The sequence below is a fragment of the Macrobrachium rosenbergii genome, chromosome 43, assembly GCF_040412425.1.
Source record: "Macrobrachium rosenbergii isolate ZJJX-2024 chromosome 43, ASM4041242v1, whole genome shotgun sequence".
Lineage (NCBI taxonomy): Eukaryota > Metazoa > Arthropoda > Malacostraca > Decapoda > Palaemonidae > Macrobrachium > Macrobrachium rosenbergii.
Genome location: NC_089783.1, coordinates 50,077,162 through 50,138,109, shown reverse-complemented (window position 1 = coordinate 50,138,109; position 60,948 = coordinate 50,077,162). Strand labels below are relative to the sequence as shown.

Sequence of the window (60,948 nt, the reverse complement as noted above, 5' to 3'; positions counted from 1 at the left end):
TATAGTTAGTTGTAGGTCTTGCCTTTTTCTAAAGTTTTTCTGTCAGCTGCAACCAAATTATGAAATAATCTTCCCAGTCCTGTCGTTGAATCATTGGCACTCAAAAGTTCAAAATAGGTGAAAACGCTTTTTGATCAGGATCTCGCGAGTCTCATTTCAAAGATCATTTGATTTAGCTTACTTTTTTTATTTGTTCTAATTTTATTTGTTACGTCTGTGTTCTATTCCCGTACTGGGCTGTTTTCCTTTTTTTTTTTAGTACTTGGATTTGTAGCATTCTTCTTTTCTAACCGAAGTTGTAGCTGGAATAATCGGTAGAACTAAGCAATACTTCCGCGGCGGCGATTCAGTAAAAAAAAAATCAGTGGCATTTGTGGGTAGACTTCAAAACTAAGATCTTCCATTGTTTAAGCAAGCTCTCTATTTATATTCCTCTACTCTCCTTTTGCAATCTATGAGGCGATGATGTAACGCACGTTGCGAACTTGCAATATTGCGCTCTTCAGCATCCAACTACACAGAAACATAACATGCATTCAAATCAAATTTCAGGTCGTGAGTCCAATCAAATTAGTGAATATAACATTGATTTGTCGATGAAATTTATGGAATTAACAATTAATAGCAGTAAAATGACTTCAAACGAATGGAAATCAGAATGACAACTGTGTCGTCTGCAGTTCAAGACAAATGTGGTAGGTGCGAAGTAGCCATATGTTGTTATTGTCTCGTCTTAGTCTATGCAGTGGTCATCAACCCCAGAAGGATTACGGGAAACTTTTCGTCTTATTTCAAGTACCGTTGTCGTCCACGTGTCAAAAATTTTTACTTCTTATACACACCGGTAAGAGCTTGTTTTGACAAAGATGTGTGGCCCTTTTGTATGAGTAAGACCTATGGTTATCGGATATGTGTTCCTAACCATGGTAGGTTCAGACTAATTTCTATGTAGCCTGTAACCTTTTATTGTAACGAATGGCACTTTTAAACGTAGTTTTGTATTGAGACATGCTATTTCATATTTAAATTTTACGTGGTTTATGCAATTTGAGGTGAGTGCAGACGAAACAAACCTACCCTTTCCTAGAATTCCAAGTCCTTCCTTAACCAGATTTTACCTTCCTGACCTCACTTAGGGCGCCGTGCCCTGACCTAACCCCCCCCCCAGTAACACTAAACATCATAGACAATGGACTAAACTTCCGTTCGGACGTAGCCCTGTCGTTCTGCAAACTACCCTGCAATTTTTGGTAAAATTTAATAAGTTGACAATAAGACTCCAGCCAGCCATTTTTGCATGAAAAACCATTTTGGGGTTTTCATGCAGAAATGGCTAGGAAATGATAGGGCAGTAAAAGAACCTAAAAATACCAACCTAGCATAACCTAGGAATGTTTACTGGTTGCAATTTTGCCATATCACTATGGAGGGGTGTGCGGTATTGTCTTACCTTATAAGTCATAATTTGATTAATTTTTTATTTATCATTTGCGCATAGTTTTTATGGGGTTCAAAATAACGAGAATGAAGAGCTCTTTTAAAAAATGTAGGTTATAACTTCACGTTGTGCATTGGCAAGTTATAAAATAATACCTAAATTTTTACCTTTAGTTTACTAGCCTATTGGACCACACCATGCTTTTTTTTTGTTTCCCCTATCTCCATGTAAAGGCTATAATAATTATCTGGGAACACCAGTGAGATACTGCAGTTTTTGTATTGGGAAGGTCTTCTTAATATGTGTCAGGATTTTAACCTCCGACGCACTAGTTCTGAGTCACGAGATGGTGTTGGACTTAGGATAGTCTGGCCTGAAGCAAAAAGACTAACAAAGAAAAAGAAGGCCTAGCAAGATTTGGTTGAGTTTCTTTCTCGTTTTATTACAAAATTAATAAAACCTCAAATCAAAAGGAAATAACTCTGCTCACCAAAGGTTTTACTACAATTACTGAACTAACGGACCATGAGGTCCAAAACAAAGTGCACAAATTCAACAGAAGAAAATGCCACATAGCCTGAGAAAACTCAACATTGACCTGAAAGAGTTAAATTTCACACTAATCTTACATATGAATAATCAAACAATACTTTAGATGAATTTTGACCACGTCAAACCACAGATGGTGAAAATACAGAGGGATTACATAAGAACATATATGGACTCTCTATAGACAATGTCGGCTTTTGGCTGAGGAAAGTGAGATGTGTACTTGACTTTTACCTGTTTGCTTCTCGTGGTCCCCCCGGAAAAAAGATCCGGAGCGCATCCTTACATGGTCTCTCGTTACCTCGTATTGCTACTCAAATTCTTTACATTGGTTACTTTGTTCAAAATCAATATTTATTTATCAAAAGGAGTTTCATTAGTATTCGTGATACTGTCTATGAAAGCAATCTTGATGTCAAGAATTTTTCTTCAATATTTTCACAGAAAGGGGAACCACAGTCTCGGCTGCCTGCTTGCTACTTCCCCGTGCTAATCCTGAATGTTGTGAAGGATTGTCGTGAAAAAAAAAAAATGGATCCAATTTTTTTCTATGACAATATGCTTGAAACAATAAGCATTAGAATCTGTCACAAATTTACTGTTACTGAGATTTTACCTGCAAGAGGGCCATGGTAAAAAATGCGTAATCCACAAGACAGGCCTAAGCAACTGGAAAAATAAAGGCCTCATCCCTGTATCCCTACTCTGCATGATACCCACATTATTTAACTGCATTATTAAGGACAAAAGTATCACTAGGTCAATTACTGTACAGTTGTGCAGCCCAACCTTACCTTTACCTTACCTTTCCATATCTAGCCTGCCCAGAGCTGGTTGTGGGCCCTTATTTGACCCCGGGGGAAGGAGGTAAAGCATCTCTTTGCCCCTTCCCCTATCTTAGGCTAATCTGAGCTAGATTGCTATAAATTGTGAAAGCAAAACACAGTAATTCATCTCATCCTAACCTTGCTCGCTTGGTTCAGACTGGCAAAGAGGCACCATTTGTCTCCTCCCCTTACCATTGCACACAACATATGCCATCTCCTCCCCTTACCATTGCACACAACATATGCCCAACCTTAAGTTTGTACTTCTTGTCTCAGTCCTAGTCACAGGCAAGAGAGGAAAACACGGCTTTTGGGAGGAAGGGCAGCAGCACGTCCTACCAGCAAGGTGGTAAAGAAGAAACTGAACACGTCACAGGGGTTAGAAGAGGTCGGCAGTTGCCTCCTCGTTCATCCTGATGACTAATCCCCAATGACACCAATTCCTTGCATCATAATTTTAATTGTTTTTTACCAGTTTCCAGCTAGCTCTAGAGGGTTTATTCAGTACGTTAAGATGCAGGTTTGTTAGCTGTGGAAAATACAAATGAATTAAAAATTTTTCATTTTAATTCAATTAGGGTGGGTGTTTATCAGTGGAGGACAGGTATTTATCAGTTATTTGTCTATTGATTTTGTATATCAAGTTTGAAAAGTTATGGTTTGTATTCCCTCAGGAACAAATCCCAAATTTTCAAAGGAATGTGTATTTTTCTTAACTGTACTGTACAAACCAGAGCCTTTTATCATAATCCCACCCCAACCACCCCATGTAGTCCCTGATACCAAAGAAAAAATGCTTGGTGATGGCAGGTGAGTAGGTGGCTTCCCCCACTCACCTGCCCACCTCCACCTAACCACTTGTTACCACATTTCAGTGACTGATAACTGTGCACACTGGAGAATCAACTACATAAAAGGCTTTGGTTTGCACATCTAGGAAAAATGCTGATTACTTTGAAAATTTCTTATTTTTTAAAGATTTTGACATTTAATGTAATAGCTACAACACTGTTATCATGAGTGGGGTAACACTGGAAGGTAAATTAGAAAGACTTCCCTCAGAAATAGTATGTTTATACCATTTGAGAACCTCCTTGCAATTGTCAGTTGAAAGTATTCATTATGTTGGTCTGGCAGGTATATACAATATGTCATATTGTTTAGTGTAAGGAGATTTATTCTCAGACATAAATGTTGATAACATCTTTTTCCTAAACTACTGATAGTACTCTATTTGTCAGTAACCTGTGATGTTATTGTTATACATATATAATGTACATGTTTCTTTGAGTATTCAATGATATTTAATGTAGACCTTTACCAACAGATGAAAATTTTCTTCCCCTAACCCCATTACTAATATAGCTTACATTCAGTTTGGAATGTTCCCAGGCAATGCAAACTTTAGTCCAACAAACAGACATAGTAGTTTTGTTCCTGTCTTGTCTGTTGGAATACCCCTAGAGTATTAAGTACAGGCTGTACTTTTGCGATGCTGCTTCCTTCCTTGATGAGATTTTCTTTTATAACTAATGAGAGTAAGACTCTTGGAGGAAGTAAGTTAAAGAAATGCAAGTGCATAGCTTCCTTCTCCTTGTTGAGTTCTTCCTCCTCTTCCTCCTCCACTGCCTCTTCTTTCTTCTGTGGGAAGAAATATAGGAAGAGGTCTGTGAAGTCCTCTCATAAGAAATTCCGTTGGGTGCAGATCACCACAGGATTCAGGATGACCTGGGCAACTAGTTGGCCACAGGCTGAATGGTATCTAGATATGCTGGCTCTTCTCATTGAAGTACTGAGAGAGATTCCTCTCTCTCACTCTGTCAGCACCGTAGCTAAGTTTCAACCAGTCCATAGAGATGTTTTCTCATCATGGCTGGAGATTATCCAGTATCTTCAAGAGGAAGGTTTTTCTTTCAGGGCTGTGCAGGAGATGTTTGGGACAATCAGGAAACCCTCAGCTAATGGGTAGTAAAGGAAAGTGAGTCATCTTCTACAATTGGGATCATAGACCATAGAAAAATACCCATTTTATATATATTTCCCATTCACTCACATTTTCTTTGAACATGCATTGAATATGATACAGGTACTGTAATTTACTATAAATTCACAAATGTTTGTTAACTGTTGTTTCCTATTACCATAACTTCTTAACTGAAAATGCAGTACAGTATTATTTTTATATGGAATTGTTTGTTAAAGTTTGGCCTCTTTCATCATTTTTTCCTTCTCTCAATCCATCATCCCTTAATTATGTAATTTGTAATTAAAAGGGAATTTAGATTATATAGTGTCCAGTGTTTTAAAGGTAGATCAAACCTTAGTCTTGATGAAAAAACCCTTTCAGAAATTTGCTTGTCAGTTTCATGCTGAAAATTCCTGTCAAGTTTTCATTCCTGATCTAACCCCTGAGGCATGGTATAAATGGTTGTCTGAACATTATTTTTGAAGGATAGCAAGAGTAATCAGAATTCAGCTGGTATAGCAAACTTGTAAACTAAAAAATCACAAGGCCCAAGCTGCTTTGCTGTCTAGCATAGAGACCCTTGTTTAGGAAGAGAGATGTGATGAGTAAATTTTAGCCAGAGTCATCACTGAAATGTACAGTGTTGTGGCAGACACCATCAGTTTAGCATAGCAAGTTATATCTGATCCCTACATCTGAGGATTTACAGGGCTGCAATGCCTGCCTCTTATGGACAAGTTTACAAGCTACAACTGCATTTGTTGGTTTACTGCTCAGCCCATCCCAAAAGTTATCCTGGAGAATGGATACTCATATGCTTTCCTGGGGCAATCTGTATGCCTTTCCATCCTTCAGTTTCATCAAGCAGGTGTTGGGCAAACTGCAAGAGTTCAAGAATTTTTCCAGGATTCGTTGCCTTAATTTGGGTAGTGTCCCCTGTATGTTGGTAGACTGAGAACCGAAACATGTTGCACCTTCATGTCAGGAGATTATTCAGCAAGATCCTTGTGGCAGAGAATTTTCAAAGTTGCAGGTGCAGGAATCTCCAGGTCTTGCAAAACTTGTGTCCAATCTTCTAAGCAAGGTGGGGCAGTTCCGTGACTGGTGTAGTCAGTGGAGTGTCAATCTACTCAACACCTTTATTCCTCCAGTCACTAACTTCCTTCTTTTTCTCAGGGGGTATAGGAAGTTATTGGTTTTAACAGTCAATGGCTATAGGACAGCCCTGATTCAAGTCTTTGAAGTTAATTACTGTATACAGTACCTTAATATTTAATATGCATTGAAAAAAGAATACATTTTATTGGTAGTTTGCTGTGTTTACTTCAATATTAATGTTTGAAAATTAGTAAATCATTTTTTATCATAAAAAATGTATTTAGTCATGAAAATAACATGAAAATACCGTGAAGAAAAACTCTGCGAATTACTGAATTTTTCGCAAATAATTCAGTGATAAGTTCCACAGAAAAATCCACAAATAGGTGAAGCCACGAATCCAGAACCGCAAATAGGCAGGGGTGGACTGTAAAAATGTATATGCATATGGTGAAATGTACACATATAAGCACATGCATCTACACATACATGTGTACGTGCGTCGATGGCCATAGTAAATGTAATCACTTATACCACAGAGAATAAAAGTAAAATTTGTGGGCATGTAGCCGATGGCACACACAGACCAATCATAGGGCTGTCTCAGCCTCACGCACTACTGTCGAACTGCTTTCAGTGAATCATATTGAAAATATATTTATAAAAGGGATAACAAATTATATTACAGTAATACCTCAAACTTACATGGGTTAGGTTCCAGAACCCCTCATGTAAGGCTAGGATTCGCCTAAGTTTGGTACGGTCACTAAAAATTCTAATATATACAGTAAATGCGTATTTCTAGAGCTTAAACCTTAAATATGACAAAATAATGCTCCCAAAGCGCTTTAATTTCATTTAAAAGCTTAATACCGTACTGTAATTCATATTTCATTACAGTACAGAGAGAGAGAGAGAGAGAGAGAGAGAGAGAGAGAGAGAGAGAGAGAGAGAGAGAGAGAGAGAGAGAGAGATGGGGGTTGCCCTTACATTAAATATCTCTTGAAATTATTCATGAATTATTACGGAGAGAAAGGTTGTTCTTATGTTGATATCAAAAGATGGAAATCCTTGATTTATGGAGGAGAGAGAGAGATAGATAGATATTTTTTAGGCTCCTTTGTAGTGGTACAGCACATATTTTATTTGATCATGAATGGGCAGCATATTTGACCATTGAATGGGCAACATTTTCTACCCTTCATGGTCAATATGTCAAGAATTGACAGTTAGGTTATAGCCCCCCTCGCTGCGAAGCTTCGGAGAAGACTGGGAATCAGTATGTGTTCTTTTAAAACTTCACATAATTTACTTTAGAAATGCATAAATGTAATTATAGCATGGAAAATATGAAAAAATTAATAGCAAAGTAACATCACATTTATCTATAAAATTACAGTACAGTATACAAAACAAACAAACATATATGTTACATATGCATAAGAAATCTCTCTCTTATCTCAGTAGAGAGAGAGAGAGAGAGAAACTAAAATATAACTTATACATCAGATTCACGCAACTCAGAGCGTGTAAGATCAAGGTATTACTGTACTGTGATGAATAAATATAAGGCTGCTGTAGCATTTCTAGTAGAAAGGCATCATAAGATACATAACGAAGTAAAAAAAAAATAAATGATAGCTGAAAAGTTTATGCATGAGATGATCCAAACCAGTCTGCGAGTAGCCCATGAATCATTTGATTTTGGGGGCATTCTTGTAGATTACCCAGTTTGACAAAAGAATACATAAGAGTCAGTAAATTCTCTCTCTCTCTCTCTCTCTCTCTCTGTTGTTGGGAGAATATTTTAACGTATACTATATTCATAAAGAACCCGATTACTTTGAATTAGAATAAATGACTAAATTTCAATTAAAAATAGTTGGCAGATAATTCTTTACATTAGTAATTTATGAACAGGTCTATGTTTATTCTGGAATGTTAGGTCACCATGTGAAAAATTTTTGAAGACATTATAAGCACCATAACAGCAACAATAAAAACAAGAATAACCACAATAACACGGCTGAATATAAGGTAGGCCTATAATCCAAACGTCATAAGCTGCATAAACCAACAGAAAGACATTGGACATTATAGGTCTACGTAATTTTTTTATGATTCTGTTATTTCGAAAGGAGATAATGTCCTTAAGAAAATTCTCAGTAAATTATATCCTGTATGACTCATATAGCCTATCATATTGTAACTTTAAGTTGAACATAGGCCTAGTCTGGGTTTGAAGACTGCAGTCACTGCTTGTCATTCCACTGAATGTGTAAATGATTGCAATGAAATTGATTTTATTAATATATAGTCAGATTTCCTGAAAACAATATGAAATACGTCTGTATAGCTCTACAACAGTCTTTGTTTAAATTGTGAATGGTGAACATGCTTGACAATATCAGATGGTAATCACCATTGCCCTGCAACTTAAGTGCACTGATTCGAACGCAGGCATTCCCTGTGTCACCTCCATTTTTTACCATTTTTAGGTAGATGTGTATTATGATTTTATTTCAGGGGATTATATAACATTTCCTTTGGGTAATCACAAGAACTTATTTTAGTTCAGTAAGGTAACTATTGCTAAATTAATGAAGATGAAAAGAACCATAGATTAACCAACTTTTCAAAACGATTGCCAGCCAATCAGCTTCAAGAAATGGTCATGACGCAAGCAGTGGGCGGGGTTTAGCTACAGAGAGCGTTGGATTTTGCTATAGATCCTTATCCTTTCTCAGTTATCACTACAAGGCAATTAACAACTCAGTTCTCGCACCTACATTGAAATTCAAGCTATTTAAGTGACGTGGTTGGATGAAACAAACAAAATTTTTAGGTACATAAATAGTTGTTTTTTTTTTTACAATCCCACCTGTCAGATACTGAACCCCTCAGTCCTGTTTCTCATCCAGATCCCACGAAAAAAATTTATGCTAATGACTGGTGGATCCTGGAGGTTCTAGACAGTATTTACAAAGTATTGATACTTCCCGTAATGATTGGACAAAAGTTTGCAGTATCTGGGGACATTGGAAGACTGATATTGCTAGATATATTAGTGTTGGGTGTGTATGGAAAAATTAATTTATTAAAAAAATTTTTTTTTTGCAGACTTCATCATGACTGTGTTATCAAGATTGGCTGTTACAACATTCAGGCACTCGAATGGTAGTTTATTTAGGGGACTTGGAAGAGGAGGCCCACCACCTGGTCACATATGTAGAGGGTTACGTCAGCCTCGGAGAGCTAACAGAAAAGGTGGTATGAATTTGGCCCCAGAATTAGGCCTAGAAACACCAAACGAACACAACATGGGACCAGGCTTATTAAAGAGTATTTTATTTGCAGCAGGATTTTGTGGTACAACATTCGTTGGGGTTAGTATATGGCAGTATGAATCTTTAAGGGAAAAAGCAGAGAAAAACTCTTGGTCAAGATGGGCCAACCAGCAGTGGAATTCACTGGAAGGCTGGCAACACAAAGAGGGTGGTTTTCGCCAAGAAATCAACAGGTTATGGAACAGTCTTAATGAAGGGCAAAAAGTGTTTTGGCCTATATGCTTTCTCAATGCTGTTGTGTATGGTTGCTGGAACAATCTCTCTCTACGATCAACAATGTTTAGGTACTTTTGTTCTAACCCAGCAGCTCGTGCTGTATGCTGGCCCATGTTTTTGTCAACATTCAGTCATTATGCATTTTTCCATTTTGCTATAAACATGTACGTACTCCATAGCTTTAGTAGTGGTGTTACTTCGTCATTAGGTAAAGAACAATTTTTAGGTATGTATCTTTGTGGTGGAGTTATATCTTCACTAGCAAGTCATGCCTTTAAAGTTGCTTCCCGATGTCCAGGGCCATCACTAGGTGCTTCAGGCGCTATTATGGCACTTCTTGGTTACTTTTGTACTACTCATCCAAACGCACAGCTTGGTATAGTATTTCTACCAGGCTTTACGTTTTCCGCAGACACTGCAATAAAAAGCGTCATGTGCTTAGATGCTGTAGGTATGGCTCTCGGTTGGCGTATGTTTGATCATGCGGCTCATCTTGGTGGGGCACTGTTTGGGGTGTTATATGCGTACTTTGGTCCACGATACATATGGCCCAAAAGTGAACCTCTGATGAGGCAGTGGCATGAAGTTAGAACTGAGTTATCAGAGAAAATAGAAGGAAAACCAACTAAGGATTAGACTTTTCAGTTAATCGAAGTGTATGGAGGCTGTGTAAATGATTGACAGTAGTATAATAATACAGTGTTTTTTTATCAGTTTGTTACTGTGCTTCTCCCAGGGAAATGAGAAGTTGGCAGATATAAATAATGACAGAATTTCGTATGGTGCTGCATATAGTGTAAATAGTGTTATGTGAGATTATGTAAATACAGTAAGTTGACAGTAATGAAGGTGCTTTACAGCAGCACTGAAAATTTTTAAATTTGATCAGCAAAGTTAAAGGTACAATTGTCTTTACAGTAAGTGGAGTGTTTAATGATCGTTGTGTAAATAGTGTCATCGTGTAGAAGCATGGTGATTGTCATACTTAAGGTTAATGGGGTAATTTCAAGTACATTTGTCACTGGTTTATATGAACGCATGAAATGTATTTATATTTTGTTAGATTATACAGATTCACTTGCTTTCTATTATGAATAAAACTTTTCTCTTCTACTTAGTGTTTTATTGGGTCTGATGTACCATATAGGTGGTACAGGTTACTGTGTTACAGTGAAAAAGTCATTGCAGAATTTAGGATATTTTAGTAAGAAAAGTGTCTTGCAGTTTTGGAACGGTTCGGGCCTAACTTAACGGATGATGCATCAGCTACTTTTGTTACTTAAAGCATCTGCATATGACCTCATTCACACTGTTGTTTATTGTTGAGTGCACTTGTTATAGTCTCTCACTTTCTTTTCAGTGCATTATTACCTGCATGATATTGGCTTTATTTGGTCTTGTGCCTTAGATTTTTAATTGTTCTTTTGGTCCAGAAAGAAACAGTGTTAGTAATTATAGCTCCTACATCATGAAGACCTAACTGCCATGGAATGAAATGAAATTTCCTATAGAATCCCTAGAAGGTAAAAGTGTATATGTGTATCGATGCAAAGATCTTCATGCTCTATGCATGCTATGAGTATGGCAGGAAGTGAAGTACTGTACAGAACTGCCTTGACATCAAGAATACCTGACAGAAAATCCTGGCACATAGCCAAGATTTAGAAGTTGCTGGGGTTGCATAAAGTGTTCCCAAACCAAGAGCAATCAAGCTTGGCAAAATGTAAGGCAGTGTGTGCAAGTGGTACAAGAAGTACTTGTCATCAAGGGTAAACTTGCATAGTCCGTACCTACGCGATAATATTTTGAGGTTTTCACAACATGTAGAACTATAAACTGTCTTATCACAACTATTGATCATAATAGATGCCCACATTTGTGTTCACGAATGTTCCCGGGGTCACCAGTCTTTTGTCTTTCCTACACACATCCCCTCTGGACTCTTTGGTATGATTAACCAACAACATAACTTTCTGGGGTCCTGCAGTGCTGTCAACAGCTCTGCGATTGTTCTCCAGGTATTTACATGAGATTGCTCTTCCAGCTCTTATTGCAAATATGTTTATCAATGTTTCTCATTTAAGATAATGTATTTCACTCCTTTTCACCTTAGATACTATAATTACCAACATCATCTGTGGTAGTTAGCACTAACAAATAATGAGCAATTTCATTTTTTTTTAACCTTTTGAGAATGTAGTTCTTTTTGGAGTGCTGCATCATTCTAGCATATTCCAGTACTTTGTGCAGATTTCATGCTTTTTTCTAAATCATTCAGTAAAACTGTGTTTTCCATTTTAGTGTGAATGATAATTAGCTAACAAGTTATTAACAAACTGGCACTCAAGAGTATTTCTAATTCACTTTAATCACTTGTTTGGTTGTTGTTTACTGTACCAGTACAGCGAAGAGCAAGGATTGTAGGCAGTCCCTGGATAACAGCGGGGTTCTGTTCCCAGCCAAACGCCGCTAACTGAAAATTGCCGATAATACCCCCAGTAAACTGCTTAATGGTGCTGATAAACTGCTTACTGGTGCTGAAAATTTGGTTAAAGCGGTACTGCATGAAAATCTGGTTAACAACGTTGCTAGCCAAGCGCCATAACACTGAAACGGCGTTAACCGATGCCACAGGTAAGTGGCGACTGCCTGTACTATGCTTTGCTTGTTTTTTTTTTTTTTTTTTTTTGTAAATATCACAATTTTTAAAAGTAAATTGTATTTTTCCTAACTATGCAAACCCAAGGTCTTTCACATTAGGAATTACTTTCAGCGAAGCTAGAAATGGCCATTAAACTCTTGAACAAGGTGGTTAGGCTATAACTACCATCCGCTAGGTGGGAAGACCTGCCTGCCTGGATGTAAACATTCCAGTTTGCCTTTCGGCCCAGGTTTCAGATTGAGGGGTGGCATGAGGCGGGCATAAATGTAATGTAAAGGGCCTCAGGTTGTAAAGTTAGGAAAAATACAATTTACTTTTAAAAACTGTCACTTGTTCCTACACGATATACAAACCATCGGTCCTTTACATTAGGAAGACTCACTGGTCAGAGGGAGGAATCTGAGTGAGTCTCTTTGAACTGACTGTAGTTTGCCACATCTGGGCTGCTCCTCCTGGTTGAAAGAGCAAGGAGTATCCTCCTCTGACATATTGATCAGAGTATAGGAACTGTGAAATCAAATGCCAAACCTCTGGACCTTTTTGAATGAGGAAGAATCGTTACTCGTACAAAAGAAAAGGGCTGGGAAGAATCTTATGAGTCAGAGGCAGTAAGGCAAAGGCCCAAAAAAAAGGGTTTGTCTTATTGCTAGAGTCTCCCCTTCCCCTTGCTAGAGGAAGGAGCAGGATTGTTTCTATAATTCTAAAGAGAAAAATAGAAAGACACCAGTTCCAGCAAGTGTTGGTTCGAGTCCTATTCTCAGCCTGAATGAAGAGACGTAGGAGGATGCAGTAGGAGGAGGAGAGGCCAGTCACTCTCGTAATCCCTCTCACTTCCAGAACCACACACCTTAGGCGAGATGCTACCTATCCTCTTAAAGGAGCCAGGTAAGAAAACACAACTTGTTGAGCAGCCACCACAGAACCAAGGAAAAAAGGTTTCAAGGGCTTGTGGGCAAAGACCCGAAGGTAGAAAGACATAACGTGATGCGATGAGACCACATCTTTGCTTCCAGGCCTACAGATTCTTCTAAAATGGGAGGGATGGACCAAGCTATTGACTTCGTGAGCTCTCGGGCAGAGTGTACAGGTGTTGAAGTCACCAGCTGCAGAGTACATCCCTCTGATCGCCTCACGAAGCCAGAAGAAAGACGTGTCCATAGACACTTCTTCCTTGGGAAAGTTAGTGCTCGTGAAAAGTCAGCGATATCCAGGTTAGGGATGTCGAGCCTTTTTGGAAAGTACTGCAGCACCGTAACAGGACAAAGTAGCGATTGATCTGGATCATCCAAGGAGGAGGGGATCACGAAGGACTTGAACCTGGCAATAGATGCCAATGGATTCAGAGTTTGCTACGACGTCCAAGATGGAGTCAAGGCATTGATCTCATCCCTTTGCAGGCTCACATCAAAGAAGGTCCATGAAGATCGTCTATCCTCTGATCTGAGTGGGCACAGCTGAATTGAGCGAGCCAAGCCGATCACATAAACACAATCTGGGACTGGGCAGTGAGCAGGGCAAGCTGAGCCGAGCCGATCACGCAAACGCAATCAGGCTGGGTGGGGCAAGCACGCCAAGCCAAGATGAGCGAGCCAAGCTGAGCCAAGCCAATCGCGCAAATGTGATCGGGGGCTGGGCAGGGCAGTACTCGCCTGCCAAGAACTATCGCTGCCCTCCCAATATGCTCTGATCTCCTTCGAGGCCAAAGCTCCTTGAGAAGAGGGCTCAAAGGGGGGACTCTGTGTCTGCTATCCTGAGTGCTCGGACCCTAAGGCCTAAGACATGAGGATGGGACCTGACCGAGCATTCAAAGCAGGGCTGGCAGGCAGTGTCAAAACACCTGACTGGCTCAGCACCTTCTCTCATCATGTGCCTAAACCAGACCAAAGAGCGAACCCCCTAGTACTGGTATGGGAAGCGCCCGAGATTCCACAGAATCCCAGGCACTCGACGACTCGCCAGCCAAGCGCTCGCGATTCCAAGGAATCCGAGAACCTGGTGAGACTCCTGAATCTCATAAGAACATTCATCGGGAGTGGTCTCCTCTCTGCTTCCTAAGAAACCAAGAAGGGACAGGCACAGAACCAGTCTTAAACGTAGACTTCTAAGAACTGGAATTGAGAGCGCAGCCTCGAGAGGTCGTGCACTCGAGGCCCCCAAAGCACAAGACCCCAGAGGAGGATGTGAATTGGCTCCTGTCCCAAGGGCAGGAAGAGCCAACGAGAGAACCACTGCCTCCCTGGAGAGAGGCAGTCCCTTAGAAGCCCTGCAGGACTTCTAAAGGAAACTTCCTCCTGACTTCTCCAGATGCTTGAACCCTTGGGATCGAGACACCAGGTTGGGAACCTGACCGAGCACTGGTGAGTGCTTGAGGTAGCACTGGCAAGAAGAGACAAGACACCTAAATGTCGGCTCTTTCTCTCGCCTAGCTCCTGGCACCAGTTCCGGATGCTCAAGATTCCTTAGAATCTTGAGCACTCGGAGCGACTCACAAATGAGCACCCGACACAGCACCAGTCTTAGAGGCTTAACCCCTAGAACTGGCAACAGGAGTGCAAACCGAAGTCTGCACACCTGTGGCTCCCAAAACACAAAACCCAGGGGCATGCAAATCAGTTTCTAAGCCTAAAGGTCTGAAAGAGCCGAGAGATCCCGCTGCCTCCTCGGAAGGGGGCAGACCCTTGACGCCCCGCAGCAGTACTTCTTTGGGGGGAAGCAGCAGCCTTCCTCTTCTTTGGCCAAAGGGGGCCTATCCGGTTTCCTGGGACCTCCTCGAGCCTCAGAAGAAAAAAGGAAGAGGCAGCAGATAACAAAGTCAAATATAAAGCTGAAGGAGACGACGCCTACCTCCCACAGGGCTTCTTTCTTAATCTCCTCTCTGACATCTTCTACAGGATGGTGGTCAGATCAACCACCTTGCTACCAAGTTTCAACTGGTTTCCAGATACTGCTAGATAATAGGCTGTAGTTTGCAAACCTACGAAGAATTATATTTGATGGCTTGGGAAACTGGAATCCAGGTTGAATTTGACAAGGAACTAGATTACAGGTGGGCAGATTAGTGAATGTCTGCCTGCACATGAAAAAAACTGGCTAGTAAAACAGAAAGGTAAGCTGAAAAGAACATGACTTCCTAAACAATACTACTTGAAAAATAGACTTTATTACATTTTCATTTACAAAATTAAAATGAAAATTAACACATCTGCAATGTAGTCAATTATACAACACAAATCAAACTTAGAACAGCCCGAGGTATAAACAATGAACAAAACATTCATAACCTTTATACATAAAAGTTAAATTAGACTACATATTTGAAGATGTGTTTTAAACTATCCTTTTGTACAGGTTCTCATATATATGAAACAAAATTGGCCAAAAAGAAATTAACATTCATATGGCTGTAAATAAAAACACTAAGAAAATATAAGACACTACCAGGGTGGTATAAAATGAATGTCAGCTACAGAAGAAATATCAGTACAGTAGCGCACCGAGATATATCGGTGCGAAATGGAAATATCAATTTGAGGGTTTTTGCCTTCGGATCGAGTCCCGAACTGTTTTTTCAAATCAGGCACCAAAAGGAATGCTGGGAGTCTGAGTGAGGGAGAAAGCGCATCACCCACACATGAATACATGTTTATGCTTACAGTACACTATAATTTCACTTTACAATACTGTACTATATACTGTCCTGCAGTTTATATTAACCTGTTAAGTGTCCTTTGTGAGAGACATCGCCGCTCCCTTATCGTCACATTTTCTAGCTTGCAGAGTGGTCATTTGGTCTGTTAATTTTTATGCTTTTTTATGTGTTCTTTTTTACAATGATACTGATTTTTGTATAAAGACATTAGGATACTAAATAATGTAGAATAAGAAAAGATAAAAGAATTTATTTTTCTATTTTTATATCCTAAAGATTATAAGCATGAAACATAAAGGGAAAAAATTATTCTTTTGAATGCCTTTCCCTGAAACATAGAGCCAGTAGATTAATGAAGTGCTTCATTTCATTTTCGTTTGTGTCATACTATTTTAGGGCACTTGATATTGTGGGCAAACTCTATATGTTCATCTAGAAACTGGATGGAAAATCTGTTCGTTACAGCTACAACGTTCTCCATGACTTTGTCAACAAAAAAAAAAACTTCTAAAAAAAAACTCCGCAGGGTTTCCCTTATCCTGAACACTAAGTTTCACACCTTTGGGTGAACGAAAAGTAAAGGGAACACCACTGGGTTTCCCTTATCCTGAACAAAAAGTTCATGGAATTTGTAGCAGAGAGAGGGAGAGAGAGAGAGTCATTTTTGTGCTGATTATGGAAAAGGTGCCATTATTTCCTTTCATCGTGGTCATCATCATTCTCTGCAACGAGTAGTGATATCCCTTCAGGCAACAGATTTTTATTTCGCTTTAGATCGCTCATAATGGGGGGAAAAATGGGATTAAACAAAAAGAAAAATGTTGTTTACCAATGAATGCCAGAAGCATAGCAGGAGGTGAAGGTCATTGTCCTCTTGTCAGACTCTTTCCCCTACAAAAAAAGTTGCCATTTACTGCTAATTTAGCTCATAGTGTTACCAACTGACATTCCTACAATTTATATAAGAGGGAAGAGCATTTCACCTCTGAATTCAGTGGTGCAATATCCTTGAAAGAGGTAGGATGTGTTACTCCGTTGAAGGCATTGTGATATGGGATGCAGCCAACTGAGATATGCCATCGGTGACGCTTAACAGGTTAATAATAAGGCTTTTATTTTACTTTACCGGTACTGTTTGTTTATATAAATATACTTTCTAGCAAAAAAGAAAATGGAACGACTTCAATACTATGAGAAAAAAATGCCTCAATCAATTAGTTGTCACACTTCTGTAAGACATTTATTTAATTTGTATTAAAGATTTATTTAATTTGAGTTAAACACTTACAGATATTTTGCTGTGTTTACACTAATATTAATATTTTAAAATTAGTAAATCATTGTTATAAGCACTTTAGGGGTGTATATACTTAAGGGTAACAGTTTTAGGAGGGTAATCTATGAAGACTTTGGGTGTTTTGGGATGATGTTTTGGGTTGTATTTTCTTTGAACTGATATTATTAAGGTATATTTTTGTTTAAACAACTAAATTAGGCTGTGTACTCTTAAAATAAGCAGTTATAAGCATTTTACAGTAGTTTAAGGGGTACAGGGTATAAATATACCTGTACTTTATGGCAAAAACATGCATTCATGTATATATACAATGACATATCAGTTTCTTTTATAGCAGGGTAGGCTCGGATGCTTTAATCCATTATCTCAGTGAGCTACTGTACTGTGAAAATCAGAGGCAATGTCTTACAAACTTTCAATACAAAAACTTCACATTAATATTTTGCAATATGTTAATATGTTAATTATAACAGGTGATCTGACAGTTAATAAAAAAATTCCAAATGCATTTATATTGGCCAAAATTATTTCATTAGGTTTCTGGTAGCACCTTATAAGGGTTGAGGATCCCTTTAGGATCCATAAGCATTTTCATTTGTTTCATTAGCTTTACTGCATTTGAAGACTTTGAGAAATGTATGAAGTTTCTTTTCTTGAAACCTAGTCCATGTTCAGCACTAATGCTTCCATTGACTTCAGCTGTCCACTCATACACTTTAGGTTCAATGAGGTCCAGAATATCCTGTAAAATAAAACTTGAAAGCTCAGTTCTCTCACCTACAGATATAAATAACAAAGATATAAAACATTTATCATACAAAACCATCAGTCATATTGAGCCCAAACTATGGTTTTCATGTTCCCAGAATCTTTCAGAAAAAACTAAGAGAGCTGAGTGACTGCATACATGTGTACCTGTGAATCATTAGTTGAACGGAGCTATCTAGCTCATTCTATTATATAAATTAGATGTGTTATAGCCTAAACAAACGGGAAGCAGGTACTAGAATATATGATTAATGGGTTTGTATGTAAGATGTTTCATGTCAAAACTTGATGTGTTCTTAGAAGAGTCCCATCTACTGCAAAGGCCTCCTGGATTCAGTGGAGAACTGGGAAGAGAGTAGGTCAGAAGTACTGTGATAGTCATACACCCAGAAAGTAAGACAGGTGGTTGTAATCATTTATTTGATAATAAAGGTCCAGAGACTACTTATGCTTTTAATTAAGACATAGTTGTCCAGATCCCAGAAGAGTACATCTCTAGAGAAAGGAAGATGTAATATCTCAAAGAACAAAGTGCTGTAACCTCCATGCTTTTCAAAGTATGGGCGTGAGGATGACCCTGATTGCAGGTGTCATCCTTTACCTAGGGAGCCTTGTCCCTTGAAACATCAGTTAGAAGGATACCATGATCTAGAAGCTCGACTCTTTGGGCAAGGCGTCAACAACAAAAGTTCCAAACCCTTGCATGGTCTCCCGAGGCAGTGACATATGATTCTCACAGGTAGAGGAAGGAGTCAGGATCATGACTGAACGGCAAGACTAGAAATGTCCATGGGGCAGTTATATGATCTTCAACATAGTCAGCTGTACAGTGGTAATAATATCAGAAATGGAGGCTCTGGGGCACATCTGTAGTTGATTTCTTTCTGGAAAACCATGATTCTCATTGCACTATTCATCAGTGCAACCATGATTCTCAGTGCTCCAGGCTTATCACTCCTGGCCAAGAATGACTCATTCAGGAGGAAATCTCCTACTCTTCTGCAGAAACTTGGTATTAAACATACAGTAAAGCTTTATGTCCAGTCCAGTCATTCTTATCAATAATTCCGATATTGGGAATTATATCCTTCCATGTTATTTTAATGTTATGGTTGTTCTTGGCATGATTATAGATGGCACCTTCCTGAACATGGCAGGAGATCCTCTTAGAGAATTTCATTGTGGTCGTACCGATGTAAGAGCCAAAGCATTCTCGGACTGGGAATTTGTACTGGTAGACCAAGTTGGCACTCTTCAGGGGATCCTGTGTTGAGTGGGCTGGGTTGCTCTTGTGGTAAATAACTAATTTCACATTTTTTCCCAGGTCCGTAGGGCAGACGTTTCCTTCTATGATGTTGCAAAGGGCGTGCTCGTCCTCTTTGTACTTCTTGTGAAACACTCCCTTGTAAAAGAGAGTGATGTCTTAAAGGGTGTTGGGGTCACGTTCTAATTTGGTGTGTGTCCTTCCAAGATGAGCAGTGAGAGAGCTCTTCTGATGAAGGCGCTGATTGCAGTGCATTTGTTTCTCTCTGGACACTCACTCTTCCCATTCAGGCACATACCCAGGTTCGTGGGTTTTGTATATACTTGCGTTACAAAGCGCTCCTCCTGTTGCCCAACAAGGACGTCAAGGAAGGGGAGGTGATGGTTACAGCAATATTCTGTGGTTAGCAATATTCTGTGGTGAAGTTGAGGCGACTGTGGTCGTGGAAAGCTTGTCGTAGACGTTCTACTTCTTCCTCCGTGGTGAAGATAACGAAGATGTCGTCAATGTATCGGATATACATCAACGGTTTATGGATGGCAGTGGATACCCAATGCTCCACAGTATCCATGTAGAAATTCGCGAAAAGTACTCCAAGGGGAGAACCCATCTTTACACCATCTTTTTGTATGTACATATGGCCTCTGTGGGTGAAGAAAGGGGCCTTTTTGGTACAGATTTTGAGGAGTGTCCCGAGAGCATGCTCGGGGATGTTCAATGGGGGGTGGAATCATCTCTACACATGGTCCAGTATTTATTGTGGATTGTTTCAGCCATGGGGACTTTCTTGAAGAGGGAATCCACATCTATTGAGGCAATAACTCTCTCTCTCTTTGTCTCTCTCTCTCGCTCTCTCTCTCTAAGTGACAGTTTTTCCAAGGAAATTTTATTAAAATTGGAGATTTTATGACATACGGAACAAACTTTTCATTAATTCTGAATTTTAATGTACCGTAAATAAATTCTGGTAACTGCCTTCCCTGGAACAAGGCCATGGCACTAAGTTTTTGATCTTACTGTCTTCCTAGTTCCCCCTATTTTGTTAATTAGTCAAAATTCCTACATTCATTATGTATAGTTTTCATTTTCATACCATACACTCATTACTTTTGTCTCAAAAATAGGTATTTAATTATAACATAATAAAAAATTTATGTAGACTGATATTTTCTATCCAATTCTACTTGTATAAACAAATATGTTGACATGCATCACAGAATACTGTAGGTAAATGTGCACTTACCTTTTGAAATTCCTTACTAACAATGTTCAGGTGAAGATTTCCATCACCAATATGACCATAGCCACAACAACGTATAACACTGTCTCCAAGTCTATCTTTCATGTCTTCCACAATCCTGTAGAAATCTTTGTATGGCAGTGATATATCATACCTGCAATAAAATATTAATGAATGCAGAAGCATAACAGAAAGTATTGTATATAAAGACACATCCAGACATAACTGGGTTAGGTTCCTGACCATCAGGTGTAAGCTACACTTTATGCATTACGTACCAATCACATTTCTAAGAGCGCATTTATCAATACAGTTATTTTAAGCAAATATTTTTCATCACATTTTCATTACTTATATACATAAAGCTAACATTATGGCCTTTGAATGTCCCCAAATCTAGTCTTTTGTCTTATAAACAGAGGGAGATCAGTGGTAGTAAGATGCTTTAGCCACCCAGATATTCAAGCTGCCATTTACTTCATTGCAGGATTTGATGAAGCAACCACTGAAACAGTTTTGCTCCAGCTTTTCCACGGCTCCCTCACCCTCTGTAGGCCATGCCTCAAGAAATTCCATTCCTGGGAAGCCATCTCCTCAAGATGGCCTGACTCCAATTACAGTCCAAGCAGATCCATAGCCTGCCACTGTGTGGAATTCTAAGAGATTGACATGCCTTGATTGTGGCTACTTCTGAGATGGGATCTTCTAGCAAGAAAAGTACCATCAGTGATACTAGAGGATGTTAGGACCATGACCAACCTGAGTAGTGACAACCCAAGCCTTCCTAATTCTTCTTCCTGCTCCATTTGGGATCATGACCACAGTCAGGACTACACCAATGTGTGGATAGTGACTGTGACTGCAGCCAAGGAGAAAGACCATTTAACTATTATGTTGTTTAGTAGTAACAGTAAGCCAGGGCATGGCAGTGACCTGTCTATTGATTGCCCTTCCATGTAGGCCAAACATAAGAACTTACCCAAGGGTAACAATGATCATGACCCTTTGGATGCTCGCCTTAAAACGTCAGCACAGTACAACAAATGTGGCAGGTGATGTCTGCTTGTTTGCAGGACAAGTGGTGTTAAAATATTAAGATACCTACTACTATTTGTTATTGATCCAGAGTAGATTAATGCTTCTTCCCATACATGAACCATAGATCTGCCACTTTTACTGATAAATTCTAGCGGTAGCCTTCCTTCTTGGGTTTTCAAAGACCTTGACTACTCTGATAAAAATGAATAAAAGTAAATGTGGCATCGCTTAATAGCCTTCAAGCATGAAGGTTCAGAATATTCATAAGAACTTCTAAGATGAGGTTGCTGCAGCAACTCCATCCACACTGGAAGGACCCTATGTTCTTTATCGCCAAATTAACAATTGGGAACCACTCTTCTTTGGGTCAAAGTGGTTCCACTAACATCATCACTCCATTGAAGGGCTGACATAGTTTGTCTAAAATTGGAAGCATTATTCCTAAGGAAGGAAATGCATAAAGTCACAGGTTGTTTCATGAAACCATTACAGGACTAATTCCCCTGGCTCTGGACCTGGAAGGGCTGTGCAAGGGTTTGTAAATGTGTTGGAACAAATGACAAATTTGTAAAGTACAGTAATCTGTATTTTTGATAATGTAGTCGCTTGTTTCGTCCTCAAGGAATTACCCCTCCATGGTCTGCCAGAGCTCCATGGTGACTAGACTAATATCAAAAGCATATCTTTTAGCTTGGTCATGTAACCGGGTATTGTTTCATAATGATAAACACTATAACACGTGATGGAGTATAATGGAATCAAAGATAAGAGGGCATTTTCCCTTATCTTCAGCGAAGCTGAACCCAGTTTTCCAACATCAAATCCTGCAAGAAGGAGAAGTGACTATTGCACATGTGCATCCACCATCTTGTTTATGACCAGGCCAGTAAAAGACCATGTAAAGCCAATGCTCCATACTAAAAGCTCCTCGATTCTCTGTTTTTTCATTGGGAACATCCAAACTGTTAGTTTAAACTGTGGAACAGGTGTTTAATTTGTGTATAAAAGCTGGAAACTAGCCTTTGTTATGTGAGCACATGGTCGGTGCTTTCTCACAATCTCTGTTTGATATCTGTCAAAAGCACAAATTGTTTTGAAGAATTTGTCATTCTATTTAGAAGTTTTAACTAAAGAAATGTTCCACAATTTATTATCAATTTAGATAATCCTTTCAGAAAACAATGTCTACAACAGCCTACGCAGTAGCCTACATGAGATGGTAGCCTAACAGATTCAGTGAGAACAATTTAGACTATAGTAGATGTTGTCTGGAGCCTATAACCTAGGATTACATACCCTAAAGGTGATTTAATGATTTAAATAACCTGGATTAGGTAGTAACCTAAATTAAGGTAAGAAAGAACCTTTTAAGACACATCCTTTTATGGGCCTAGGCAGCAGCCTAGTTCACACCAAGGACCCTAGGATTAGATAAACAGGCTACAGACGTCTTCCCTTTGTATAGCCTGTATACTTAAGCATGATCTAAATAATCCAGGACTAGGCAGTACCTTATATTCAGTTAAGTGATAACCTTTTAGTAAACATTCCATTATTGGACTACATTGTTAGCCTAGACAATGTAACCTAGGACTAGATGAAAATAGTAACCTCTGCCGGATGAGATGGTAGCCTAGCTTTAAGGTTACATACTAATATAATTGTGTTTTATGTAATCCATACCCTTAAGTGTGAATTAAATAATCCAGATTACAGTAGGTGGTATCCTAGATTAGAGTATGTGATAGTCTAGCTATAAGGTTACACATTAGTGGGTTACTGTTTTATACATAGACCAAATAGCCTAGGATTGGATATAACAACAACCTTATAGTTAGTAGCCTAACTATGAGGTTACATATTAGTAAGTTTCTGGTTTTATATAGCCTATACATTTAAGAGTGATCTATAATAATCTGAATTAGGTAATACCCTATACTAAGCTAAGAAAGAACAAATAAGCCTAGGATTATATATAAACAGTATTCTAGGCTCAATAAAAATATCCTAGTTTCTTACGACTCGGTAGCCTATCTGTAAGGCTACATACTAGTAGGGTCTTATGTAGCATATATCCTTAAAAGTGATATAAACCTTGAACAGGCAGTAGCCTAACCAGATTAAGTAGGAACCCCTTTTTAGCCGAGTATCGGACAAAATAAAACAAAACAAAATTTTAACAGGGTTATTTTCTGTATAGTTTATATCCATAAGTTTTAAATAAGCCTAGAATAGGCAGTGACTTAGGACAGGTTAAGTGAGAATCCTCTAAGAAATCCTCTATGCTTAGCTTAACACAGATTATCCCAGAAGCATTAACCTAAGCCAAATAAAACAGTAGCTTGGGATAGTTAAACAAATTAGTCCACAGAAGATTAGTCTGAATGGCGTGACAATTTAGAATTAAAATTTCACATAGCCATTGCAAAAGGAGTAATAGTTTAAATAATACAGCCATATACAGGTGTCAAAACTAACCTAAACCTCAAAGGGTTTAAGTTAACATAGATATTTAATAAAATACATTACAACTACACACTTGTAATCAAGTTAACCTGTAATATGGAATATACTAATGATATAGGGATCTACAGAGGTGTCCCTTATTAAAAAACAATTTATACTAATTCTAATAACAACTTGGTTTTTTCACTACAGGACCACCATTATGCAGGACCCTCAGCTCAAGTGTTCTGTAGCAAATTGCTCGGTTCACTTTTTGCCAGTTGGTACAGCCCATACCACCTGTCATGAGCATAGTCCTTGTAAAAAGCAAGAAAATTTGCTTGGTCGCCAGATATGTGCAAAATTTGTAGTATGCTCCTGGCAGCAAGTTTTGAGGACAAAACAGCTCGTTTTAAGCTGTCTCGATGGGTCAGATATTTAACCCTTTCTCAGAAGATCTATGTTTGGGCCAAAACCCAGTACTGTAACAGTCCCCAATACCTCCCAGGTTAACCCTGCGGGGGAAGTAGAGGAATCGTCACTTGGAGGTGATTTTCTTACAAAAGAATATAAAGTTGATATTGCTATCGAAATGACCTTGCTGAACCCAGAAGGATCAGGGACACAACTTTCAGCTAACCATGGAAGAAAGTCTCATGGGAGTAAAAACTCATGGTTAGTGTTCCAAGAGACTTAAGAGAACATCTATCTTTAACACAAAGAGAGAAAGATATATAGTATTCCTGGTCCTGTCCTGACATCCAGTTACCAAGGAATTGAGAGTAGCAGGCAGAAATGGCGATCCTAGCGTCTTTATAGCAGTCTTCGTTGCTGTTACATTGAACCTTAATGTTATCTCCTTGATCTTTGTATCACGTCTTTGTGGTACACAGGGAGTAGTCAGCATGAAGATATTTAAAATGGAAGCATGACCCTAAAGAGGCCTTTAGCCTTTTGGTCTTTGTTACGTTCTCCTGGTTTTTCGAGGCATCTTCCAGAAAATTTATTTTGGTGCCTAGGACCCACTCTTACCAGTTAGCTACTACAGCACTACCACTTTCCTAAGTAACCTTTCATTAAAGTCCACTACTAAAGGAGTAAGAATTCAATGTCAAATAACTGGATTGCTTATAAGGTAAGAATGCATTCTAATAACCAGACCCATAAATCTGCCGACTGCATGTATAACCCAACATTGTACAATCAAATAACTGTAACATTAAGTTGGGTTAGCTGTACAGTGGACCCCTGCCTCACCTATTCACCAATTCTCTGTGGAACATATATACACATTATTCACAGAAAATTCGCCTATTCGCGGTATTTTTCATAGAGAAATAGTCACAAACTACTGTATTTTCATATCATATTTGTGACTAAATGCGCTTTTTGTGATAAAATTATTAAAATATTCAGGTATAAGCATTCTTAGAGGGTTTTTTGGTGTTTTGAACTATCAAAATAGGCAGTTAAAAGTATTTTTAGAGGGGTTTTAAGTTATCGCGGGGGGGTAGTGGTTTGCATCCCCTGTGAATACCAGGGGTCGGCTGTACTCTTAATCGTTAAATGTCAACAATCAACATTTATATAACATCAAATTAAATTTCTATAGAGATTTTGGTTCTTCATCTCTAGATATTTTAGAAAAAAAGAAAGATCACAAAGAACTTTTTTAATAACTGACTTGTATGTGTATCCTTCATGGATAACCGCCTCAGCAATTCGTTCTCGTAGGCCCCAGACGTACAAAATTCGAGATGGTTCACATGCGACAGTACCATCCGATACCTTTCCTGATCCTAATGAGTCTTCCAAAAACATGTTCAACTTTTCTTCATCATGATCACCATTTGATCCTGAAGAGAAAAAAGGAACATTAGAATTTCTGTACACAGTATAGTACTATACTCAATCAATTCCTAAAAAATGGATATGTATTTATAGTTTAATAATACACAACACTAACATGGGGAGTGTTCTCAAAACATGTTTAATTTTTAATGCATCCATATCCTCATTTGATCCAGAAAAAGAAATGGTTTACATGTTTCGTAACTAGGGAACACTTAAATTTATATTACAGCATTACAACAAAATCTGAAATTTATGCACTTTAGAATCTCTAGCTTTACAATGCCCAATTTATAAAAACTTCCTTCCAGTGGTACAGTACGTACTAAGGAAACCATTCAAAGTATAGTAATTAGGATAGAGCCTTCATAATAAGTATTAACAATTCAAATGTCGAGGAGATCCTCTACCTAATGCTTAGCAAGCTATTCATCCAAAGATGAAGTACAGTACAACTAAGAGAGTAGGGAGGTGGACACTATTAAAAATCATGTTCCATACTTAGGGAAACAATATATTGCTTTAAAATTATGAACATTTTAAACAATTTTATTCTCCATACATACAAGCAACTGCCTTACGTAGCCTTATACTTCAGTTTGAAGATATGACTGTATACAGTACTCTACTTACATTTCTCAACTTCTTGACCACCTTGGCATCCCGGGTCTCTTAGACAGGGGCAATGTTTCATCACCCAGTTACCTAGCCGTTACTCTTGTCTCCTGGCCTGTCATTTCTGGCCAAGAATAAGAACCCTTTGAAGAAGAAGTCCCCTATTCTTTTACAGGAACTGCTAGAATTCAAGATTAGGCATTATGTCCAATCCAAACACTTCAGGTTTACTTAGATGTTGTGGCTAGCGTCCCTGAAAGTTTTTCTTTTTTACATCCTATCACAATCAAGTCACTCTCTGTGCATGGGCTGAGAATTGTCCTAAGCTTCCCTAATTAGAAAGGTGGACCCCACTCCCTCCCTGGGTCGTGTAATGTCGAGGAGGAGTGGGTGTACCACTAGCTTTCTCTGAAGGCACTCCTTTCGAAAATGTCTGAGTTTACTAGGTGGTTATCAGAGATAGTATTCCTCGAATACTGCTGCTACGTCACGAAGGGAATTCAACTAGGCTGTGTGTTGGTGGGTAGCATGGTTAGTCCCAGCTCAAAAGGTACCTTAGCAGACAGTGAAATGGACTTCTTGATGCCATGGTAATTCTGAGATATGGCCAGAGAGAGGGTGCAATAATCCTGTATTAGGTAAGTAACTTTAGAACCACAAGTATAACACATACTACATACAGGTTCTTGTTTTTTCTGTTCTTCTTTGTTAAACCCTCATGGGAATCCTGAGTAATAGAAGGTTGGTAATAGCTTAGTGACTTTACAGTAGACCATTTTTTCATCTGGTCATTGGAATTTCTTAATTAGGAGCTTTAGCAGAATGAAAATGGCATGCATTTGCTATGCTCATAAATTACAATGCAACAATATGACAATAATGCATGAAATATAATTGCATACAGTATATAAACAATAGTTTTACTAAAATTATCATTCTCTCTCTCTCTCTCTCTCTCTCTCTCTCTCTCTCTCTCTCTCTCTCTCTCTCTCTCTCTCTCTCTCTGACACACACACACATGCATGTTTAAAGAAACAAAAGCAATAGAACCTCTAAGTTTTTGCTGGAAATAAAAGCCAGAAAAGTCTGAAGTGCCAAGAAACAATGAAGGGTGGAGGAGATCAGAATCTGACAGTGCACTTATAAGAGGTTTAAGCTCCAACGTAGTGAAGATGTAAGCATTTCTGGAGAGATACTTATGGAGCAGGCGAGAATTTTGCTAAGGAACTAACCTAACGAATGACAGTGATTATTTATAAGTTTTGTTCTACTTTTGATAACAGCACTACAGGTAGTCCTCACTTATCGGCAGCACTGGTTAACAGCATTCCGGTTTTACGGCGCTTGGCTAACAATGTCGTTAACCAGATTTTCGGCAATGGTAAGCGATTTTCGGTGTCGGTAAGCAGTTTATTGGCATCAGTAAGTAATTTATCAGCATTGGTAAGGGTTTATCAGCACTGATAAGAGGTTTATTGGCGCTTATGACACCGTAAACACCATGTATTACCATAATTATTGGCAATTGAATGGAACCCCCACTGTTTACCGGGGACTGCCATGTACGTGGAATGAGTTGGTAAGATTGTTTACATAGGGGTTTTTTTATGGGTGATTTCTAAAATTCAGAATTTTCTGTGGTCTGGCAGTGGCCTGGTCCCAAGGGTGCCAGACTTTTTAGGTCAGACTGTAATTCTAAATAGAAAAAAATCATTTTACATATCCTAAGATGTAAACTCATATAGTACTAATATTCCTTAGGTGCTGTTGACCAAAGGAAAACAAGTGCTGTCAGCAGACACTAGGGCAAACTAATTTGGTCAAAATACCAGGATGATGAAAAGATCATAATGTGAAAATTATATAAATATGTGAAAATAAATGAATACAACAATCCTTGACCAATTTTTTACAAGTTTGGGTAACAAAGTATGTACACATACAAACAAAGAATGAGCTGGGTTGAGATTGAGCTCAGACTTACTGAACCTTATGTCCTATCTTGGGTGAAGGTTCATCTGGGAGCATTTTGTGTCACAAGAAATGGCATTGTAAGTTATAGATTTGTGGTTAAATCTGCTGAAGGAATTATAGATCAACTTCAACACAGTTCTAACTTTACATGATGTATGCATTGTAAAAATATTAACAGCAATAAGCAAAGTACAATTAGCCATTAAATGCTAAATATTTACCTGATGTCTCAATTAACATATAAAAGGGATGAGGATCAATAGGAGGTTTCAACTTCAAATTAAGCTCTACACATTCCATGGAACTCCTATCAATAAATTCACATGAGCTTAGAATTTCACCAAGTTTTGCTTTGGCTTCCCTGAATGTATGAAGAACATCTTCAAAGGTCTGCAAACCCAGGAAGGCAAGATTTACTGCTTTTGGCCGAGGTGGGCAACATATGGCAATCTGTGAATTTGAAAATATAAAATTTAAACTAAGTTCTGTTTCAGAAATGAAAAACTCATATTTTACTTCTGCTATACTTCATCCAACAGTGTACTGTTAGCTGAGAATAGTCATCAGTATACACACTGTATTTTATTATTATTATTATTATTATTATTATTTTTATTATTATTATATTTCTACGTTTCTTGTTATTACTGGTATTTTCCTTTTTTATTATTACTGTACTGTGATGAATAACATTGTAGAGTTCTGCTATTTTCAGGTTTCATATTTAGCCTTCTGGAACTCACTTCGGTAACCATCCTAAGGTTTCAAGCTGAAAATTAATCGTCTGCAATCTATATTTTTAATTGTTATCATTTTTAATATTTTTTTTTACTATTATTTTCCATATAATTACTGTCTTTACCATGATTATAAATTCTATTTTACTACTTCTTCAGCAACTGTGTGGATACTGCTGATTATTATTTTTATCATGTTATCTTATGTATCTAGATTGTGTGTATTGTATTTGTATATTCCATGTATATGGCTCTGAGCTGAACTAAAGGATATTATTATTATTATTATTATTGTTACTGTATTATTATTATTATTATAACAGGTTTTGAGTGATGGATGGGCTAAGTCATATGAGTATTAATATTACGTGCCATACAATTTGGATGAATTTATCTGGAAAGATGTTCGCATCACTTCAATGGTCGATAAATGACTTATGGCAACTGTAGTAGCTCAGCACAGGGCAGAAGGGGATCAGTCTGCTTTCAGACTTGATGGGGGAATGTACTGCACCTCTCTATCCCATGATGTCTTTTTATTGATTTGCTCATAAATATACCAGGGATTATTGTTGGTTTTAGTTCTTATCTTTTATGATAGTATTTCAGCTATAACTGTAATTTTGCAAAGAAAAGTGCAAAGAAATATTAGAAAAAACATATATACCTCACTAAAAGTTACTGCATCTTCCCATCTCAGTAAATCTCATAAATATTTTACAACAGATATACACAAAATTTGTTACTGATTTTAGTTCTTATCTGTTATGATACTGTGAGCTGTATAACTTGGTAAAATTTGCATATTTTTACAAGTGTCTTGTAAAAGAGGCCCCAGACAGGGTTGTAAATAGTCAATTTCCCATGGAAGGTAGGGAAAAATAAAAAAAAAAAAATTTTTCCCACCATGTGCATTTGCAAATCTTCTTCTTTCCATTGATGTGTGTTATCTCAAATTAGCCAACCTTAAAGTTTGCCCGGTCTAGGGGTGTTTAATATATATTTATCCCCTCCCTTAAGGGTTAAAATTCAAGTAATTTAAAAATCTTTTGGTACTGCTAACCAAAAATATTGAAAAACAACATTGTGAGAAAGGAAGTCTGTATTATTTATACAGCCAAGCAGGTGTTATATCATCTGGGAACCAGATGACTACAATGTAAATATAATTACTGTAGTACCAAGGTTGACATAAAACTTCCTTAGTTGTAAATATAATCTGTAATCCAGGAAAAAGTATTTTAGTTTTTATGTAATCTGTAATAGAGAAAAATAAAATAAAAACATTTATACTGTATCCAACCACATACAGGTTGTTTAAGCCTATAAATACTATACCCTCACACCCTGGGCCTATACAATACAGTACTGTATATATGAAATATACTAACTCGTTGCAAAAAATATCTTAAAATGAGAAATCCAGAATCTTATTTTGAAAAGAAGAAGGCATGCCTTCACAGACAAAGTTAACGACTGTTTAATTATATATAAAATTTTCTCTGGGCACATTCAAAGCAGGGTCATTACCTATCTCATCCAGGCACTCGGAGGAAATGTATACCTTACATCCACAAGGCAAGGACACTTGACCAGCTAATGGTGTCTTGTTACAAAAACAAAACAGCAGTTACATCATGTATCACTCACATGTGGCCAATTCTGATTCAATGAGGAGCAGTAGCCTTTCTCCTTGCTTGAGAGGGTCTAAATGAACAGTGAATCCTTTTTAGTATGTTGTTGGATATCTTGTCCCTTAACAATTAGTTTACCATTTGCATAATTTTCAAAATAAATTACCAAAAACAAATCTCTATGGGGTCCTTTATAAGTACAGCCCTTTTATAGAGTTAACCTTAGGCTGTCAATGTCCACATCAAAAGGTGGCTAAAAAAAAGTGCCCCTTGAAGTCAGACAAGTTGCAAAATTTTCATGCTCAATTATAGTCTCATTTTATTTCTGGCTTTTATATTAGCTCTCTGGAGCACAATAATTTTTGTACTTGTTGAGATTAGCTCCCTAAGAAATCCTCAAGGTTTTCAACATTTTGATATTATAACAAATCTGGATAAGTGACAACAGCAAAATGTCTTTTAACTGTCTCTACCAATGTACACAACAAAAGCTGCATGAAAACATGTCTCATGAATGCATAGAAATTTGCAAAATTTCACATAAAGACTACAAATCAATATATTATTATCTCTTAACTAGACTATATTTTACCATTCCAAATTCACCTTCCAAGGGTATGACACACACAGTATAAAGATGAGGTGCTGTACCTCCAATACTTAAGAAGAGGGTCAAAATGAAGGGGGGCACAATTGCTGCAATAAGACTGCTTGGGAAAACCTATACTGTACTATATACATCCTAAATCTATAACTTCTCTTCATATGATGTAATATTTTGTTAGATAGAACATTTTATCAATAACTTCTAGTTATAAGATGCTTTTCTTCTTAGGTGGCTTTTCAATGTCTAATGACTGCATAATACATCCAGTACTGTACAAGGAGAAGCAAAACCACAAGATCTGTTAACAAGGAACATACTCTGGCGAAGACCCAAACATGAAGTGTTTTATTTCCAGTAGCGGGACAGTTTAAACAAGCCAGGTGTATTAGTAGGTTAAGTACGACAAATAACAAATTCAAATCACAAAGTAAGTTTCATAGTGAATTTCTGTTACACACCAAGACAAAAAAACATAAACAAGGTTTTTACAACAAAGCACAAATGTTACCGGTAACCCAGACATTAGCTCAACTACCCTCAAACACAACAACAAAAAAGTCAACATCCAAATGTTAAATCAATTAGTGCAAGGCAAAAAGGAAAGCTAAGCAAAACACAAGGTAAAAATGTATCTACATATTGCATGTACAGTATATACCATAAATAAAGAATCACAGAAATTTAGGACTTGAATGTACTGAAATAAACAAGAAAAAATTTTACTCTGATGTTCATAAACATATCTTAGAACTCATGAAAAAAGCTAAAAATTCTGTTATAGGGCACTAAAAAATACAACAAAAAACATTCTGTTATAAGGCACTAAAAAAATCAGCCCAAATGAAAGTTCTTACCTTTGTTATGATTCCTAATGTTCCCTCAGAACCAATAAAGAGGTGCTTAAGATCATAGCCTGTGTTATCCTTCTTCATAGCAGACATGCAATCAACCACCTCACCAGATGCCAAGACTGCTTCTACTCCAAGAACAGAACCATGGAGACCACCATACCGCAAAACACGTAGTCCTCCTAAAATTTGAAGTACATAATTAGCTACTACTGTATTCACTAATACAGGTACAGTACTTCCAAAATTTTAAATATAACAAATTTAAATTAATTTGTATTTTTCAAAGCTAACAAACCTACAGTCTTAACATTAGGATAAATCTTCTGGCGCTAGCTGGAAACTGGTAAAAATAAAAACAAGAATTGTTTATGCAAGGAATTGGTGGCATCTGTCACGGACATGAGAAGGGAAGCGGCCGGCGACCTGATCTCAACCCCGTGACGAGATTAACCTTATACTACCAGTTCTTACATGAAGGGCACATCAAAGGCAGATCCTTATCTAAGGATGGAATAAACAAGATACAAGAATTCTCTTGTGCTCCCGCAAGTAACAAGGAATGGTACATATTACAAGACTAGAAAATATTATCTTGAAGCAGTTAACATTACAAATGAATTTACATTAAGAAAAAGCTGTGAGCAGAAATAGAGATGAAAGCATCTGTTACCTTGTAAAAACAATTACAAAATGTAATTAACTAAAAATAGAAGGGAAATAAAGACAAAAACCACTATGAAAAATTTATGAAATATATGACAAATTTTTTAAGTAATTTGTATTTTTCCTAACATACAAACCCTTGGTCTTTACATAGGGGATTTATTTTCAGTGCAAGCTGGAGCTGGCCGTTTAACTAAAAGCAAGGTGGATATTGGTAGGCAGTTCCCAGTTAACAGCAGGTGTTCTGTTCGGCTGAGCACCCCGGCTGGTAATAAATGGCGTTTACTACTAACCAATAAACCGCTTATCAGCACTGATAATACCAACACCCATAAATCACAAAGCCGAAAATTGCTTCTGTTGCCGAAAATCTGGTTAACGACGTCATTAGCCAAGTGTTGTAAAACCGGATTTCTGTTAACCAAAACTGCCGATACGCGAGGACTGCCTGTAGTTGGCTACCGACGGCAGGGGAGGAATCCCCGCCATCAATTGGTACGCATCCACTTTACCTTTTGGCTGCGTCTGAGACAGATGTGTCTCTTCTGTTGCCTGCCGTTCGACTTAACTCTTAATTATTCTTTTCATTTTTTAATATAATTTTTGTTTTGAGATATTTTGCCTAATTTGAAATAATGCAACAGGTTCTTTCTGTTACATTCTGTTATTTTTGTCCTTTCTTGCTGCATAGTCATTCCTACACAGTTATGCTACGTAGTTATTAACTTGTTTTAGACTATGAGCCTTTCTCTTTAATTTCCTCTCTAACTTGGTTTTGCTTTTTGATATGATGCAGACCTAGCTTGGTTTTAGCCTTAGTGTTTGTTCTATTATTCTGTTATATCTTTTTTCTATTATGCACACAAGGAGAGAGGCTTCTCTCTTGCTACCAACCATTCTATTTTTTCTGTTTGTTCTGAAGTGTTTTCTCTCTCAACAAGCAGAGTTTTTCTTTTAACTACACAATTACTTGGAATGCTGTAATGTTTTAGCCTTTCAGATGATGCAGAGCTTGAGAGACACTGAGATGTAGGAGGGTTCTCTTGCTACTCTGTGGTGGTTTTGTAGCCCATTGTACAAGACATGCTCCCATACCGAACAATGACAACAAATAGCATCTAAATACAGAAATAAAGCTACTAAGATTCAATAGGTAAAAAAATCACATAATCTCTGAAGAAATCTCTGAAGAAGTTCCATAATTAATAAATTAAAATACTCACCAAAATCAATGAACAAGAAAGCCCCTGGATACCAAAAAAAGTACAGAATTAGATTACAATATTCCCATATCACCATAAAAAACACATGAAAAAATACCAGTGTAATAGTAAAGTCCACAGATGAATGACAATGAATGGTCCATCACGATAACATGTGATTGAGTAGGATGTTTTCTAGGATGCTGAAGTGTGGTCTGGCATATACAGTGTGGTCTTTCACCTTTTAAGATCTATCAGGTTGGTGTGATTGCAAAATGTCTGCATGCAATATGGCTATTCATGATTGATGGGTTTACATGAACAAAGGTCATTGTAAACTAAAATTATAAAATGCAAACTATGCCACTGTTTAAAGTAGTGTACCCAATACAACTGATCATGGTGACAAGTTGTGAGAATGGTAAAAGAACTCATAACCACAATAATTATTTATGAACATATAAAATTGAAACATCTGAGAATAAAATCAGTATAAACATATCTTACCTGCATTTGTTGACACATTTCCCCCAATGTGACAACTCCCTTTTGCCCCTAGATCCAAAGGAATCATAAGTCCATGCTCAGCAACATGCTGATCTAAAGCCTCTAATACACAGCCGGACTGGCATGTCACAACTCCTGACAAGCAGTCTACATTTTCAACTTTATTCATAAGAGATGTGGATATAATTATTTCATCGAAAACAGGTACACTCCCACCTACTAAACCTGTGTTGCCACCTGTAAGAAAAACAGTTATCATTAACCACAATGTGCAAACTTACATGAATGCATTTTGTTCAATTCCTCTTCATCTAACAAGCTTAAAATATCTAATTTGAATCCAAACATTTTTCAATACAAACACTTCTCCCTTACCTCACCTCTGCAGTGCAAGATCAAGAAAAAGCTACAGATCTACAGCATGTTAACTATGAAGTCAGCAGCTGCTCAGAATATACTTATGAGTTATGGGATGTGTGCATTTTTTATAAAAAATTTTATTTGTACAGACTCTAAGACAAACAGGCAGCTACACATGCTAAGGAGAATAACTGTTAAGTAGGAAAAAGAATGTTTATCTTTAATGAGATGTGACGTTGAATACCCCTCAAAGTCTGTCTCTCAAAGGACACATAAATGAGTAGGCAGTGCTTGCATTATGGCGGGGTTTCCATTCCAGCAGTGTGCCGTAAGCCGGAAAACACCATAACTCGGAACACCAGCCATAACCCCGAACCGATTTTTTTATGAATATATTTGAAAAAGCGCCATAAGTACAGAATGCCATAAGTCGGAGCTGCCATAGCCCAGGGACTACCTGCAATTACAGCCTCAAAAGTTCAATGCAATGCATTACTATCCCAAAACAATTCACCTTGTATTTTTAATTTATTTATATTTTTATCTATTTCTCTATTAAGTTATTCATTTATTTTTTCTTTTCTTATAACTGATTTCTTTCTATTTTCCTAGTATCTTCTATAACTTCTTTCAAATTTACACAACATTCTTGGAAGCTTGAATTTCATTTCAATGGCCCCTGTAGGCTTGTTCCATATGAATAGGAGTTTATCTTCTGCATAATAATAATAATAATATTCTCCACTAATGCAGGTACTACCTGCCCCAAAGAATAAGCTTCAAACCAGGATGATCATCCAAACAGAGATGATCGAGACTTAGCCAAGAGAAGTCCATTCTCTTGTTTTTTGCAATCTCATCTGATGCCTCGACTCAGAAAAGAGCATGTTAACTGCACCCAAGACCCATTCTTGCCAGGTATTGAAAAAGAGGATAACACAAGATAGCTGACAGGCTCAATGTATATAGGAGGTTGCTGGGTTTGGGATAAAAAAAATCCTCCAAAGATGCCAGACTGACAGGGAAACATGATGAGGTACCAGGATGTTCACTTTTGCTTTAACCATAGGAAGACTGAATACCAAGTCTGAAGAGTTGCCCTGGATTCTATGACTGAATCAGCTTTTCTAAGGAGATTTCAAGAAGACAAACAATTTGGCTATGTAAAAATAATGGGTTTGTATGAAAAAAATGCTGTTTTTTAAAAAATGTTTGTATAATGTGTGAGCACCTACTACTAACACCGAAATCACTAAAAAATGATGATCAAAAGGAGAAAAACAGAAGGTAACGACAAAGCACTAGGCACACGCGTTTGAGTGAAATTGAGTTCAGAAATGAAAGTGTTTTAACAAGTGATACTGAGAACCATTCCTGGAGATGGTCTCAACCTTTGCTCACCATTGTTTCTCTGGTTTAACCAGCAATTCAAGACATAAATTAATATGTGAGGTTAGTAATTTGCATGTACAGTATACAAATTTATTACAGTACACTCTCCAAGACATGATGTCAACATACAAGAAAATTAAATAATAGCCTACATCTAACATAAAATAGGATATGTAAATATTTGCTCAACATTACTTGAAGTAGGTCCCTAGGAATAAGGTAATACTGTACAGTGCCTACATGAAGTGAGAATTTACTATCTGAATAATTGTTGTGTTTATAACAGGGATACCCAATGGTATTATGTTTAAAACTCAAGAATCAGTAATCGAAAAAAACATAGAGCAACATGAGAATGTTGGAAAAATCATAACAGGGTCAATCTCAAAGAAATAAGTGGAGAAGGGACAAAAAATATGCAAAACTTGGGGAAAATTATTAATATAATAAATGTTCAGCATGAAGAATAAAGTCAATCATATGTATTATTGCTTGAAGATGGAAGCATCAACGTGTTGGGGGAAGTTGGGAAAAGGGGCCATAACACCACTTGAGGTGTAAGTCCTAATTCTTTTCAAAACACCTCAGTAACAGTTTTTACTTACTAACACATCATGGACCTGGTTTCCATGAAAGTCACCAGTTTTTTAGAACAATTGCATCTTGAAAAATGATGAATTAAAAGACGAAAAGACAGCTGCACAAGCAAGATAATAATTACTGTATCACAAACCTTGTGGACATACTGCAAGTGTTCGCTGATTGCAATAGCTCATAATTGCTGATACTTCTTCAGTGGTCTTTGGTTTAAGAAGTACTGATGAAGCACCTCGAACCATTCCTAGCCAGTCAGTATTATGACCTTCAAGATTGGATTCCCCAAGAATAACTCGGTGGCAATCCAGAAGGTTTTTGAAGAAATCAATATCTTCTTGACAAACTTGACTAAACTGACCTCTATCAACCTTATACCTAGAAGGACATAATTACAAAATTTAGCATAACAATCACAAGCACCTGATAGTTTAGCAACTTGCAAAAACATATGGCTATATAAATGGAAGAGCTAGTGCAGTACATCTTACAGTTTAAATAATTGTTAATGAGTTTTGGTTCATGTTATAAGTCAGACACAGATGTTCTTGAAGCTGAGTTTAATGCTACAGCCCCAGTACTGTACACCAAAAGCTATGGCAAGTGTTTTTATAAAGCATTTTCACGAACATCTGAATTTCAAACAATCTGAAATTACTCTACAAGCCTTTCACCCAAATTATATCTATACTATATAATATATATATATATATATATATATATATATATATATATATATATATATATATATATATATATATATATATATATATATATATACATATATATATATATATATATATATATATATATATATATATATATATATATATATATATATATATATATATATATATATATATATATATATATATATATATATATACATACATATACATATATATATATATATATATGACTCATATCAGGATATATATATATATATATATATATATATATATATATATATATATATTTCATATATATATATTTCTCTTCATATCAGGGCCTTTCAAAGGCAAGGGCACTGCCCACTAGGCCATACAAGTCTAAAAAGTTGGAACCTGAGAGCAACTGCACCCAAGGAATTACATGGGTAAGCCAACTGCTTGCATACCAGCGAGTTTTCTCCAATTTCCCGACTCAGGGAAAACTCGCTGGTATGCAAGCAGTTGGCTTGCCCAGGTAATTCCTTGGGTGCAGTTGCTCTCAGGTTCCAACTTCTTTTAGACTTCTATGTCCTAGTGGGCAGTGCCCTTGCCTTTCAATTGAAAGATCTGGGTTCGATCCTGATGTGAGTCAGAAATTTATTTCTGTTCCACACATGATTGTTTGTTGATTATTTCTATATATATGTATGTATGTATACACACACATATATATATATTTACGTATGTATGTATAACTGAATCACAAAAATATGGTACGTACTCACCTACTGGATGTAATGCAACTTAGGAAAAGAATGAGGGTCTGCCTTTTTAAGGAGGAGCCCTTGTAGAGAGAGTGCTTTGTTTGTACTAGGGTGTTTGAAAAAGAGGACCATCTGGGATGCTTGCCGCGACACCTAGGTAAACCATGAGTTTTTGAATCGGGCATAATGTTTTATCCGAAATACTGAGTGCTCTTATCAGAAAAGGAGATTTTTCCTTTAAAAAGTGCTCATTCTTGGTCAGGATGATAGGTCAGGAGGCAACTGTAAATGACAGCTAGGTGTGTGAGTAATGAAACTGTCCCTGTCTAAGAGAGTTCATTTCACTAATCCAAGCTCCTGATGCCTATGCAGTTAAGAAGACTGCCTTTTAGAGCATATGAGTTGTAATTGTATTGGGGCCACTGAACTGAGGGGATAACAGCAGTCTAACAACCTTATTCAGGGACCAGATATGGGAAGCCTTGCAGGAACTGGCCTTTGCAGCACAAAAGACTGGAGAAGGGCATTGACAATTTCTAACTTGGAATAAATTTCAAAACCATACAGCAAGGGTTCTGATAATGCTGCCTTGTATGCCGTGACTGTTGTAATAGTACAGCACTTGACCTCATAAGCTATATAAAAAATGTAAAACTGTTTCAACAGATTTCAACTGGGCTCTCAGTGGGAGGTAATCTAACCACAGTTTCCATATGGATTGGTATGTCAGATGGATAAAGTCAGTAGTTTTTACCAATGGCATGTCAAATCTAAAAGAGCATTGCAGGTACCTAAGTGCTTCATATATGCATATTGAGTATCAGATAACAATCCTTCAGATTCCATATACTTATATAGTGGCTTAAAAAAAAGATTTTCTGCAACTTCGGACAGCACATGGAGAACAGAAATCAGTCTGTAGTTACTGCATTTTGCAATATGCAACTCTTTGGAACTGGCAATGTATTACTCATGGGAGGACAAGGCAGTAGCAGACCTCATGTCTAAGTGGGTGGGCGCAGAGAAGTCAGCCTTACCAGAAATATGACGATCACTTACTGGTGATCTAGCATCTCTGGTCTCCCTTGAGAAGGAAGAGTTGGCAAGAGATGTACACCTCAACTTCTTGCATGAGGTCTTAGACTTTCCTTTCTTCTTCCCTTTCCTCTCATGAGTTCTTGCCTTATGCACTGAAGGGCTAGTTGACACAGGAACTGAAGGATCCCTTCCTTTACAACAGACAAAGAAGTTGAGGCACTTGTGGTCACAGCATGAAAAATGCTCAAGTGTCTAGTCTCCCTCCTTCTCCAAGTTATTGAGTAAGGCTGTGAAAGGATTACCAGGAATATTCAGTTTAGGCCACATCTTTTCCAGGTACTCCAATGATGATGTAAGAGTCTTACAGGTACCTGGTTTCATCATAGTCAGATGAAATGGAGGACAAAGCAGTTGCTGAAGGAACACCTCCAGCACCAACTACTTCATCCTAAAAGGAGGGCTCCAGTAAAAATGCAGAGCCCTTAACTCCTAAATCCTTGTTTCGAGAAAATTGAAGTTAAAGATCTAAGTACTCAAAACTTTTCGCTAGTTATATCTGTGCCATAATGGCTGCATTCATCTCTCTGCTCTTTCCATAAATACCAAATTTGCAAAAATCGTATTTTTGGAGTTAATGCATTCTGCCTTTTACAGCAGAGAGGGTGTGGGCAGGTTACCTAACTCTAGCACTATCCCTTCTAGAAGGGGTAGTACCACTAGGTAGTTGGACAGGGATGAAGGAAGCAGAGACAAGGAGCTAGAAGAATTTGGGGGCATATTCCCCCCAACCCCCGAAGGAAGCCAGCGAATGCTTCCTGTCTTTCACCCTCTGCTTGTCAAACTTCTCCCACTGCAGCAAATCCCAACCAGCACACTTCCTACAAGAAGTCCTAGGGTAAAACTTACCCCTATAAAAAGAGGAATAACCATTAAAGGAGACATGAACTACCCATAAGGATACCCACAGTCCTCACAATGGCATTGTTCATGATTTTTCACCATAGTGATTAAAAAAGACAACAAAAACACATTCAAACAGAGCAGGTTACTCATACAAGTTTCTCAACCAAAAGTCAGGTAGGTCAGTCAAGCGATGCACATCTGCACTATTCAGCAATCACAGAAAAAGTAAGTAGCAACAAAAGATGAGTGAAGGTTACTCCTCCACAATCTGCCTCATCTCCACCAGTTAACAACCTTGTTAATTTTCAATGACTGATCCAGCTTGCTCTGAAGGATACTCCTATATAAAAGTGAAGGTTTGTATTTCCGTAAGAACAAATCTACTGTAATGCCAGTTTGTTCTGTCACTGAGTTGACTCAAACTGTCATGCGACCACACCAATAACAGGCATTTCACACTCTTAAACAGCAAGTTTCAACCAGCACTTGGATGATATAATTAATATATTTGTAAACAGTACACTTGAACCTGCCTTTTGGCCTAATGTCAAAGCACGTTAAACAGAGGTTTTTTCAAGTCTATCATACAATACAAATCATCAAATATCTAACCTCACAGATGTGAGTTCACATCTTGGATAGGAAAAAACTGCTGATGTATGAATCTTCTGCCATTTACGGGGATGAGCCACCTGAGAAATGGGATACAACAATCGAGATACTGCATCAGGGCGCCTAATGACCCCTATTCTACCACACCGCATCATTAACATCTTTATCTGCAAGGAAGAAATGAAAATACACTTTAATATTCTTTGTCTACAGACCACTCTAAACTGATGAAAAATTGCCCTGAGATATGAAAGTTATAGCCTTAATCAATACAGCGAACTTCAAATTTCAGCTGCCGCATGAGTTAGAAACATAGGCTATGTGATTACATGGTATGCTACTTATATAAAAACAATTTTCTTTCTAAAACTTAACTTCATTTTTTACATACATCTCTCTCACTTTACAAATAGTCTTAAATGTGCATCAGCTCATTTACCAAACACTCAAGAAGCAGTGAAAGTTTTACACTAAAAAAGCAGTAAAAGTTTCCATCTTATCATCTGCTCATTCACATTATAAAGTGCCAATCAATAGAAATAATATCACTTCAATTGTTGTCTGAATTACTGCCAAAGGGAGAGTGGGTTGGGATAAGGGCCCTGAAAAATTTTGTAGTGATGTGCTTGTATAAAATATATTTCATTCTTAAAATTTTGTAGTGATGTGTTTGTATAAAATATATTTCATTCTTTAACAATTGTATTTTTTTATCATGCCCATTATTTTACAACAGCCTGAGTAGCTATTTAGGAAGGTGGACCCTCATTGGTCCTACATTGTAAGGTTACAGCCTTTGCAAGAGAATGAACTACTAGAATTGAAAGTCTACTGGTCAAAGTCTTTAAGAGCTAACAAGGTGCCTTGTTTAACCCTTAACGAATGGTCATCATCAAATGAGTATCTATAACAGGTTTTGAGTGATGGATGGGCTAAGTCATATGAGTATTAATATTATGCGCCAAATGATTTGGATGAATTCAGCAGGAAAGATGTTCATAGCCTTCAATCGTCGATAAATGACTTATGGCAACTCTGTAGCTCACCACAGGACAGAGGGGGGGATTAGTATGCCTTGAGACTTGATGGGGGAATGTATTGCCCCTCTATCCCATGATGTCTTTTTATTTATTTGCTCATAAATATACCCATGGATTGCTGTTGGTTTTAGTTCTTACCTTTTATGACAGTATGTCAGCTATAATTGTAATTTTGCAAAGAAAAGCACACAGAAATATTAGACAAAACATGTGTAACTCACAAAAAGCATCTGCATCTCCCCATCTCAGTAAATCTTGTCTTATTGCCAGGGCCTCCTTCCTCCCCCTGCTACAGGAAGGAGCGAGATTACTTCTATGATTCTAGGAAAGAAAAAAAGAACAGGTGCCCAATGTGTAAGCTTACTGCATCAGACACCAGTTCCAGCAAGTGTCGGTTCAAGTCCCATTCTCTGCAAAGTCAATCGAAGCAACAGGAGAGAAACGAGACCCTCTTGTTTGTTGACATACACCACTACTGCAGTGTTGTTGCTAAACTCACGGAGGGCCAGGAAACTGCCTTGAGTTCCAGGATGTTGATGAGAAGGTACTTATCATCTTGGTCACACACCTCGAGGACAACGGGCTTACAGTTGTGCATCTATTCCCCGGTTGGTGTATCTGAGAACAGAAGCATGTTGCAAGGATAATATGCGGGCATATTCAGAGGTTCCTGTTGATCAAGCACCAGCCTAAATCCTCCCTCATCCTTTGAGAGAGGAAAGGATTAAGAACTGGAAGCAGATCTTCATTCTTCATGAAGAGAATAGAAGGCGAAGCTGCCCCTGAGGGAACAGCTTCTGTGGCGACGACAGGACACTGAAGATGACTAGCTCTAGCCAGGCTGGCTGCTCCTGAAGTCGGGAACAGGGGAGAGGAGCCGGAATGGAAGATCAATGAAAGGTGCCCAGGACCCAGAAAAGACAGATACTTCTCCTGAAAGATATCCACTACCAGGTCTTGGCTACGTTACTGTCATATGGTCCAGTGACTTGACAGTCACTCCATCAAGGCAACAGCGGGAGGAAAATGCCGTTCCAAGCATTCTCCCTTCCTCTCCTCCCTCTGCCCTCTTCCTGATTGGAAAGAGGGTTGAAAGAGACACATGTATGTGCCCTTTCTAAGAAGAGAATAAGGAAGGTTGGGTGTTCTGTGAGCTTCCTTTGAAGCCTGAGCCTTCTAGGGGCTGAGGAAGGGCTAGCCTGCCATTGTCCAGAGGACAAGCAGAAGGCTGAACGGGGATTCTTGTCTGCTAACTCAAGTGCTCGAACCAAGGGCCTGAGACACAAGTTTCGGAACTGGAACTGACAGAGCACTCAAAACAAAGCAGGCACGAAATGTCAAAACAGCTGTGCCTAAACCAGACTGGACAGTGAACTCCCTAACACTGGTTTGGGGAGTGCCTGAGATTCTGCAGAATCCTGGACACTCAATGACTCGCTAGTCGAGCACTTGCGATCCCAAGGAATCCGAGCGCTCGAGATTCCAAGGGGTCCGAGCGCATGGCGAGACTCCCAAATCTCGTAAGAACAATCATCGGGAGTAAGCTCCTCTCAGCTTCTGAAGAAAACCGAGGAGGGACAGGCACAGAACCAGTCTTAGATGCAGACTTCTAATAACTGGAATCGAGAGCACGGCCTTGAAAGGTCGAGCACTCGAGGCCCCCAAGACAAGAGACCCCAGTGGGGAATGTGACCCACCTGTCAGGTTAGACACTGCTAGGTTAGGTTAGAATGTGTCCTGTAATTACTGTACCACTCCCACATTTCCGGTTTTTTTCCTCTTTTCTAGTGACCATGATTACACACATTAACATTTATTTTCTAATCTGCTTCTCTAGTGTTTTGAGCATATTTCACCATTGCAAATGGCATTTTTCACTTTTTGTTTTTTTTACCAAAGCCCCAAGTTTCCTAACAGTTAATTATTTTCAGTGATATTAGGGCCTTTATATAAGAAATATTCTTGTAGATAAACGTCAACAGTTGTTGAAGTTTGTTAACAAGGTGATTTGCAGGTAGGTGAGTAGTGGGGTGCTGCTTAGTAACCTGTCAATAACAGCACTTTTGCCTTCACCACCAGGAACTGTGCAGGGATGGTGGAGAATGGATTAAAATAAATGGGTCTAGTTTGTTATTTATAAAAATACACCAAATTTTTTAAGTAATCTGTATTTTTCCTAGGTTTTCATAACAGAGCCTTTTATGTAGGATCATTCATCAGTGCAAACTGGGAATGGCTGGTGAAATTTAGGAACAAGGTAATTAACTGCATATAGGCAAGTGAGTTTTTCCTTTTTTGCATCATGGACTATGCGAGGTAACTCAGTTAGGATTATGATACGATGTTCTGGTCTAAAAAGCAGTGAAAAATACAGGTAACTTTGGTAGCTGTTCCCATGGAAATACAAACCATCGCCATTTATGTAAGGGACTCACTCTAACTCTCTCCATACGTCCATAATTCCCTTGTCACTTTAATTTATAAAAACTTTGACTGAATTTCAAGGCTGGTGACAACACAGTGAATTAAAGGGTATTATTTTACTTTAAACCATTAATGCACTTTGGACTTGAAAATATAATTTTCCAATTCTTCAATGTGTGCATGGAACATTTCTGACATCAGATCTATTAGCAAATGAGTACTTTTAGACATAGTGGACCCCACCCTAATATCCTAAAATCTGAGGGACCACAGTGGGAAAGTGGGATTTTGGGTGGGAGAAAACACAAAATGATTGAAATACATGGACATTAATCCCACTTATAGTTCTCATTCAGGTTAAGGTAAATTTATGGAATGCTTTCATATCAATATCATACACTAAGTAAGGACCTGGTATCCTAGGTTAGATTAGGTTAGTTAAGTCTTTGCTAATGAAACTAAAGACAGAAATGTTCAAAGCACACATTAAAACACTGGAAAAAGATATTTTAAAGTCCATAATAAAATACTGGTTAAGACATAAAATTTTTCTGAAACTAAAAAAAAATGTAAAAAACATTCACATTAAACTTAGGCCAAGGCTATGAAAGAATCAATTTCCAGATAAAACTGAAGACTACTAATGCATCCAGGTTCCTACAACTCGCCAACAGAAGAATATTTACTGTATGTTTTTGTTTATGTTTTGTCTTTTGTTTATATTTCTGCTATTTACCGTCTTTTGTTTATATTTTTATATTCACCCCCAAGGGGATGAATGGTACTGAACACGACGCCCATTTATCACATTAACCGGTAGTTACCGAACCAGAGGGCCTATAGTTTTCAGTTTTACCCAGTTTCCTTCTGAATGGGCCAACATGCTTCACTTTTGGGAGAAAAACTATAAGTTCATACTATGTAAGTTTAAGTGCCCTCAGAAAGCTTTCTTACCCTGCGTACAACCAACCTGTACTAACCAAAATTGTGTCTAGCTTTTTCTAATATAAATTTATAACACCTCAAACTCAGGTGGTTATTTTCATCATCAAATTATGCCGAGTCAGTTTTACAACAATTTTGCTCAAAAAACTGTGCGCTATCACGGAAATGAAGATACTTTGTCCTTGAGTGTTTGATAGGGTTGTTTGTCGCACCACCAGCCGTGAAGAGAGAGAAGGAAAGGAATTCAAAGGATAGTTGTTAATGTTTTGGTTTATCAGCTGACTACAGATGTGAAAAATGTTTAGAGTGCAACTCGCGATTTCTCTTCTTATTGACTTGAGCATCTGTTATTGTAATGAAGAGAAGCTAAATTATTAATGTGGTGGGCTTCGTTATGTTATTAATTCTTTCTTGAATATAAATGCCAGAATGGCCAATAAACAATATATGCACATACAAGCTGGCACATCATGTTTGCATATAACTTAACCTAAAATACGAGTTAATTCAAACCTCATAAAGACCCTCACACACACACACACACACACACACGTGCACGCATAATTATTATTGGTCTCGTTGTATGATGGGAAGCATTTCCATTTATCGAGAATGAGAAGAGAGGTTCGCTTCCTAGGGAAATGCGGGCGAACGGGCAAATCTCCCGTAGCAACAACAGTCCTCACATTGACAAGCCTCTTGGAGCTACCAAGCTCTTTCATAATCATTTACTTTTCTTATTCTTTCACAGATTTATCATCATAGTGATCTAGCTATCGTGGAAATTGATGCAGTATACGGAATGTAAGTAAAAGAAGCTTTTAATATTTGAAGCGAAGGTTAAACGGAAAGGCTGTTTAACTAAATCAATTCATTTTAATTTCCAATAGAGTAACTATCAATAAGTTTTTATTTTTGTAGTCTACAAAATTGCAGATCGGATAAATATGGAAAAAAATAATTTCATCTATCTGTCCATCTACCTATCTATCTCACAATATTTTTACACATGCTCAATTTCCTAGAAATACTTTTTTTTATTTTAGATATTTTTCTACATGGTAGTATTTTGATATCTTTTCCCCAGTTTTTTCAATTTTTACAGAAATCATTTCTAGGCTTCAATCGTCTTTCATCGCATTTATTTGCCATTCTAATTCAGAAATACAGTATTTTCTTTAGATATTTGCGCTTTTGGATGCTCATAAGGAAACTTATGAAGAAAAAAAGATAATATTTGAACCCTTATTCCAAAATATTTTCCAATTGTTTTACCCTCTATAATTGAGCATTTATGAAATAATTCTCGTTTTCTCTGATAAAGCCATTCTTCAAAATGTTGACTGCGAAAGGTGTTATGTCTTCTTAGCCCTCTTTTATTATTATGGAAAGAGTGAGACGAGAAGCCTTAGAGAGGGCATGCAAAAAAAAAAAAAAATTGCCCTAAGGAAAGCAACAACATAATACATAAAATCCCATGCTTGGACTGCCCTTCTTTTTATCTTGGCCAATCCAGCAAGGATTTAGAAGTACGAATTAAACAGCATAAGTAATCTGTCAAAACTTGGCAAACATCCAGTGCAACATTCATTCATTTAAGTGAAAACTGTCACAGGATAGATTGGACTGAAAGCTCAGTGATTGCCAGATTGAAAGATTTCTTTTCACGAAATCTTTTAGAATCTGCTGTTATACAGCTTACTTCGAGTTGTAATTTTAACCTTAGCCCTGGCATGTATTATTTGGACCCCTGTATTAGTAAAATGTTCAAGATTGACCTTAAAGGTAAAATCACTGACTTAATTACTAATTAGTTACCTTATATATATTTTCTATGTATTTGTGTGTTTAATATATTTTTTTGTGAAAATGTTCACTTTGCAGAAATTGTTATTGTTTACCAAAAGGAGAATTATTGAGTTGTAATTTTACAAAATATGTAATCAGCATATTCTTTCCACAGTCATTTTTTGGTGGTCATTCTCTTTCCCTGTATAATCTTTTAATTGTCTTTTCCTTGCTTATGAGCTGTTGGGCCTAATCTTTTGTAAAACCTCTTAAATATTTACCCCTGTTTTGGTAGGCCCACTAATTCTTCAACTGTGTTGGATTCCAGGTACATATTTTCCTTTATAATCCCCACCTGTCATTTAAACAAGCTTTCTTTGTAAACTTATTCTTATATTTCTATCAGTCTGTTAAGTAAAGGAGAGTAAGTTGAAAGGCCTTGCGCCACTCTGTTGTTTCCCTGACCTTCGTGGCATTTGCCTTTATTTATACATTAATCACGTTAAATATTTTCGTGATTCAGTTTTTTATATATATGCATGTGTATATATATTATTAATTTATATATGTGTTTGTGATTCAGTTTTATATATATATATATATATATATATATATATATATATATATATATATATATATATATTGTAATGACCACCTTCGACTGCTACAGTAATTTACGTAGATATTACCCAAATCAGGTTCTTTCACACCTTAGTGATGTGGGCCACAGTGGATATTTTATTAATATACTCCAAAGAGCTGGACCTCAGTAGCACAAAAGGACAATAGGGAATACTCAAAAAGGGGTAAAAAAAAAAAAACAAGAAAAATAACCAGATGAATTTATTACAAGAGAGACCTTGGTGAGTTAGACAGTCCCCAAAAAGCTGAATACTTAGGGGTTAGAAACACATTCAACATCAATACACAAATACTACCGTCATTTGCCTAGCTAACTTTCACTCATTTATGAAGTCAAAGTGAAAGAAATTAGGAAGAGGTAGGAATTAAACTGACACACTTTTTGAACTCTAGCACATGGCAGCAAGAGAAAATAGAAAGAAGAGAACTTTAAACCTATTCTTACAATTTATACAATACCAACAAAAAAACTAATATTTACACTAATAATTGATGATGCCATAATGATTATATATAAATTGATGCTGGTGAGGAGCACTGAAGTAATGCAGCAATAAGGCTATCCAAAAGGCAAGAAGAAATGCTACACACTGGCAGGGTGAAAATGACACGCGTCAGTGACATCCCAAAGTGGAATGAATAATTCTTATACCCTCACAAAATGTATAATACAGAACAAGCCTTGTCACGACTCTGAAGGACAAGCAAGGCAGCAGTGGCAGGCGCTGAGCTGTAAAAATCACACCCACAAGTCGAGCGGGTATTGCAGGTGAAAATAAAGGAGAACTCCAGGAGGCAAAGGAGCATAATCCATCGCAGGGAACCAGGAAAAGGTAATCTTTGGTAGGTGAGGGATTATGGCAAGCACCAAAGCATCCCACAACCAATCCTCCAAAGCCGTGATCGATTCCTCTTAGAGGTACTGCTAACATAAAGCCGTAGGTAAGAGCCGTCCTTCCCGTATGAGAGAGCCGAGCACAATCCTCAATACTTGACCAAAAAGGTTCCCACTTAAATACAGAAAAATCCATGGTTGGGGAAAAGACTAATTCAGCTTTTCGTGACTGAGCAAAACAAATTAAAAATAGCTACTACGTGAAAGTTACGAATAATTTACATGCAATTATTGCAATGTATATATATATATATATATATATATATATATATATATATATATATATATATATATATATAATATATATATATATATATAAAACCATGAAAGTAACATTGCCTCTTTAGTGCTGACACTTGTGTAATTGACAGATTAAGCCAACCGTGTGCCCATAAGCACTTGTTGTTTACTACAAATAATCTGAAAATTTAAAACTGAAATAAAAAAATAATTAATTTTTAATCCTTAAAAAGATGTGACTAGAAAAGGAAGCAAAGAAAATTAGAATCTTATATACTATATAATTATGAGGTTACCGCTGCTTCATTTAGTCAAGTTTTGTTTGCACAATTGTGAATGTGGAGTGTTGATAAAATGCTATAAAGTTCTACACGAGTTGAAAAAATAATTTTTGAGTTTAAATAAAGAAGTGGGAAATATCGGCGGCGAGTTCACTGCAGAAATCTCATGAAGTAAAAATAAAAGAATAATACCATTTTACCATAGAATAATAAAAAGTGAAGTCAGAAGTGTAACTAGTGTTGGATTTCCCAGTGAGCTTAATGCGATTACTCGAACCGGTTCCCTACTTAAAATTATCGTGACAAGTGTCCCCTTTCCATTGGTGTTTGTATTGCGCTTTTTTTTTTATTATAATAATCGCTTTCTTAATCGAATTGTGCACGTTGATGAAAATTAGGTGCAGTAACATTAAGTTTCCAGGAGCATGAATTGGGGTGAGTGTCCTGTTTACCTTTCTTGAAAAGGGCCTACCCCTGTACCTGCACACGTTTGTTTTTTTTAGCTTTTCGAATGGCCAACTTAATCTTGAAAGGGTTATTCTTAGTAACTGGTAATAGCATCTCGTTTATCGAAAATTTCTCAAAATTTTGTATTCAGAGATGATATAGCTTAGCCTTTTTGTTAGCTTTTTGTTTTGTAATAAATCAGTCAAACGCATTATTTACCGCGTATTATTTTATAAGTTGCCAATACCCGCTATGAAATTGTAACCTAAATTTTTGAAAAGAGGTCTTCATTCTCGTTATTTTGAACCCCATTAACACTATGTGCAAATGATAAATAAAAAATTAATCAAATTATGACTTATAAGGTAAGAATACCCCCCCTCCATAGCTAATACGACAAAATTATAACCAGAAAACACCCCCTGGGTTAAGTTATATTGGTATTTTAAGGTTATTTTAGTTCCCTATCATTTCCTAGTCATTTTTGCATGAAAAACCCAAAATGGTTTTTTGTGCAAAATTGGCTGGCTGGAGTCTTATTGACAACTTATAGAATTTTACCATTTAGCGTAGCCAGACGTGTTCAAGCCTACTAATAACTTCTTTATTTATACGTAACCTAACCTAATGCAGACTTTCTTTTCAGATGGTTCGCCATGATTTTGTGATCCATCCAGAGGTAACCCTCTGTAAATAAAGATTTTTACAGAGGACTGCCATTCTCTAAGGAACATGTTGATCTTCAGTCAAAAGGTGAGTGTTTGTTATTGTTGTAGGCTTAATGTTATGATTTGTTGGTGAACAGTGTATTGTGTATTGTTTTGATTTTGCTTTCTATTATGCCGTTTGCAACTTTTCTTTTCTTGGAGAAAAGCCATTACAAATGCATTTTAATACGTTTCAGGATTTTATAATTCTCTTAGTAGGCTAAATGCCCAGCCATTGCTTTAATCCTAGTATCAGGATGGTATCCAAATCAGGGTGAAAAGTACAAAGCCTAAATCTTAAGATTTGAATGAACTCATGCTTTTATTAGGCCAAAGGTATGTTACTAGTTTTAGGGAGGGGTCCAAGCTGTGGTCCTTCAGGCAAGGACCGGGATGTTACACAAGTTAGGTTAGGCTGGGTAATGTTAGATTATTGTGTATCGCTGTAATTACCATTCAAGGACAAATTTTAACAATAAATGACCCACAATAGATTTGGGTTCTTCTCGTATTTATTGATATCCACTACTAATGACCTATAGAGGTTTTGGTCTTTCTCGTGTTTAGTGATATCCACTACTAATGGCGTATCCTGTGTATCCCGTCACTGGTATTTGTAGTAGTTGCTGAATTATTGTATTCATAATTTATTTTCATAGGTTTTAAATTTCCATAAGTTCCAATGTTTAGTAAATTTTGATAATCAACCATTTAAACTCCAAAACTAGTGATTTCTATGATTTGTTAGAGAAAGAAATTTATTGCAGTTGTCATAATAAAGGGGAAAATAATAGAGAATCATGCGCAATCCCTGTGTACTGTAATACCATGATTTTACCTAGCATTCACCTATCGTTAATGCAACTTTGGGATATTGGAAACTGCACATGTATGCAATGATGGTGTGTGCAGGAGTAGCAAGAGTATGTTGTAGGCTATAGCTGGGGAAAGCACAGTTTGGGTGGTGTGAGGCAATAGTAATTTTGGTGTTCATATGTTATTTTTAAAGTACTGTAGATGCGTCAGATTATGATATAATGTTATGGCGAAAGCAGAGCTGTGGAAATTAGTTAGGAATAGAGAAGTAGGATGAAAGAGGAAATCATATTTGTTTCTAGGAAAATAATAACAAGATGGTTAATTAGAGGTAGGCAAGTGAGTAAGGGATGTCCCTACTCACCTACTGTAAGCTAGAACTTTTTCTTCAGCACTGTCAAGTGGAGGGGTGTTACTGCACTTTAGCTGAATGTTTACTTGTAACTTCCCTTCATTTTCTGTGGTTTTCGTGACATCATGGGTGTGAACAAAAAGTGTGACCAGTGGAGATGTGAAGAAGGTGAATTTGTTTGTAGCTGCTTAATGTACTTGTTGGTGGAGTCCACCATTTTTTTTTTCATTCTGTGGGGATAGGTCCTATATCCTGTGTTTGCCCAGTGAGTAGTGTGCTGGATGGTCTTCTGAGCTGTGAAGGAGGTTTGGGAAGAAAATGACCAAGGCCAAGGAGCGTCCATAGTTGTCGTATGGCAGAATGTATACTCTACCATTGACACCACTGAATCTTTTTGGTTTCTTCCCACCCCTATTGCTACCCTTTCTGCCTGTTGTGCTTGTTCTTTTCTGGACTCAGTCTGAGAGGGTTTGGTGATCAGGACAAGTTTTTCGACAGTGATGACCCAGGTCAAGGTCAGGTAAGGCTGGTGAGTGTGGTTTGTCTCCACCTGTGCTTGCTTTTTCACCTGCTGTTGGTATATGAATTGTTGGAATACCTGCAGAAGATTTTGCTGTCTCTTGATACTTTAGGAGACCCACTTTCACTGGTTTTTTTGCCATTGACCCCTGACTAAGGTGTCCACTGCTCCCACTGATAAGGATCTTGTAGTGGTAGCCTTGCCTTTGGGAGATATTCCTGTGGTATCCAGTATAAGCTGTGCTCCAACAGAGAGTAAAACCTGTGCACATGAAAAGGTGTAGAAATGCAAGCATATACCTCCTCCTCCTCCTCCTCAAGTATGCCTGCTGTAGCATAATAAATATGGGTTGACTTGGGGTTTTCTGACACAGTTTTGATACAGAAGATTCGTTGGCTTAGATGCTTGCATGGCAATGCAAGTACCCAGTGGCATCCCGTTCGTTCTCAGACCCAAAGTACTGCTCCAGGACTCATTTTTAGTTTTCTGTAAAAGAAAACTGTTGTGTTGGCTTTGTCTGTTCGTCTGCACTTTATTCTGGCTGCACTATTTCTGTCCGCCCTCAGATCTTAAAAGCTACTGAGGCTAGAAGGCTGCAAATTGGTATGTTGATCATCCACCCTCCAGTCATCAAACATACCAAATTGTAACCCTCTGGCCTCAGCATTTTTTATTTTATTTAAGGAACAAGTTAGCCATAAGTGTGCTAATGGCAACGATATAGGATAGGCCACCACCAGGCCGTAGTTAAAGTTTCATGGGCCGCGGCTCATACAGCATTATGCTGTAGCGTCTGTACAGAAAACTCGATTGTACCGAAGAAACTCAGGCGCATTTTTACTTGTTAGTTCATGCTTCAGCATAACTAGCAGGGATACAATGTGGGGCGGGTTCAAATGTGACACGTTACTGTTACATAATACTGCTGGGTGTCTTTGTGAGCCGTGTGACTGTGCAAGTCCTCGGGATATTTCAGGTTGATCTAGAACAGGAGGTGTGCATTTATGATAGTATGCAGTCATCCATGGTCTCTTCTAGTTTGGCTTTGAGTGATAATTGGGAGTTTTATAATGTGGAGTGTGCTTGCTCTGTTTACAAGTCAGCCTCGGCTCAGTATTTGCTGATCATTGTCATCAGGTGCAGTAGTTTATGTTCATGATCCCACGAGCATTCCCCAGATGCACTCTTGTAGCAGCGCTCATTCAGGATAGTATCCAACCTCTTTAACTTCTTCAGGCTGAGCTGCAATGGCATTTTTGAGCACAATGATTTCTGGGAAACATGTCAATTGCTGTTGTCGAACCTGCGTCTCGTTGACAGAAGACACTCTTAGGTGCACTCTGGAGATGCACTCACTGCTCTGACTGCTGTATCAGGGGAATGGACTGATCTCCAGATCAGAAGGTTCTCTGTTGTCAAGCAGATCGAGTGAGGTAATTCACCTGCCTTTGAGGTGCCAGAGAATGCAGTTAGTTTGCTCCCTTCTAGGTTGATTTTAGAAATAAATTAGAATAATTTCAAGGAAAACACTATAAATAAATGTCAAAATTTTGCAGAAGACCTGCTATACTCCCTCAAATACAGACAGGTACAATAAGTAGCACTAAAGAGCCTTACATAAAATCTGTGTAACTCTCACGAAGTAGATTTGCAGATATATCCATAATTCTATGCGTTGCAGGATATGTTTGCTTACTTTTAGCATGTTTGTTATACTGATGATTTTGTTAATATAAATAAAAAAATAGCAAAAACATCAGTTCTCTTTGGAAATCACGTAAAAACATGTTTTGAAAGTGGTTTAATAAACTAAACCTTTTAAAGACAAATGATTCAAGCAGAAAATTGTAGCAGATACATCCCAATCACTTGCAATATGGTATTTGTTAAAATATATTGCTCATACATAGAACGTACTGTGATATTCGGTATTACCTACCAAGACCCCCTCCCCTAAAATGTTTTTCTCGTATTTTATGCAACCGCATTTTCTGATAAAATGTAACAGGAAACGAAAAACAATCACCTGACTTTAGTAGTAGCAAAGTCTCTCACTCCCTTGCTATTTCGCTGTTGCCAAAAATGTATAATATGGACGAGAATGTCATGGTTGGTCCCGATTGTGTTTATATTCAAGTACATGTCACAGACTCACTAAAATATAAAGAGCAAGAGATGCATACCATGAAAATATTAGAAAAGGATTTGTTTCGTATAAAATAGTTGTTCTTTTTATCCAGAATCTGGATTGTTCTTTGTAAGTGAAGTTCCTAGACAAAATTTGCAGTTTACACACTTAACGGAACTGCAGCGAAACAAAAACTGATTTGAAATTAACAACAATTACATAATTGACTTGAAATTACATAATCACTGTCTGATTATGTAATTTTAATCGCCAGTTCTGTTCAGTAACTGATGAGAAGTCTACATTGCGAGCATCTCAAAGAGATGGCGCTCGCGAGCAAGGTTTAACTATGTGATAGTGTACTGCCAGATGTAAGAAAGAGCGCTGGGGTGTTCATGAGCAAGAGGTGTAGTGTCAATTCCTTAATATATATATATATATATATATATATATATATATATATATATATATATATATATACACATATCTGTCATAGTATATCCTACTTTAGTAAAATCAGGAAATATTTATTGGAAGAAAACAAAATTCTAGGTCTTTTGACATAAGCAATAAGATCAAGCTAACACTATTAATGGTGCTGTCTTTTCAACTTGGTAGATAACAATAACATGATTGTTATCAGTTGTTGATCAGTTTCAAAAGTTAATGGCCAAAATCAGTTTCACTTTTTACCCTATAGTCAATTGTTCATTTTACGAAGCAGTGTTCAAAAGCGATGTGCCATAGGTGATAATTTAAAAACGATTTTATGTGTATTCCTGTAGTGGTGCGTGATGAGTTCATGCAGTACACTGTTTTTCACTGTACATTTAGGCTATTGTTTAAAATGTTATGGCTTATGCCTATTTTAAATTTTTTCTTTTTAATCGAGATACATTAAAACATCTAAGTTACTGGAGAATAATTCACCATCAGTTTAAGTATTCCTTTGATGTTGTTATTGTTATCCACATTCTTTCGGGGTCCCGTCATCAAAGAGAACGTTGGAGTAAGTTGTGTTGTTACCGTGGTTAATTTTAAGGGGGGACCTAGTTACTTTCTCTGCAGTAACCTCAAGTTTTCATAGGCATTGTATTTGCTTCTTCCATGATTGTGTGAAGTTTTTAATGTATGTTAATAGATCTGATTTTTAAAGAACACTGGAAACGAAGCATGAAAGGTATTTTCTGAATATTTTAATCACGCGATCTTCTTTAGGCCTAGTCGGTTTGGACTACGATCTCTGGATTCATTGCCGTTTTGATACACGCTCTTTCGACATACATGCAGTATAATTTAGATACAGAAGCAGTGTCGATCCGTCAAATCTAATATCTACACATACTTTGGTACCCTATTTTCGTGATGTGCACATAAATCTGGGCTTGTTTTCCGTTGACACCATTCTTTGGCTGTAAAATGCCCAGCAAACAAAGTGAACCATTCAAACATAAATATTTAAATGTTATTCTAGAATAACATTTAAAACAGGTGTTATTCTAACCCGAGGTGCAACAATTTAATAATGGGCTCTATGTTTGGTATATTTTGCAGCTTCTTAGGTTGTATCTTAGGTAGATCCCCATAGGGGGATAAAGCCGTCAGTGCACCTCATGCGGTGCACTGTAGGCATTACTTAAGGTTCTTTGCAGCGTCCCCTCGGCCCCTAACTGCATCCCCTTTCATTCCTTTTACTGTACCTCCGTTCATATTCTTTCTTCCATCTTACTTGACACCCTCTTATAGTGCAACTTCGAGGTTTTCCTCCTGTTACACCTTTCAAAACTTTTTACTCTCAATTTCCGTTTCAGCGCAGAATGACCTCATAGGTCCCAGCGCTTTGCCTTTGGCCTAAATCGTGTATTCTATTCTATTGAAGCTTCTGTGGAAGTTTTGATGTGATAATGAAGTGTTGGGAATTGTGCCATCTACCAAGGTTTTTCTTTGCAGCCTTCTGAAGTTATTTATTAATCGGGAAAACGAGCCCGGAAGGAGTTACGGTGAAGTGGCCTAATTCCGGTGTTATCAAAGTAGAAATGGTTGACCATTCAATGCTCTGTCATTTTGGTCACTGCCACGCAGCCTTTGTCATGAATTTTGCAATGGCTTACTTTCCTCTTCTAAGCAACGATTTTGTTGAACTGTTACGCAAGAGCCTTGTAGCTAGGCTGGGATAGGATGCAGTAGATGGCATATTCTTCAAGGTTGATAAAGCCTTTAAGTTAATTATATCTTAGTTTAACCAGACCACTGAGCTGGTTAACAGCTCTCCCAGGGCTGGCCCGAAGGATTAGATTTATTTTACGTTGCTAAGAACCAACTGGTTACCTAGCAACGGGATCTACAGCTTATTGTGGAATCCGAACCACATTATAACGAGAAATGAATTTCTATCACCAGAAATAAATTCCTCTAATTCTTCATTGGCCGCTCGGAGAGTCGAACGCTGGGCCAACGGCGTGCTAGCCGAAAGCTCTACCCACCCTTCCAATGAAGAACCACTAAAACATTTAAAGGCAAATTCCTCGTAGGGGGGTAATAGGCATTACCTAAGGGTCTTTGCAGAGCCCTTCGGCCCCTAGCTGCAACCCCAATCGTTCCTTTTACTGTACCTCCGTTCATTTCTCTTGCTTCCATCCGACTTTCCACCCTCTCTAACAGTTGTTACAAAGGGCAACTGCGAGCTTTTCCTCCTGTTACATCTTTCAAACGTTCTTACTACCAATTTCCCTTTCGGCACTGAATGACCTCGTAGGTCTCAGATCTTAGCCTTTGGCCTAAATTGTGTGTTCTGTTTTATTAAAGGCAAATACAATTATAAATATTGACCATTAAAGTGATACCAAGAGAAAGTCTGTTCTACTCAGAGAGAGAGAGAGAGAGAGAGAGAGAGAGAGAGAGAGAGAGAGAGAGAGAGAGAGAGAGAGAGATTTCGGTAAAGGAGCACAGAAGATAAAAAGATTGGCACGGATCCAGCTGCAATTATGTGTTACATGGCATTAGCAGATGCAGGCTAATGTCACGTGTCAGACTGTGTCAGGCTGTTATCATTTGATGGTGAGATACGGTGCTCTTTTGATAGACATTAATCTTTTCTTCTTGTAATTTTTTTTATTTTTGAAGAACAAACTTACCTTTTATATATAGCATAATCTGTGCACTTCTGTTTTTATTCAGTGTAATTTCTCTTAATGCTTTATAGCTTAATTTCTTCTTAGTTTATTCTGATTACATATCTACTTCTAGTTTGATGTGATCTATGCATTTCTATTAAGTTGTAATGATTTTCCAGTTGTGGTTCATCTGAAATTACAAATGATGCTGTTCTGTGCCAGTGATGGACAGGACTCTCATCCACGTCAGTGTTGTTATAGGCTCTAGACTTTCCAGGATGAACTCCTTTATATTTCTTCAATGTTTTGCTGCTGTTTTGCGAAGTCTGTTGTTTATTGTATCTGCATTGGACGGAATTTCTTGCACATGTTATAATTTTTCAACATTGTCACTGTCGAAGTGTCAGTTGGAACTCCAACTTCCTTTTGGGATTTTTTCAAATGCTTGGGTAAATGTTAGTCATTTTTTACCTTTAATAGTGTTTGATGGAACTCTGAGGTCTGCCGGGTTTTAAGGTAGTGTCAGATCACCATCTTTGATGGATTTTGTGCAGTACCCTTTTGAAAGAATAGGGTTTAAGAGGAATTAAATAGTCATATTACAATTAAGGGCAATTGTGTTATAAATTTAGTTACATTCCATTTTCCTGGCGCGTCATTCCTAAAGGTTTTATTGCATTCCATATGTTCTACATTTGAATATCTCCGGATAGTAGATATATATATATATATATATATATATATATATATATATATATATATATATATATATATATATATATATATATATATATATATATATATATATATATATATATATCTACATGTATGTATGTGTGTGTATAAATATATGTATATGTACTGTATATATATACGTACATGCATACAAACATATAGCCTACTGTATATACTGTATATACATATATATATATAGGCTATATATATATATATATATATATATATATATATATATATATATATATATATATATATATATATATATGTTTGCATGTATATATATGTATATATATATATATATATATATATATATATATATATATATATATATATATATATATATAATATATAAAGAATCTTTCTTTCTTGGACTGCTAATCTTTCCTGGGGGCGAAATCTCATGAGTGGCCTCAAAAGCAAACTGAAATTTCGAAATACCAGACTTCATTTATAGATGGGGGAGAGTCGTAATACTTTCAACTGTAGGATTCGTAAATGGGTCCACCTTTGTTTAATACAAGTGATTCGGTGCCCTCTCCGTTCATCAGCGTAAATGGTTAAGTGTTCGTTGGGTTACATAACATCTTTTGTCCTAAATAATCGCAAAACTAATTTGAGGTAATGAGTTCAGATTTAAATATTATTTTTGGAAAATATTTCATAGGCATTAACAGTTAACTGTATATAATTTTCTTTTAGCTAAAACATTCTCTCTCTCTCTCTCTCTCTCTCTCTCTCTCTCTCTCTCTCTCTCTCTCTCTCTCTCTCTCTCTCTCTCTCTCAGTCATTAATTCATTGCCGCTACTGAACGAACATGTGCAGAAATAGAATTCTTGATAATCGTTCAGTTGTGCCTTTCGCAAATCTAAAATTTCGGTCAAGATATGCGGTCATCAAAAAAAAAAAAAAAAAACTGCCTCAAAGAGATATACATCATCGCATTCACGACCAGAAATACTGCACAATAGGTATTTTGATGTGTGTATAACTCCAAACCTTGACCCAGCAGATAAATTGGAAGAGAGCGCCGCAGAGTGCGCAGACCCCACCCTCCCAGTGCCTGTCACGCCCATCGATCGACGCTGGTCAGGAATCAATTTCTGATTATCTTGAAGTATCCCAAGACGGAAGCCGTGATAGTAATCTGCAGGTTACGTTGTCTTTAAACGATCATTAGTCGTTCAATTGATATTATGTTTCCTTTTTTCATTCGGTCTGTTGTTGCAAATTGCAATTGATAAATCACATGCGTGCAATAACTGCACACATGTTTTGTTCTTATTGGGATATATCGCGATTTACGTACACACATACATACATTATATATATGTATGTATATATATGTATATATATATATATATATATATATATATATATATATATATATATATATATATATATATATATATATATATATATATATATATTACATGAGATGATGGGTTGGTATCGATTATGAGTACAAAATCTGAATTCCCAAGGCATTTGTACCGCAGAATCGATTTCACCTTGTACCTCTCTTGATGGCTCAGGCAGTGGTTCGAATCTTGCAGATGTTGAAACGGTTATCACTTATAATTCCCTTTCGGTGCAAGTTATTCCCAAGGTATCGTGTCGTGAATGGGATATTAAACGATATTTGTGGCTTGATATTCGCGAATCTTAAAAAGTCTTGCGTGTAAAAGTGACAAAAAAATTATATATATATATATATATATATATATATATATATATATATATATATATATATATATATATATATATATGCAGACTAAAAACATCTTTTGGAATTTGAAAAAATAGTATCGTATTCCGTATTTTTTTTTTTTATATAGCTTGTTTCTTCTTGAGAAACTATCGTCATTCTGCTTGAGGGTGGTGCAGGTGCCTGTGCTTTCAAATCACTTTCTTTGGCTCCGCGTTTTCTGCCAATTCATCCTTAGGGGATTTCATACTCCGTAGAGTTTTTTCCCTAAAGACCATTAAAGAATTCAGCCAAATATTATGTTCGAAAATCTGGGAGAATTAAGGAAAAAATAGCTGACATGACTCTTGGAACGTCACTAGTTTTCAGACATCAAACGTCAGAATTCTGCCTCAACTTCCAATGTCCCTACTTCCAATGGTCCCTTCTTCGAGATACTGGATACTACTTCTTTCAAGAAGCAGTATTCAGTATCTCGAAGAAGGGACCATTGAAAGTAGGGACATTGGAAGTTCAGGTAGAATCCTGACGTTTGATGTTCGAAAATTAGTGACGTGGGGTCTTGCAGTGCAGTTCGGACAAACAAGTATCTCACCTGTGCGCTTTGTTGGTTGTGAGTCGAGGGTGTGAATGTACAGTAACTGGGCTCTCTTTTTCCTTCCCTTCCTCCTTCTAGAGAAAGGATACAGCTAAGACTGTCCCCCCTTATCAACAATGGGGGATGTTTTGTGTTAAGTTATTTGTTTTTCTTTTGCTGTTATCAAGGCTGTTAACTTGGTCTTGAATAAGCCTCATTAACCTTGGTTATTAATCAGTGCCTTTGATTCTTTTTTTTTTTCATCTTCCCAGCCTGTCCTTATGGTAGGTGACAGAACTATTCCCAATTCTTTTCTCATTTTGGAGGTGTCCTTCAGTAGTATATTTCATTTACTATTCTTTTACTCCACTTCATCACTGATTTTGCTGGTACCCCGTTTTTGCTATTATACCTGGTAATTGTTGATTGGGCTTTTGAGTATTTCGACGATTAATTGCATAACAGAAACTACTGTGCACTGGTTGGAACTACTATACTTCTTAAGGAACAGTAAGAATACCCCAAGAAAGTAGATTGGGTCCAATCCTGGTTTGTTTCATACGTAATACGACTTAGTTATCAAATGTACTACAGACGCATTTGGTAATGTTCAACCTAGCTTGGGATGGAACATAATTTTACTTCTCCATAAACAACACCAGCAATACAAATAAGCTGAATAATGTTATTACCAGTGTTAAGGAAAGGATGACATATAAGCAGCTAAAACTAAATGAAAATAAAACTGAATTTATGTTGGTGGAAGGAAAATAAGTTACGGAGCCTCGTTGACAATCAGTTGAATATAAACTGTATTCTAGTCACTGTAATC

General features: G+C 37.3%; 2 protein-coding genes across 5 annotated transcripts; one reads left to right on the top strand and one right to left on the bottom strand.

Moving 5' to 3' along the window:
- Positions 1-474: 474 nt before the first annotated feature.
- On the top strand, positions 475-10,554 carry rho-7 (rhomboid family intramembrane serine protease rho-7). Of its 2 annotated transcripts, none has more exons than XM_067087174.1 (2): positions 475-695; positions 8,999-10,554. In XM_067087174.1, the coding sequence occupies exons 1-2, from the start codon at positions 647-649 to the stop codon at positions 10,075-10,077; spliced, it is 1,128 nt and encodes a 375-aa protein (XP_066943275.1). In that variant the 5' UTR covers positions 475-646; the 3' UTR covers positions 10,078-10,554. The 2 variants fall into 2 exon arrangements, with proteins under 2 accessions (XP_066943275.1, XP_066943274.1); XM_067087173.1 differs by lacking the exon at positions 475-695 and adding an exon at positions 702-844.
- Positions 10,555-15,244: 4,690 nt separating this feature from the next.
- On the bottom strand, positions 15,245-45,443 carry D2hgdh (D-2-hydroxyglutaric acid dehydrogenase). 3 transcript variants are annotated; one of them, XM_067087170.1, is made up of 9 exons: positions 45,343-45,443; positions 40,759-40,925; positions 36,931-37,169; positions 34,446-34,682; positions 32,077-32,252; positions 28,466-28,694; positions 25,489-25,660; positions 20,325-20,475; positions 15,245-17,791 (listed from the first exon to the last, which is right to left on the bottom strand). In XM_067087170.1, the coding sequence occupies exons 2-9, from the start codon at positions 40,917-40,919 to the stop codon at positions 17,582-17,584; spliced, it is 1,575 nt and encodes a 524-aa protein (XP_066943271.1). In that variant the 5' UTR covers positions 40,920-40,925; positions 45,343-45,443; the 3' UTR covers positions 15,245-17,581. The 3 variants fall into 3 exon arrangements, with proteins under 3 accessions (XP_066943271.1, XP_066943272.1, XP_066943273.1); XM_067087171.1 differs by having other exon boundaries at positions 45,203-45,413; XM_067087172.1 differs by having other exon boundaries at positions 45,193-45,404.
- Between the last annotated feature and the right edge of the window lie 15,505 nt (positions 45,444-60,948).

Excerpts from the sequence above, each read along its gene's own strand:
- rho-7 (XM_067087173.1), top strand. The coding sequence starts at position 715 with ATGTTGTTATTGTCTCGTCTTAGTCTATGCAGTGGTCATCAACCCCAG. Across the intron at positions 845-8,998 it reads TTTACTTCTTATACACACCG|ACTTCATCATGACTGTGTTA; the intron begins GTAAGAGCTTGT and ends TTTTTTTTGCAG.
- D2hgdh (XM_067087170.1), bottom strand. The coding sequence starts at position 40,919 with ATGTTAATGATGCGGTGTGGTAGAATAGGGGTCATTAGGCGCCCTGAT. Across the intron at positions 34,683-36,930 it reads ACTTGCAGTATGTCCACAAG|GTGGCAACACAGGTTTAGTA; the intron begins GTTTGTGATACA and ends TTTTTCTTACAG. Across the intron at positions 20,476-25,488 it reads CATGAAGGATACACATACAA|GTATGATATATCACTGCCAT; the intron begins GTCAGTTATTAA and ends ATTTTATTGCAG.